The 52,404-nt window shown below is 41.2% G+C and overlaps 1 protein-coding gene across 1 annotated transcript; it reads left to right on the plus strand.

The window, feature by feature from the left end:
* Nucleotides 1–12,473: 12,473 nt before the first annotated feature.
* On the plus strand, nt 12,474–51,587 carry ppp1r14ab (protein phosphatase 1, regulatory (inhibitor) subunit 14Ab). The gene is made up of 4 exons (XM_060898066.1): nt 12,474–12,685; nt 44,027–44,107; nt 44,211–44,243; nt 50,741–51,587. Exons 1-4 carry the CDS (start codon nt 12,488–12,490, stop codon nt 50,873–50,875), a joined length of 447 nt encoding a protein of 148 aa, XP_060754049.1. The 5' UTR covers nt 12,474–12,487; the 3' UTR covers nt 50,876–51,587.
* The last annotated feature ends 817 nt before the right edge of the window (nt 51,588–52,404 follow it).

A 52,404-nucleotide genomic window follows, 5' to 3' on the forward strand; every position in this document is an offset into this window, starting at 1 on the left:
TCCAGGAATAATAATAGCAGGGTTTAGAAAATCTTCAACATGTTCCAAATTAATTATGAACAGATAAAAGTAAAAATCACAGTAACAGCTACCACTAAAAGGTAAGTAACATTTTTAGTATTTATTTGTTGCAGTAGCAGCATAACACCGGATTTGAAAAATTAAACATTGACATTATATGAACTTAATATGTGAAACAAAAATGTCTGCAGTACTAATTAGTAGGGTTATGTAATGTTCTAAATTTGCCAATCCATTTTATTCCCCTATTTCTTAAGATCTTTTTATAAAGACAACATTTAATGCACAAAAAATTAACCAGTGCATCATTTAACCACAATTAGGCATCCATTCATTTATCCACATATTGGGTGTTTCTCAATATCAAGGAAGGATCCATAACAGCTGCATTTCAAAGATGCCTCGGAATCAAATCCCACCGAAAGACTGTTCTGATATCTAGTATCCTTTGAATTCTACCAAGGAGTCCTTCTACCAAATCCGTTATTCAGAGAATTTTCAAGGATGCATGTGTGTATCTTTGGCGTTCAGAATATTATGTGGACCTACAAGGCAGGACCTTTTCAACACTTGCCTAGCCTTGGAAGGACCTACCCTACCAAGGAAGCATTCCTGACGCTGAGAAACACCAATGCAAACAATGTCTTGATGGACTTCACTTTGTGCACAGGAGTATTGTCATTGTGATGAACAGTTTTGGGCCCCATCGTGGCAGTGAGGGGAAACTGCAAAGCTACAGCATACAAAGACATTCTATACAATTGTGCTCTTCCAACATTCTGGCAAGAGTTTGGGGGAAAACCGCATATGGGTCTGCCTGATGGTCAGGTGTCCAAATACATAAGGTCATATTGTGTGTGTGTGTGATAGATATGTGGGTGCAATCAGTTAATTATTGAAATTAAGTGATCAATCTCATTAAATCAGTAATTGGTTAAATTTGAAGGTTAATAATTAAAATGAATCAATCCCATTGAATCGTTTACTTTGACTCATTAAAATGAATCATACCATTGAATCAGTCTCATTTGAAGTGAATCATTCAGTGAATCATTTAGTGAATCGTTCAATGAATCATTTAGTGAATCATACCATTAATCCTGGTGCTTAATAATAAATTACCAAACAGCTAAATTATGGTATATTTCAAAATTATTACGATCACTTACCATATTACATAACTTATATGCACCTTTTTGAATTCTTTGAGAGATTGGGGACTTCAGATATTGTTCACCAACAGGATGAATACACACAGCTTTGATAATAAATGGATTTATTATAACAAAGATAAAAATGGATAACCAATATATACAAATATGATATGGTGTGTGTGTGTGTGTGTGTGTGTGTGTGTGTGTGTGTGTGTGTGTGTGTGTGGCCTAGCTTGTTGCTAGCTAAAACAAAGGAATGTTATCTAAATAGAACAAAGGATTAGCTCTGTTGCTAATGTGTGCTTGTGTGTGCATGTGTGTGTGTGTGGGAAGGACTTGACCATGTGTTTAGCCTCGTGTAGCTAACTACACATGGTGGAGGCCTAGATTAGCCTTGTGTTGCTAGTGTGTGTTTGTGAAAGGCCCTATGGCCTAGCTAAAGTGTGTTTTTTAGGCCTGGTGAGGCCTACTGAGCACGTGGTAGGCCTTGATTAGTTTTGTGTTGCTAAGCAGACAAAGGGAAGCTGTAGCTAACCCACTAGCTCATAACCATACTGAATCCACTGAAATCTTGATGAGATCAAGATGTATAACAATGAAATTAAAATGTTAGTAAGAATAAGAGAGAGAGAAGCATGCACAGCCTGTCTATTAAAACAATTGAGATTAAAACAAAAACAGAACAATTCAATACGCTGCGTGTTTAACAGTGTAACAGATGAACCTGGGTTTAAATTCACACTATTTCAATAAAGCTAAATTCCTAAGACTAGCTTAATTATTATGCCCAAATATATTTTACTCAATATCTTGCCTCTAGCAAAGTTCTGAGAAGATGTTCGCCGTTGCAGAGCTTCGCTGTTCATGAAGCACGTGAGTCGATTCCGTGAGTCGATTCCGTGGACAGAAAACTTCTCTTGATCCAACGCGTTGTTCGTGATGAAAGGAAAGTCTCTGATTAATGTGCACAGAACTTCAATCAGGAGGAATTCTGGTCGCTCCTAATTACAAATTAAAACTGCGTTTGAGCTGCAGTCGTGACGTCACTTCTAATACGAATAAACCGGTTGTAACTCAGGTTGAGTTTAAAGATCGCGCTATTCTGGACTTTTACCTTGGCCAGTGGTTAAGCACAGAACGCGCTGGATGGTGAATCTTGCAAGAAGGAAGTGTTTTTGGGTTTGAGAGCATCTCTTTTGTGCGTCTAGATTTCTTGGAATTCGGACACGAGAGACAAAGAGCGGAGCTTCCGCCTGGACTTATGCGCGCATGGCAGACTGACGTAGATGATCCCGCCCACGCGTGACGTAGGTCACACGGAAGAGGACTGGGAGTTGTAGTTCTTAGACACAGAATGGCGGCATGATACCTACAGATAGATAGATAGATAGATAGATAGATAGATAGATAGATAGATAGATAGATAGATAGATAGATAGATAGATAGATAGATAGTACACTTATTAGTCATGACAAATTTTCTAACCTTATGACAAAAGCATATATAATTTTTTCTTTCCTCGAGATTTTGGGGATTAACTTTCTGGTTGATACTGACCACACCTGCTTATATGAGATTAAATCAATGAAGTAATGTTATTTTTATCAAGAGTTCCACTGCAAGGATTGAGTAACCTCAGCTTTGACTTTTACTTATCAGGCCATTAAATAAACGATGCCAAGTTTAATTGTCCTAGTAAACCTGATGTCCCACCTGAATTTACCATGGCTTTGTGCAAGTGGTATAAATGTCTATTTCCAGGCCTGGATTCGCACCATGTGGTACCCCAGGGTAACTCAAGATTGTGGCATTTGTGCAGTAAATGCAGTCTGCATTATTTTTTTCCTAACTGCAACAGAACTCATTTAAACTTTTGGTTAGTAGTGTTCTAGAAGTGGTTCAGGTAATAAAACAGCATTATTATATATTACATTGTTGTCAGATGATGACTTTATTTATTGCTCATGTGGACCCCATGGTGTAAAACACAGCATCACAGACCTCCACTTGCTGTAGCAACCTTTTCAACCATGTTAACAGTAAAAACTGACAGTGTCAGTACCACCATAAAATGCTCCTAAAAGTCACCAGATGCCACCAAATGGGCTCCCTTTTTTTCAAAAGTTTCCGGGGGAAGCCCTTCACCACCACCACGAGAGGGGGGAAACCCCTGAAAACACCCTGTGTTTTCTCTCTCTCTCTCTCCTCCTCCCTTTCACTCTGTCTGTCCCTCTGAGTTACATGTCGACCCCGAGACCAAGATGCTGACCTCTTCTGCTCCTCGGACCTGCCTGATCCATCCTGATGCCCTACATCTAGCTGGAGTCTCATCATGCTGCTCCTGTAGAGGACGGCCCCATATGGACAGTCGAAAATCACACTTGGAAGGCGCTCTGGACACTTACAGTAATGCTTTTATGCCTGAAGACTACAGTTGACTTGCTAACTTTAGGACTGCAGTTGTCATGAACAGTTTTGCACTCAAGTTTCCATCAACGAACAGTTTATAACAGGGCTTTTCAAAGTGTGGGGCACGCCCCCCCTGGGGGGCGCCAGAGTTCTTCAGGGGGGGGCGCAATGTGAGGAGCCTTTACCAGAGACAAAATGGATCGGTTTTTAGTACCTAAAGCTACAGTGATTGAGGAGACAAAGTTTGGGCCAAGCAAAAAAAAAAACCCAGAGCCTCCAGGATGTTGCGATTTGCAACTTCAGCGCAAATTCAACCAATCCCCGCCAATTCAGGGCGGTGTTACAATTATATCCAATCACCGCAACTTTCCCGCAAATTTGACCAATCGTTGGCGTTGTCTTGAGGTGACGTCGACAAACTACCTTCCGCCTTACTTCCGTGTATAAGTTCAAGAGAAGCAGCATGCGCGCAGTGTTGCCAGATTGGTTTTAAGTGCATTTTGGCGGGTTTTGAATATATTTTGGACTGGAAAACGTCAGCAGTATCTGGCAACATTGCATGATGTGCGAGTCAGTGTTTATGTAGGCTTAAATTCTGTTACTGAAAGTGTGTGATGTTTACAGTGAAGCACTGTGTGCACTTTATTTATTTTTTTTTACTTAATACAAGAAAGTAATGGATGCCAACATTTTTGCCAAAATGGTATTTTATTTTCCATTGTTTAGGCAGCTTCAGCATCATACTGTGAGATTCTGTTCAAATTGTTTTTTTTTTCCTTCTATGAAGCCTGAGCCATTTATTTTATTAGTTTATGATTATTGTTTAATTTAGTCTTCAGGAGAGACTGCCTGCACACAGTACTAGTATTAATAGTTTTTATCTTACATGAAAGCTGAGGCATTTATATTATATTTTAAGGTAACTTCATGTTGTGCTGTGAGGTTCTATGCACTTTAACTTTTGAACCAACAGGTGCATTTGGATAAGTAAAGCCTATTTTTCTGCATTTTTGTAGTCCTGGTAATCTTTTATATTGGTAAAGTTGTTTATAGGACCATTTCTCAGTGTCTTTGTTTTTTTAATCAATAGTTTTTCAGTAATAACTTAATATTTAACATATCACTCAATTTTAATCACAAAAAGAGAAAATCGCAACAATTTCTCGCAACTTTCACTTCCTCCCGCAATGTAATCGCAACAAAAACCTAAAAAACACTGCAACTTTCATCACAATTTTTTTGGAAAACCCCTGCAACATCAGATATTTTAGCCCGCAACAATCACAAAAAAGGCCCGCAGAATCCTGGGGGACTGGAAAAAGAAGGAAGTATGACCACGATTATTTAAAGTTTGGATTTTCATGGACTGGATCTGAAGATGCTCCACTGCCACAGTGTGTTGTCTGCCAAGAGGTGCTAGCTAACGATGCTATGGGATGTTTAAAATGTGTAAAACAAGATGTTTTAAAAAGCACAGATGTTTAAAATGTGAAAAAGAAAAAAAATGTGTACAACAACCATTTTTTAAAAATATGAATGGAACATTAAGTATAGCAACAACAAAAATTGGGGGGGGGGGGCGCTGTTGTTTATTTGCTCTCCGAGGGGGGGCTCACTCTCCCACACTTTGAAAACCCCTGGTTTATAACATCAACAAAACAGACTTCATGTTAAAATTATAATGATTTTCCTGTTTTCACAGTTATACTTTGACTCTATAGGACACTGTTATAGAAACGAGTTATTTATAATCATGCTACCTGTTCTCAGCCAAATGAGGATGGGTTCCCTTTTGAGTCTGGTTCCTCTTGAAGTTTCTTCCTCATGTTGTCTGAGGGAGTTTTTCCTTACCACCATCGCCACAGGCTTGCTCATCGCAGATAAATTAGGGATAAAACTAGCTCATGTTTAAAGGCTTTAATTTTCTGTAAAGCTGCTTTGTGACAATGCCTGTTGTTAAAGGAGAACTGAAGGCAAATTTTTTTAATCAAAATTCTATTTATCTTATTTTATTAAATATAGGAATGCATTTTGATATCTATTTTGTCACTGCTATAGCAAGTTATGAGTGTTTGAAATATGCTCTGTAATATATCAGTCCGTATATCAAAGCAATGGCTGTAAACGAGATTCGCTGAGACCGGTGCGAGACATCGTAGGACGGAAGTAAAACATACAGCGGAAATCAAAGTGACTGACATCTGCCAACGTCAAAAGACGCGCGCGCCCTCTTTCGAATGCTGATGTAATCAAGCCGGAAGTTTTGTTTGTTTTGATAGCAATCAGGAAAGTTTGAAAAAAGTAGGCAGTAATCGTCATTTAAACTCGTTTTTGTGCAATATTTCGTTTGGAAACAGTTTTCAAAATCGCATCTCCCATAACCTGGTATGGAACAGAACAGTACCGTCACGTATTTTAATGTGGTGTCACGTATTTTCTTATATTTGCCTTCTGGGTTTTTATATGCTGTTCCGTCCTGCAATACCATTTTTATGACATTTTATTTACATAATGTATAATCTTACCTCACTCACATTCACACCTACGGTCAATTTAGAGTCACCAGTTAACCTAACCTGCATGTCTTTGGACTGTGGGGGAAACCGGAGCACCCGGAGGAAACCCACGCGGACACGGGGAGAACATGCAAACTCCACACAGAAAGGCCCTTGCCGGCCCTGGGGCTCGAACCCGGACCTTCTTGCTGTGAGGCAACAGCACTAACCACTACACTATCATGCCGCCCCTTAAAGTTGTGCTTTCTTTCTTAATATTAAACTGCAAGACAAAATAATAAAAAAATCACGTGTCTTACCAGATACACTGCAAAAAATATATTGTTAAGAGAAAATATCTTTAAAATAAGTGAATTTATCTAACATTTCTTATTAGAAGATTATTTGGACTCAAATATAAGATTATGTAGCTTACTTTTAGATGCTTTTCTTCATTTCCAGCTTGAAATTTTCTTATTCTATTGGCAGATAATTTTGCTAATTTTAAGCATTTAATTCTAGAAAGAAGCAAAATTATTTGCCAATAGAATAAGACAATTTAAAGCTTGAAATGAGCAAAAGCATCTAAAAGTAAGCTAAATAAACTTGTATTTGCGTTCTAATAATCTTCTAATCAGAAATATTGGATAAATTCACCTATATTAAAGATATTTTCTCTTAACAATATATCATTTTTTGCAGTTTATAAAGTGTCGAAAGCAAACACGGTCGTTGTCGGTTGGCTGGTTCCCACTTGTCACGCTTAAAGGAAAACTCCGGAGTGAAATGCTTTTTAGGTCTATTTTTGCATTATTGGGAGTGCATACGTTGGGTTGCTATCACAATCACGTCAATCGGATGTGTTTTGAGAAAATTAGTTTTTTGTGATTTCAACTGGAAAGCGCTAACACGGCAGTTGCCGGGGCATGTCTTTTTGCCGATACAAAACGCTAGTTTTAAAACCATTGCAAAGTTCAAAACAACATGACAGTTCTGTGGAAGTGAGTGTAGGGTTCCTACAAGCAAAACGAGTTGTCCCTGGCTCTGCATGTGCACGGATAGAGTGTGTTAGTAGAGTAAATAAAAATCCATCGACCTTACCTGAAGTCGGTCTTCCTCAGACGCCATCTCGAGTGGACAGTCCGTAAAAGTTGAGTGCTGAGTGCAGAGCCCATGGTGCATTTCCAACTATCATGTTGTTTTGAGCTTTGCAATGGTTTTAAAACTAGCGTTTTGTATTGGCAAAAAGACATGCCCCGGCCACTGCCGTGTTAGCGCTTTCCGGTTGAAATCACAAAAAACTAATTTTCTCAAAACACATCCGATTGACGTGATTGTGATAGCAACTCAACGTATGCACTCCCAATAATAATAATAATAAGTTAAATGTATATAGCGCCTTTCAAGAAACCCAAGGACGCTTTACAATTATAGACAAGGGGAAAAATAAATAAATAAAAAATAAAAAGTAAAAAGTCCACCAAGTAGGGGTCAGGATGTAATTCCCATGGTGTAGCAGCCACAGTCCCACCAAAAGGTGCACGAAAACGAGCCCCACATCTCCAGCACCGCCGCCGTGACGCCGTCAGCAACATCGCTCGAACACCACGCCATGGATCCACAAAGCGAGCAGAGAAGCTCCGCCACGCAGAGCGCTGGTGTGTCCCAAACCGCCTGCACAGCCGCCGCGATGCCACCGAGCAACATCGCTCGGAACATCACGCCAAGCACTAAAGCACAGAGCGCTGGACAACCACGATTTAAAATGAGCAACAGGCTCACTGCAGTCCACAGCTGGGCACACAGGCATCACCCATGGGGAACCAACGCCCAAAACTGGGTCTGGAGCTACACCACAACCGGCGGACAAAACACTCAAACAAACCTCAAACTACACAAACACACAGGAAAAATAAATAAATAAATAAAATGAAAATAGAAAAAGAAAGAAAATAAAAATAAAATAAAAAAAGCTCTGGTGAGAAGCGGCAGCCAGAATGCGCACGACGTACTCTCAATAATGCGAAAAGAGACCTAAAAAGCATTTCACTCCAGAGTTTTCCTTTAATTGCTGCGATCCAAAGCTTTCGGCAAGCTTCAGGGGTGTTTTTTTTTTTTTCTTGTTTCCGTTTCCGGTTGAGAATACGTCGTGCGTGTTCTGGCTGCTGCTTCTCACCAGAGCTTTTTTTAAATTTTATTTTATTTCTTTTTCTATTTTTTTTTCCTGTGTGTTTGTGTAGTTTGATGTTTGTTTGAGTGTTTTGTCCGCCGGTTGTGGTGTAGCTCCGGACCTAGTTTTGGGCGTTGGTTCCCTCCAGGCCTTGGTTCGCCGTGGGCGATGTCTGCGCTCCCATCTATGGACTGCAGTGAGCCTGTTGCTCATTTTACATCGTGGTTGTCCAGCGCTCTGCGCTTTAACACTTGGCATGATGTTCTGAGCGATGTTGCTCGGTGGTGTCGAGGCCGCTGTGCAGGCGGTTTGGGACACACCAGTGCTCTGCATGGCGAAGCTTCTCTGCTCGCTTTGTGGATTCATGCGTGGTGTTCGAGCGATGTTGCTGACGGTGTCACGGCGGCGGTGCTGGAGATGTGGGACTTGTTTTCGTGCACCTTTTGGTGGGACTGTGGCTGCTACACCATGGGAATTACATCCTGACCCCTACTTGGTGGACTTTTTACTTTTTATTTTATTTATTTTTTTATTATATTTTTTATTAATTTTTTTTCTTTCCTTGTCTATAATTGTAAAGCGTCCTTGGGTTTTTTGAAAGGCGTTATATAAATTTAACTTATTATTATTATTATTATTGGAATACGGTAAATGCTCTTGGGATCATTCTTGTCAAATCTGCATGTGCAGCCGATAGCACAGCACGACACTACGCCATTTATAAATAGACCCCTTTCACATGATGTCACTGCACCGCGAGATTTTGTTAGGCGCCATATTGGAAGACCAAGTACATGCACTCACAATATAAAACAAAGTACGAGCGAGAGTAAAGTGACACGCTGGATGATAATTCTGGTTATGTGAGTACATTACCAGCTGCAGAAAGGGCACGGTATGTGGAGAAACTGGCTGTGATTGATGGGTTTGACCCATATGATAAGACTCGCGGCAAGGGAGAATGGAAACATAAGGCGGACCTGACACCAATTCTGCTATCTGTTTGCTACCCAGACATTGTAAACTATTTGTTGTTTACACCCAGTGCCTACACTCAGTGTTCGAACTATGCCGATATTTTCGGGGGGTCCCTTTTTTTCCCTTGGGGCGCTTGCGCTTGTCTCGGAGCACGGATCTCCAAACACATGAGAAGCCTTGCGCTTGTCTCAGAGCGCGGATCTCCAAACACATGAGAAGCCTATCTTACGCACATATCACGCGGACTCCACACCTCCACACACGCATCGCGTCTGAAGTCATAACTCATCAGGGGAAATCGTGTCTGCATTGGCATGTTCAAAAAACAACCTCGCGTCAACAATGATACCACACGCAAGAAAAAAAAAAAACAGTCAGGCTACTCAACAACCAACCTGGCAGCAGCGAGCAAGCCCCAAACCATCCTCATCATCTCTAGCAGCTTTATCCTTCTACAGGGTCGCAGGCGAGCTGGAGCCTATCCCAGCTGACTACGGGCGAAAGGCAGGGTACACCCTGGACAAGTCGCCAGGTCATCACAGGGCTGACACATAGACACAGACAACCATTCACACTCACATTCACACCTACGGTCAATTTAGAGTCACCAGTTAACCTAACCTGCATGTCTTTGGACTGTGGGGGAAACCGGAGCACCCGGAGGAAACCCACGCGGACACGGGGAGAACATGCAAACTCCACACAGAAAGGCCCTCGCCGGCCCCAGGGCTCGAACCCAGGACCTTCTTGCTGTGAGGCGACAGTGCTAACCACTACACCACCGTGCCGCCCCAAACCATCCTAAATTATTATTATTATTATTATTATTATTAAATTGTAGAAGTCTGGGAGGCTTGCTCCTCATACAGTTATCAACTTGGGGCCACTTTAGCATGTTTTAAATCTGAATTTCTTGCGTTTGCTTACTTCAAAGTGTCCACAGATCATGCACAGGCTTATCCATTATATCCACAGTTTTTTGCCAAGTCTCACACAGGTTTCTTTCAAGTCTACTGTTGGGCCAATAAATCATAAATAAAACAGCTCAGATTTGTTTGTTTAAGTCGTTTGCCACTCCACTTTATTCTCGTGGGTTCACATACCGCTGCCGTTATTTCCCCCTAATCACGAGTTTGTTGGTCTTCCAATATGGCGCAGGGTCTGTTTACTTCCGGTTTCGGGTGACGTCAGTGAAAGGGGTCTATTGCTGCGTTCATGTGCTATGGGAAGATGATATTTTCCAGTTGGGAAGTGGTATTTACCAGTGTGTTGTGTTCACATGCTTTTGTTGTTGTTGACAAATTAAAGATGGTGGACCAGATTCAGAATCAGAATCAGGCCTGTTATTTGGCTAAAACAATTATAGATTGCCTTGTTCATCAGCTGCAGCAGGAATATGAGTTATCAAAAGTCAAAAGGTAATGCTGAATATTTCCTGATCATGACAAGTAGAGATTTTCTTAACACATTGAATGCCACGCAGTTTTTGGAAATTTGGCTGTAGCCACAATGAGAGTAGCCAGTATCTAGATCATTGTTGGTGTTCTTTGGACAGCCACAGAATATTTTGTATTAGGCTATAATATACATATTATAATAATATAATATACATAACATGACTCGTTTAAAAGGTAAGAGTCAGCTTTCCGTAGGTGAAAACCACTTCTTTCTTGGTTCATAAGCTAGTCTTGTACCGCTCGCCGCCATGTTGAAAAGGTTAAAGTTCATCTCATCTCGGCAACTCGTGTATCAAAATTTTCTACGAGTTGTCCAGTGGAAAATACCACAAGAGGGGGCGTTCATGTGTGCTTTCCATGTCGGCGTTTGGTATTTACCATAATTCCCATAGCACATGAACGCACCATATTGAGGTATTTCACTCACGTGACCAAGTCATGTGACGCTGCCATTTTGGACGGCACGGCTCGAATCAGTTTGAATGCGAGGAAGGCGACAAACGAAAAACATAAAAGAAAAAGGAGCGAGATGCAGAAAACACCTTCACTATCCAGCGACGTAGGGCATTTACAGGGCGAGCAGAGGGAGAGGTATTTGCAAAAATTGAGGTTAGCAGGCTTAGAGAACGACGTTTACCTGCTTCCACCAGGATTGTTCACTGACGTACGAAAGTACACGAAGCCCTCGTCTTTACCTGACTTCGGCCCACATGATCTGTATACCTATGTCGTTAAAAACCCATCGCCATACACAGGTATTGATCTGAAAGCGTATACGAGTTTGGATGCCTACAAATATTTTGTGTCAGGCTGGGTAACATGCCTACATCAGCGGGTCGTCCCTGGAGCCGGTGGTCGCCATCTGATTACAGCTAAGGTTTGTTCACATTTTCATTTACTTTCGGTCCTCAGGATAAACAAAATGTTATTAAATGTCATTGAAATAACTTCTTAGTCTGTTGAGACACGGCCCGTTATAAATTTGCTGTTACCAGGCAATGACCAAGAACTGTATTATTAGGGTCGGTGTAGTTGTAGCAGTGTATTAGCAACTAGCTGTTAGCACTAGCTAATGTCAACAACATAGTAGCTGGTATGTTACTGTAGCAATATTTACGTTCAGTCATTTGGATGACTGTTAAAACCTTTCAGTCTCAAGTTTTTCCTTTACTGGATTTACTAGTTTACTGAGCCATCGCGCGCTCTCCGGCCGAGCCGGGAGCCATCGCGCGCTCTCCGGCCGAGCCGGGAGCCATCGCGCGCTCGCCGGCCGAGCCGGGAGCCATCGCGCGCTCTCCGGCCGAGCCGGGAGCCATCGCGCGCTCGCCGGCCGAGCCGGGAGCCATCGCGCGCTCTCCGGCCGAGCCGGGAGCCATCGCGCGCTCTCCGGCCGAGCCGGGAGCCATCGCGCGCTAGCTCAGTAAACTAGTAAATCCAGTAAAGGAAAAACTTGAGACTGAAAGGTTTTAACAGTCATCCAAATGACTGAACGTAAATATTGCTACAGTAACATACTAGCTACTGTTGTTGACATTAGCTAGCTTGCCGTCCAAAATGGTGGACACCGGGGCGTCACGTGACCCTGTGACGTCAGGTGAAATACCTCAATAGCCTCTTGCCAACCAAAACACCACGTGACCATTTTGTGACGTCACGGCGGACGCTCCCAGAAGGAGCTGAGCCGGAAAACCGGCAGCGCTAAGACCCAGTGACCTCACCACTCACGTGTACGGATATCAGTGCGACTAGTGCACGCGCTCCCAGTGAGCTCCAGTCGCACCATCAGGGTGGAGGTGAGAGGCATGGCCGCAAACCGGGTGGGAAGGCGCTATACCAGTAAAGTGCACTCACCGAGCAGAGGCTCTGGTCGGGAATCAGGACTGAGTGTGCAGAAGAGACAAGCCCGAGTTACAGTGAAATATAACAGAAAGGAGCTGCAGAGGCGTCTGGATGTGGAGAAGTGGATAGACACAGGACTGGATGAGCTCTACATGGGAAGGGTGAGGACTGCATGGGGCAAATAAAGCCCAGGGCATTCTCATTCAACTGCATTTTAAAGAGTCAGAAAGGTGATATATATATATATATATATATATATATATATATATATATATATATATTTTTTTTTTTATCTTGTGCACAAGAGTGTAACTTGTAATATTATAAGATAAACCCAAGATAATAACTTAAATAACACAAGATGATGATAATAATAATAATAATATCCAGTACTGTAGAGAAGTCTTAGGCACATGTAAAGAAATGCTGTCGACCAAAAATGGCTTAAAAATAATGAAATAAATGTTTCAGTATTAAAAATACTATAAACAGTAATCATTAAGCCATAATAAATGAAACAAAGTCAAAATTTGGTGTGAGATGACCTTTTGCTTTAAAAACAAACAAACAAACAAACAAAAATAGTAGTCTCAGGTCCAGTGAGTGCAATTTTATAAAGAACTGAGCTGTAGGTTTTACTCCGCATCGTCCAGAACCAGCCACGGTTCTTCTGGACACTTTCAAAGTTCATTGTCATATGCACAATAAGGACATGTCCAATTGGACAATGAAATTCTTAGTTTGCTGTCCACCATGAATGCCAATTAGAAATAAATAAATAGGCGGAAAAATGAGAGTGTAGTGAAGATGCAAGGAGGAGACGTAAAGAAAGTTGGCAAATGGGGTCAACTGTACAGGAAAATGGGGGCTGCGATAGTGAGGTGAGGAAGAGAGCGCAGGCAGGGTGGAGCAGTTGGAGAAGGATTTCGGGAGTCGTTTGTGATAGGAAAGTCCCAGCAAAAGTGAAAGGTAAGATGTGTAAGAGAGTAGTGAGACCAGCTATGATGTATGGATTGGAGACCGTACCCTTAACGAAGAGACAGGAGGCAAAGTTGGAGGTGGCGGAGTTGAGGATGGGAGTGACAAGGTTGGACAGGATAAGGAACGAGCACATCAGAGGGACAGCACATGTGGAGAGCTTGGGAATGAAGCTAAGGGAGATGAGACTGAGATGGTATGGGCACATCCTGAGAAGAGATGCAGAGCATGTGGGAAGGAGAATGTTGAGGATGGAGCTGCCAGGCACACGAAAACGAGGAAGGCCAAAGAGGAGATACATGGATGTGGTGAGAGAGGACATGAAAGTGGCAGGTGTGGTAGAGAAGCATGCGGAAGACGGAGCAATGGAGACGAAAGATCTGCTGTGGCGACCCCTAATCGGGAGCAGCCAAAAGAAGAAGAAGAAATAGGCGGAAGAAATAATACAAAGTAAAGGCATATAGTGCAAAAAAAACCACCCAGTATAGTACAAAATAAAGGTAAATGTAGTGCAAAATGGGTATAATACAAAAATAAGGCAATGATCGGACGTAGCAGCAAAAAGGGCAGTAATGTGCAAACAAATGTAAACAGTCAAGGACAGTCACACTTGCTTCTTAATTTTGCCCGAAAACCCAGCAGCCTTCATTGTTTTTCTTTTTTTAATCTGAAAAGTGGTCTCTTATATAATATGCTGCTCAGATACAAACATTTTTTTTCTGTAACATTTAATTTTGTGCTGGAAAACGAACGTTTGGGACTCTAAAATGTTTGTCATGTTTTGACTCGATAATGTAGAAGTCATAAAATAGAAATCTATAACAAAGTTTGTATGAGAAAAGAAATATGTTGCTTAAGACGTTTGCACAGTACTGTATATCACCTTTTTGGACTTTGGTGCTCCATAGCATTTTTATTATTATAAAAATATTAAACATTACGATAATACTGTTTTGAACCTGTGATTGAATTCATGAACAAGTTCCAAGAAGGTGGTCAAGAACTTGATTTGTTTCTCGCCTCTGGGCAGAGCAATGAGAATCAGTCTGTGCTGTAATTTCACGTACATGCTTTATATCTCATCTCCCTATCTGTATTTACAGTATATGGCTCAGTAATAACCAGATTGTGTTTGTGTGTGTGGTGTCAAACTCCCAGTATAATGAAGATCCATGTGCAAGTGAAAATAGGTGTGTCTAATACTAAGAAGGTGTGTTACACAATATAAATTGGATCGTTTATCCATCCTGTGCTTAAAGCATGTTTAATCAAGTACAGTTAGTGAAATTACTTGCTTGTTTAGGATATAAATGATTCCTGAAGGACCTGAATCCTGGAATTTCTTGGCATTATACATTGGCTGTACCATTAGAATGTGGGATTGGGTAACTGTCTAGCATGTCTACAGGAGTACTTTTAATGTTGTGGTAAATGAACAATGCAGTGCTACGGTGTATGACTTGAAAAAATAGTGCTGAAAGCAGGTTAAATGATCATCAATTTATGTAAAGCAAAGCGAATAAATTAGCAGGTTGAGTTTGTAAGCTCAGTGACAAGAAGCTTGGGTGTTGGTTTGATGGTGTTGATCATATTAGCAATTCGGTTTGACAGGTTGTTCATAACGTCATTTCTAGACTGTTTATAAAGTCATTTAGAAAAACATAATGTCTGGACAACACTGGCCAGTTCCCAAGTATCTCTCTTTCCTCCAGTGATAAACACTTGTACCTACAAACAGCAAATGCACAGTCACCAGTGAAGTGTAGTTTAGATTTAACTACAGCTCTGGAGCCTGACATAAACCTCTAGGACAGAAGAAAGGTGGAGCACGTTTCTGTAGTTTCCATACTTAAAGCTAGACGGCCTTTCAATTTCATAAAATCGGTGAAATTTAATTCCCTCTGAAATTTGGTCATTGTAATATATGTTTATTTCTGTAATATCTAAAAAAAAAACAGGCCATTTTCAGGGGCTTCAAAGTTTGGGAGAATAGCAGGGTACAAATAATTTACAGCAGGGTGCAAAATGGTAAAATGTCTGCCAGCGGCAGACATAATGCACGCAAAGCGTGCAGAGATAGATAGATAGATAGATAGATAGATAGATAGATAGATAGATAGATAGATAGATAGATAGATAGATAGATAGATAGGCAGGCATGCATGCATGCATGCAAGTACGAATTTTTCATGGGGCGGTATGGTTTGGAACAGGCCATCTAAAATTGGGATAACATTTACCTGGGATGGGTATTTGAGGCGGGTCGTCTAGCTTAAGCTTGATTAGCGTTGTTACGCACGCCAGTGTTTCCCACAGAAATTTTGGAGACTATGGGGGCAAGCCATGGGGTAGGCACGGGGGTTGTTTAAAATTGAGTGATATGTTAAATATTAAGTTATTACTGAAAAACTATTGATTAAAAAAACAGACACTGAGAAATGGTCCTATAAACAACTTTACCAATATAAAAGATTACCAGGACTACAAAAATGCAGAAAAATAGGCTTTACTTATCCAAATGCACCTGTTGGTTCAAAAGTTAAAGTGCAGAGAACCTCACAGCACAACATGAAGTTACCTTAAAATATAATATAAATGCCTCAGTTTCATGTAAGAAAAAAAACTATTAATACTAGTACTGTGTGCAGGCAGTCTCTCCTGAAGACTAAATTAAACAATAATTATAAACTAATAAAAGAAATGGCTCAGGCTTCCTAGAAGAAAAAAACAATTTGAACAGAATCTCACAGTATGATGCTGAAGCTGCCTAAACAATGGAAAATAAAATACCATTTTGGCAAAAACGTTGGCATCCATTAATTTCTTGTATTAAGTAAAAAAAAATATGTTGCCAGATACTGCTGACGTTTTACAGCCCAAAATGTGTTCAAAACCTGCCAAAATGCACTTAAAACCGCCCAAATAGGGCGGGAAAACGCGCAATCTGGCAACACAGGGGCAGTAATGGCTGCACTCATGTCGAGGATGTAAACACAATCTGGCAACACAGGCGGCAGTAATGGCTGTACTCGTGTCGAGGATGTAAACACAGTTGACGCGGCAACGGACATACATGACATAGTGAATGTAATTTACGTTCACAACTTTTTTTGCTGTCAGAAATATTTAATATTAAATTGTGTGACTCGACTGACAACAGCCGGCGGCATAACAAGCCATTGCCGGCGATTTGCCGCCGGTGACCGGCTACTTTTGAGACCGCTGCATTTTGTGGCTGGGAAGTTTATTAACATGAGTGGATTCCCAAGCAAATAACGTGCATGAAATCGCCCGCTTCGTGCAGTCAAGCAGACAGAGGAAATCCGTGTGTGTGTGCATATGCAGGTTTACCTTCTTTTTCTTTTGGGTTTTATAGCAGCTGGCATCCAGTGTTGCATTACCGCCATCTACAGGTTTACCTTTGACGGTGCACTGACGGTTCCATCATTCTGTCACTAAACGAACAGCTGATCACACCGAGGTGCTCGCTGACCGCCGATATTTATTAGTTTGGTCCTGCGTTTCCTTTCCTTCGTATATAACATAACGTCTTTTCTTCTCGCTTTCCGTTACTGTAGTCGGTCTTTCACATTTCATTCGCACACTCACGTCCTCTATTTTTCTCTCCTGCTTCAAATTTGTATCCCATAATGCCTTGCGTGAACAGGGAAAGCCCACCACGTGATGCATGACATAGTATCTTGAATTAGGTCATGGTGAAGCAGGAAAAAATAGCGGAGAATTTAGGACCACGTCGAGATAAATTCATTAATTGTTCTATTTGTAAAAACCTAATAAAATTGGAATTCTGTGATTCAAATTCAGTAGCTTTCGGTCCACTAAACAAAAATAACTGGTTGCCAGGGAAAATTGTTTTTATGACCTGAACTTGAAAAATATGAAAGGCAGTCTAGCTTTAATCCTGGGAATGTGAACTGACTGTATAGTAATGCTAGCTAGGTTTTGCCATTATCGAATATAAAATGTCGTCTGTTACTATCAATCTGTCTACTAGCAGTACTTTTATCCTCTGTTAAAGTGCATTTCATGTCAAAGGACGTTCCTGCTATGACACAATCATTCAACTAATTTCTCACTATTGAAATACAGTGTGTAGATTCAGCTGTAAGTTTTAGTCGAGTTGAGATTATTGATCACCGAGTGGAAATTCAGGCAATATCATAGCTGAAGAACACTAGGTATTATAATATATATCTAGTTACACATGTTCATAGGTACTCACAGTGTAAAGAGGTCAGGGCCTAAGAACGACAAAGCATAGAAAATGTGCAAGTGTATAGGATGTGAGTTACAGGGTTTAATGTGACAGTCAGTATGAGTAATTGTAATAAATTGTATAAGATTCCCGTTCTTCAAGTATCACTCTATCAGGATGTCAGCATTCACATAAACAGGACTATACTCCCCTGACCTTCCACAGCGTCTGTGTATTCTGTTCCAATAAAAGCACAAAAGAGCACGTGTACCCCCTGCAAGCACAGCATTTATTACAGTGTAATGAAACGAAGCCATGGCAATTTCAATCAAATCACTGGAACAAAACAATAATGGCCATGCAGCCACACCTGCTCTGTAGTGACCTCAATACAGGTTCATATTTTTTATCCAGATGCCCTGATAGTTGCTATATACTCTACACTTAGTTGCAAAAACTGATATTGTCGGACCCAAGTGAAGAAAAAAAAAGTACCACAGCATAGTCGTGTTTAACTGACCATATCTGCTGGTCTACAATGCTAAAGAGCAAACAGAGGCTGTAATCAGACTCCCTTCTGCAACCCCCTTCATTTCCGGGAAGACCAGAACCTCAGCACGACTAGAGCTGCTGGATAGCCTGGTCTCAATGCTAATGATTCTGAGATTGATTGCTCTATATCTCCTGGGGTGTTCCTTATGAGTAAAGTGTTGGGGGCTGGGGATGTAAAGACCCCATATGTCAGTGTAGCATACAAAGAAAGCCTTGGTATGTTGACATCCCCCCCGTCCCATTACACCGCTTCCCCTCAGCTTAAATACTAAGCATCACATGCTCCATTAATTAGAGCCATGAGACTTCTGCTGCTCCATCAGAGACTCGTTGAGAGTCCAGATTAACAGTCCAGATTGTTAAAGATTGGATCGCAGTCCACGGTTCCCTTAATTTTAATCCCACAATGGACTAAATGTACCAAGAGCAATGATGAAAGCTCCAGCTGTAGGACGTTAATTATAAAAGAAGTGTTTTAAAAGATATAAGGATTTAGCACAGATCCAAATGAGCATCTTGATTGGAGATTGTTTTAATTTATTTGAAAGCAGTGGACTTTGATTCAAATAGGTTTGAATTGGCTTTGGTCGACTGGAAATATAGATGTTATTACATGGGCGTCGCCACCATTGAATGTCCCCTTCACATTTCATAATTCTTCATTTGGACCCCCCCCACACACACACACATTTAACAAAAAATATTAGTTCACCCAGCACCGTTTCTATTGCTTTGTGAAAGAATCCATTCCACTTGATCGATAAGAGAATACACATACCACTGAAAATCCACTCCGGGTTTTCCGGGCGTTACCTACAACAACTCACCGCACGCAAGTGAAGTGAATCTCAGTGCAAGCAGAGACATTTTGGTGCAGCTGCTCGAAAGTGGAGGAGGTAACGTCCGCCCCATTGCCACCTCACAATGTCTAGCTTTTGCTAAAACCTTATTCTTTTGTTATATGCCCTCAAAATTAATCCTAGGCCACGTTAAATTAATGTTCGACTAAACAATGAAATAAGCTTAGCCTAATGGGGTATTCTTGGTTGATGATGAATTGTTTGCAATATTTGCTCCTCCCCAGACACAATGGACATAAGGAAATTCTTTACAAAGAAGTGGAAAGTAAGTCAAAATTTCCCCACAGGACAGGGTTTTTTTTTATCCCAATGGAAATGTTAGTGCAGTGAGCTGGCTAGTCGATGTTGGGAGATGTATCAGCTAGCTTAATGTTAGCTATCATTTAATTCAAACCCAGTAGGCCGACCTTATTGTAATGCCAAGAATGAGGTCAAGTCAAGTGACGCAGTGTAATTTTGTGTTATGAAGACTGCATGATGCCATGGCATTTTTGTTATGAGTATCACTAAATCAGAAAAAAAGTAAAATGCACCCACTAAAGTCACTGTTGGTGGTTAACAAAATTGCACCTGTTCATTGTGTGAAGTTATTTTTTATGTGTCACCGTTGCTTGGCACAGTGTGATTGTGTGTTATGAAGTTTGCATGATGCCATGTCATGCCTGTTCATTGTGTGAAATTATGAATATTCTTATTTTTAAACAGACAGTTGAGTGTCACTATTGCTTGGCACAGTGGCATGTTGTGTTACATCTAAAACTAAATAAAAAAGGAAACACAAAATAAAAAGTAAAATGCACCCATAAAGTCATTGTTGGTGATAAATTGTGTCACATTCATCTCATTATCTTAGGCAGAGCAGTGGGTTTAAAAACAGGCTGATGAATATATGGACTAGTTGAATGAGGACTTATTGTTGAGTCTCTAAAATAGTCATTGAATTAAGTGACTTTTGTAGGTAAAATTAGGTGTTTAACAACTTGTTAAAAATACACCAGAATCCAGGAAATGGCATCTACAGTTGAACTCAAAATTATTAGCCTCCCTTGTGGAATTGAACATAATTCTTGATTTCTCCATGAAAATGACCATTGACAACAAATGTTTTTATTCTTGAAATAAATGCACTATGAAGACATTGTCCAACAAGTTTCATTCCGATATCTTATTATCACACTGAGTTTCAACCAAAAACAGCAAAAGTGAGATGTTCAAAATTATTAGCCCCCTGACCATTAGTAGTCAATTGTGTACCCTTTTTGACCCACAACTGACAACAACCTCTTGGAATAGTTTTTCACTAGGTTGGCACAGGTCTCCTGAGGAATTTTGGCCCATTCCTCCATTGCAAACTGTTCCAACTGGCCCAAATTGGATGGTTTTCGTGCATGGACGTTCTTTTTCAGCACTTGCCACAGGTTTTCTATTGGATTGAGATCTGGGCTCTGTGCAGGCCACTGTATGACGTTGGTCTTGGTATCCTTGAAGTATTGCTGGACTATTTTAGATGTATGCTTTGGGTCGTTATCTTGCTGGAAGACCCAACGACGACCTAAGCGCAAAGTGAGAGCAGACTTCTGCATGTTTTCCTTCAGTATTTTTAGGTAATCTTCCTTTTTCATGGTGCCATGCACCCGAACCAGACTGCCTGTACCTGAGGCTGCAAAACAGCCCCACAGCATGATGCTGCCACCACCATGTTTAACTGTGGGAACTGTGTTCACAGGGTTGAAGGCCTCTCCCTTTCTTCGCCATACATAGGCAATGTCCATATGCCCAAACAGCTCCAATTTCGTCTCATCTGACCAAAGCACAGACTTCCAAAACTCATCTTTCTTCTTCAAGTACTCACGGGCAAACTTTAGTCGGGCTTTGATGTGACGATGTTTTAGTAAGGGGGTTCTTCTGGGACGATAGCCCCGAAGCCCATTCCGATGAAGAGCCCTCACAACAGTGTGCCTTGACACACAAACTCCAGAAGAGGCCAGGTCAGCAACAATTTCCTTTGCAGATGTACGGGGCTCTTTACGGACATCTCTGACAATTTTTCTTTCCAGAGTTCTTGAGATCTTACACTTGCGTCCACGACCAGGTTTGTTCTTGACCGAATTTGTCTCCTTGTACTTGGCAATGATGCACCGAACTGCAGTTCTGGAGACTGTAAACCTCTTCGAAATGGCAGTGTAGCCTTGGCCCTTGTCATGAGCCTCCACAATCTTTTGTCGGAGTTCAAGACTTATTTCTTTAGTCTTCGGCATTGTGACTAATAGTAATCCTCCTCATTCATTCAAATGCCCTGTTCCTTGGAGTCCTTTTAAACTGTTGAATGGAGCCAATTGACTACAGGTGTTGCTAGGAAGCCAATTGATTGCACAGGTGTTGTTTAAAAGCTGATTGGTTAATTAACTGTGTTTTAAAAGCAAGAATCCACATGGGGGCTAATATTTTTGACCAACTCATTTTTACCATATTTCATATAAAGACAGCCTAAAACTAATTTCATATTCCAAAATGCACCACAAACATCTGAATAGTACTGGTGATTGTTTGTGTATATCAATTTTTATCAATGCTTTAAACATTTGGAGGATATTTGGGAAAATGTTCCAAAATTTAAGGGGGGCTAATAATTTTGAGTTCAACTGTAATTAATTAAAATTTTTCTGGGGGAGGACCCCCAGACCCCCCACCAGTGTGTCCCCCCCTCCACATTAAAAATGCTTCTGACACCCCTGTGTTATTAATCACTATCAGTCAGTGAAAATGTTTTCTTTTCAGAGTAATAACTGAGAAATGCAGCAGTCATGGAGCTAACAAGTCACCTAAATACTGAATTAATTCAATATACTATTGAACATTGAGCTTGAATTTAGCTTTTATGTACTGTATTGGTATAACACATGTGGACTATCTGACCGCAGTCTGGCCCGCTGTCTGACTGACCAAATGGCACAATCAGTTCCTTGGGTATATGAAGTGAAAATGGCAAAATGGCCTTTTTTTTTTTAAATGAATATTGCTCTTTGTGTAGAGCATCAGTAACAAAGTGCTCGGTGTTCATGGTGAGGTTAAGAGATCAAATACAAGCAAGTGAATATAGACAGTAAATGTAGAATACAGAGGAAGAGAGAGAGAAGAAATATCTAATTCAGCTCACTGTTGAAATATTCAAACACTGGCTCCACACTAGGTATAAAATATTGCATAAGGGAGAGACTATAGGAGGTCAAAGGTACACATATTGCATCTAGTACGGATATGAGTATAGTAATTTATCACGTACGCTATTTTTTTTTTTTCCAATGTCATGGTGTATTAGGGGCGGCACGGTGGTGTAGTGGTTAGCACTGTCGCCTCACAGCAAGAAGGTTCTGGGTTCAAGCCCAGTGGCCGATGAGGGCCTTTCTGTGTGGAGTTTGCATGTTCTGCACGTGTCGGTGTGGGTTTCCTCCGGGTGCTCTGGTTTCCCCCACAGTCCAAAGACATGCAGGTTAGGCTAATTGGTGGCTCTAAATTGACCATAGGTGTGAGTGTGAATGGTTGTTTGTCTCTATTGCTGTGTTCACACTTATACCGGTATGAAAGTGGTATAACTGTATCGATACAAAGTATACCGGTACAGTTTAGTGCATCGGTCCACACTAGCGAGAAATGTTTGCGGTTTTCTTTCACGGTAGTTGAAATGCGCGTGCGCGAAATGTTTCCGTGGTTACCGAGTAACTTCCTTCCGAGAATATATGGCATCCGTTATTTCGAGATCTCGAGAAAACAAAACAATTATTCCATGATCTCGAGAAAACAAAACAATTATTTCATGATCTCAGCTGGATCACTGTATCTCCGTCGGTAGAGGCGAAGCCGGGCCAGTCTTCTGCGGAGGTGCCGCGGACTAATTTTGAAATTATCCCTTATTAAAAGACTTAATGCAATCTCTCCCTGTGTCAACCCCTCATCAAAATATTGCCTTATTAGGTGATCGATTATTCCAGACATTCTAATGACCAAAGTTGCATCTATACAGAATGAGAAATAGCCCCAAAGTCAGCATATCACAAGTCTCTTGGCGCACCTGAATGAACCATTTCTCAGCTGTTTACTCGAGATCATGAAATAATTTTGTTTTCTCGAGATCTCGAAATAACGGTTTTGTTTTCTCGAGATCTCGAAATAACGGTTTTGTTTTCTCGAGATCCTGAATTAATTATGTCGTTATCTCGGGATAAGGTGAATAAAAAAAAAAAAAAAAAGGATTATATGAAGGGCCTCTCTCGGCTTCCGTACGGATGAAACAACGCGTGTGTGCTTTTTGTTGTCAGTGTACAGTCTGTATTTCTGGTGGTCATTTATTCAGTCGAATCGTATAAAACGCGCGAGGCAGTTGAGAAAGAAAGAAACAAACGAATCTCCGTTCTTCACTATTTTATTCAGCGAAGACATCGATTGAGGTGTGTGACTTTGCGCATGCACATTATATTTGTATCGATACAGAGCCGCTTCATCTGTCCACACTACAGCGAAGCGCTACAGTACCGATACTGTACCGGTACGAAACCCATACATTTGTGAGTTTCGTACCGATACAGTTATACCGCTACACAGGGTGCGATTTGTCAAAAAAACAGAAGGGGGGGATGGTTTTTTTTTTTTAAATCATGAAACGTCACAAAATTAAGGTAACAATAGGCTAACAGCTCAATAACATCCGATGATATCAAATGAATAACACTAAATGAAAACGAACACTAAACCAGAGATAGTAAATTCATCTTCCTATCTCTCTGACTAAATACACGAACACTAACACACAACAAAGTTCGCATTGCTTGTCGCGTTGCTGTGATGTTTCTCTCCCTCCGGATTAAATGGACAGTGACTCGAAAATCACTGAAATACATGAATACTAAATGAACAGTTTGCTCTGATGGCGCAGTTCACATTGTGCGCAGCTTTCCGATTTAAACTGTTTTTTTCTCATCCTTATACTTCCTGTTTCATGGACTATAACGGATTTGCTTATTTAGTAATTTTAATACAGAATTTACTTTGAAATTATAATCAGACACTCCAACGCCCCCCCTAAAAAAAAAAAAAATCGGCCGTGGAAAAGGCGGCATCCGCCAAAAGGCGCGCTGTTTGCATCCCTGCATAGAACGCAAAGATATTGTTATTATCTACAATGTATCTATTTGCTGGGGACGTTCGTGAACATCAAAGCTGCCACTTCGGGTCATTTTGAAAGTGAGTGCAATGTAGACCATAGAAAACTGTCACAACATGCCTGTCATGTCAACTTTTTTTTTTTGGCTTGTTTTTGTTTTATTGACGGGGTTGTCCCCGAGGATTTATTTTCAGCAGAGATAAAAACCAGAGGGGGGGATGATTCTCCCCAGCAAATCGCACCCAGCTGCTACAGTACCGGTATAGTTGCTAGTGTGGACAGGTGTTGCGGTACGAAAGTAGTTTCGTATCGGTACAAAATCCCTAGTGTGGACAGGGTATAAGTGTCAGCCTTGCGATGACCTGGTGACTTGTCCAGGGTGTACCCTGCCTCTCACCCACAGTCAGCTGGGATAGGCTCCAGCTTGCCTGTGACCCTGCACAGGATAAGCAGCTATGGATGGATGGATGGATGGATGATACATTACTTATATTGCTTGTGGTTTGTCACAGTTCTCAGACAGATGATGAGATGATGACAGCTGATGTTTAAAGGATTTGACATTTCTCTCTGATTGGACAGATTTTCAGCAAATGCCTTTGTAATGCCACACACTCTCTTTTTATTAAAGCTAGATGGCCTTTCAATTTCATAAAATTGGTAATATCTCACAAAATATTAGGCTATTCTGTGGCTGGGAAGTTATTTCATTTGAGGGGATTCCCAAGCAAATAATGTGCATGAAATTGCTCACTTCACACAGTCAAGCAGACGGAGGATGTCCATGTGCACATGCGCAGGTTTTTCTTTTCCTTCTTCTTTTGGGATTTTCGGCAGCTGGCATACAGTGTTGCATTACTGCCATCTACAGGTTTACCTTTGACCGTGCACTGACAGTTACATCATTCTGTTGCTAAACGAACAGCTGACCGCACCGAGGTGCTTGCTGACCGCCAATATTTATTAACTTGGTCCTGCATTTCCTTTCCTTCGCAACATAACATCTTTTCTTCTTGCTTTCTGTTACTGTAGTCGGTCTTTCACGTTTCATTCTCACACTCGCGTCCTCTATTTTTTCTCTCCTGCTTCAAATTTGTGTCCCATAATGCCTTGCGCAAACAGGGAAAGCCCACCACGTGATGCATAATGTAGCATCTTGAATTGGGTCATGGTGAAGCAGGAAAAAATAGCGGAAAATTTAGGGCCACGTGGTTCTAAATTCATTAATTGTCTTGTTTAAAACAAACTAATAAAATTGGAATTCTGTGATTCGAATTCAGTAGCTTTCGGTCCACTAAACAAAAATAATTGTGTTGGGGAAAATTCTTTTTATGACCTACACTTGAAAAATGTGAAAGGCAGTCTACGCAGCACCAGCTGTATATCCTCTCATCTCATCATCTCTAGCCGCTTTATCCTGTTCTACAGGGTCGCAGGCAAGCTGGAGCCTATCCCAGCTGACTACGGGCGAAAGGCGGGGTACACCCTGGACAAGTCGCCAGGTCATCACAGGGCTGACACATAGACACAGACAACCATTCACACTCACATTCACACCTACGCTCAATTTAGAGTCACCAGTTAACCTAACCTGCATGTCTTTGGACTGTGGGGGAAACCGGAGCACACCCACGTGGACACGGGGAGAACATGCAAATTCCGCACAGAAAGGCCCTCGCCGGCCACGGGGCTCGAACCCGGACCTTCTTGCTGTGAGGCGACAGCGCTAACCACTACACCACCGTGCCGCCCAGCTGTATATCAGGTTAAAAAAAAAAAAAAGATTTTCAACAGTGAAGTGTCATGTTGTGCTGTGAGTTGTCATTTTAAACCGAGATTTTAGAGCACACAGCCACACACACTACACTACACCCACTTTGCCACACACTATCTGTAGATCATGTGTAAGAAGATTTTGCAGCGCGAGGTCTCATGTCTGATCCAGTTTCTGTCGGTGACTCTCTGTTCCAGCTGAAGAAGCACACTTTGCATTTTCTCTGTGGAAATGCAGTCTAGTTCCAGCTTGTGCTTTCTTTTTAGCATCATTGTGGCATTTATATTAAAAACTGATAAATACGGTAAAATACTTGTAAAACTAGCAAAACTACGATGGAAACAGAGAATATAAACAGCTGAGTTGCTCCAAGCGACCGCTACCTGACATCATCGCATACGTCACTACCACAGAAAGCCCGTCTAGTATTCTAAAAAAAAATGCATTTTTCTCAACAACTATTTGGTCTCCAAAAAAGAGAGCTTGATTTTTGAAATCTACGGCTAATTTTAAATAAAATAAGTTTGAAGAATCAATCCGCTGGAGGATCCCTTTAAGCATTCTGTATCACAAGTTAGTCCCAGTGTGATGTATGTGAGTAATGTTACTATACCAAATGCATGAGTTTATACAGGAAAAGCAAAACTAGTTTCATCAGCAGAATATTTTTGCATCGACACAGCAAAGTTTAATCGATGGAAAGTAGAAAAAAGCTGGAATTCCTAAAGTTGAAGAAAAGAGAAAAAGCTTGAACACATAATCACATGCCACTGGCCTGGAATCTGGATGGTTTATTATAGAGTACTAAAGTTTGCAGAAAGCGCTGTTATTTATTCCCTTCACAAGATGTGCAGTAACGACACACAGGCAGAGCTCTATAGTGTGCACGTTTCACTCGCATTTGCGAGCTAATTTTTCGGCATGCGAACGACGAAAAAAAACCGCGCATTCGTGCAAGGGCTTCTTGCGGCCGACAATTTAGGAAAGCACTGAACACAGACGCGACGAGTTTAACATTTCTAAAATGTATCAAACGTTAAACTGCAAAGTATGTAAATCCAGCGCTGGATAGCCTACCTAATATAGTGTAACGAGTAACGGCCTGTATTGTTGTGTGTGTTCAGTGTTGTGTACGTGTGTGTGTGTTATGCCTGCGCCTTGCTCCCTGTCTGTAGTTGCGTGCATTGCCTCTGTCTTGCACTGAGGTGGTTCCCACGGTAGCCGGGGGGGAGTGAAAGTTACATGTTTTTTTTGCCGTTCTGCCATGCTAGTGCGTTTTACCGGGACATGAGATTTCAGCATTTTTATTCTTCTCGGTCTGTAGCTTGAATAAGTTTAGGCTACTGAATAACACTTTCAGTTAAAGTCGAGTCTGGTGCTTTTGTGCTGACGCTACAATAGCCTACTATCACAATAAATATCCCCCGTAACATTTCCCGTTTTCTACTCCTCTTTCTGTGATTGCCCCTCTTTCCCACGGTTGTATGTTGTGGGTGTGGCATTAGGTGGGAAAAGTGCTTTTTAGGGATTCATCAGATCATTTAACTGAGAGATAACTGAGAGCTGGTTTGGACCGAGCTGAGAAATATATTCGCTATGCAGAGAATAACAGCGTTTTTTAAAAGCAATGATGGTGGAAACAAGAATAAAAGAATGGACGAGGAAGAAAGTGTAGTGAAGAAAGCTAGAACGACAGGAGAAGGTGCGGGAAAATTGTATAATGAGATGGAAAGCACACACCCCAGTGCAAACATTTAGATGGGAACATACAACACAGCAGAAAAACATACAGTATAATATACAGTATATACAAATGGTGCATGTCACAACACAGCAGAAAAACAAAGAATATATATACAACTGGGCATGTTGAGTTGCAGATGTTAATTGCACATTAGTTATAGAAACTCAGGATATTGCACTGTATTTGGTATTGCATTGTATTGGGTATGGATGTAAAAGTGTAGAAATATAAATATAAAATATACAAAAGCTATAAAAAGTAAAAAGTTGCTCTGTGAGGTTGCACTGTAATAAGTATTGCACTGTATCAGGTAAGTGTGAGAATATTGTCCTTTTAGGTCCTTGTTGGTGCATTGTTGCACCTGCCAGAAGTGGCATCAGTCAGTGTATGTAATTAGCCTTTTTCACATTACGTCACTTGCAGAAGAACCTCACATCCGTTTTCAGCCTTTTGAATGGAAGAAGAGACGGCATGCTAATCTGCTGGCTAACAAGTAGCAACCATAGAAAGTCAGTAAACTTCCTTTCCAAAACAAGGCAGATAGGTGACTGGAATGGTCGCTAACAATACGTAATGATAAACAACAATGCGCAATATTATTATCAATCTTATCTGTGAATGACACAGTTTTGTTAACATATGTTGCCGCCGTATACCTCTTCTTCCATTCAAAAGGCTGAAAATGGATACGAGTTCCCCTGCAAGTGACATAATGTGAAAAAGGCTAATTGTTCAAGGTGGTTATGGCCTGTGGGGAAAAAACTGTTTTTGAGTCTGTTGGTCCTTGCTTTGATGCACCTGTAATGCCTGCCTGAGGGCAGCAAGTCAAAGAACTCAGAGCCAGGGTGGGAGCTGTCCTTGATGATGTTGTTAGCTCTGCTGAGCTCTGCTCTCTGTTTAGCTACTGTTTGTTCATTCATTCAGTTGTTCGTTATTCATTTGTTTGTTCATTCATTCATTCATTCTCAATTGAATTTTGCGTTTTGTGTGTTGGTGTGTCTAAGGTTTACGTTGCAATAAACCTGTAAAATGAAAACCTACTTGTGCTTGTGCCCCCATTTTTTTCCCCTGTGCTCTTAAAATTTTTAACTTAGGAGCACGTGTGCTCATGAAAAAAAAAAAGTTAGTGTAGAGCCCTGCACACAGGTCTGAACTGGTACATAATACAAATTACACAAATTAAGACGAACATTTTGAAGCAGTGGTTTTCTAAATTTTCCGTAAATACGTTCCTTAATCTATAATGTCTCCGTCACCAAAATATTATACTGTAAACCAGCTGATAAGGCCAGCCTTAATAAATTCTTTGTTGGTGGTAACATATGAAAAATTCCAGTAGGTAGGCAGCTAAAAAAATAATTTTTTGCCCCTTCAAGATCACCAGATATTTGCGGAGGAATTTTTTTTCAAGCAGGCCGTATAAACCCCACACATTACATAGATTACAAGTCTTGCAACAGTGTAATTCATTTTACAGCAAATAATTTTATTTGCTGTAAAATATCTGATAATGCCTTAGAAAAATTTAATATCTGACACAGAACAAGTTTATAACTTTATGTTAAGTATCAAAATGTCACTAACGTGACACACAACACAAAGTTCAATATCTAAATCAAACCCTACATTTAATATAATGTCAAGAACTGTAGATCTGCACTGAACAACTTTTAATAATCTTTCTAACACTATATAGGGCCAGAAATAATCAATGTCTGACACAGAAATATATAACTTTAAAGTATCAAGTGCCACAAACATAACGTACAATGTGACATTGTAATATTTGCAAAAAGTAATACTGAAGCATCTGAACTACAGAGTTAAATGTGAAACTTAAGAAGTCAAGTCAATCTCGAGTTCATCAGCACCGGCAGTAGGTTTCGCATTCCCCCTTGTACCGTGTGTACAAACGAAAACATGTACGTGACTTAGATCAGCATCCTCGTCTATACAAATATCCGATATTTCATATTTGTCAAGTTTATTTGTATAGCGCTTTTAACAACAAACATTGTCGCAAAGCAGCTTTACAGAATTTGAACGACTTAAAACATGAGCTCATTTTATCCCTAATCTATCCCCAATGAGAAGCCTGTGGTGACGGTGGCAAGTAAAATCTCCCTCAGACGACATGAGGAAGAAACCTCGAGAGGGACCAGACTCAAAAGGGAACCCATCCTCGTTTGGTTAACAACAGACAACATGACTATAATATTAATGGTTTTAACATGAAGTCAGTTTCGTTGATGCTATAAACTCTTCATTGATGGAAACTTGAGTGCAAAACTGTTCATGACAACTGCGGTCCTAAAGTTAGCAAGTCATCTGCAGTCCTCAGCCATAAAAGCGTTACTGTAAGAGTCCAGAGTGTCTTCCAAGCGTGACTTTCAACTGTCCACATGGGGCTGTCCTCCACAGGAGCGATGCGATGAGACTCCAACTAGACTTAGGGCACCAGGATGGATCAGACAGGTCCGAGGAGCAGAAGAGGTCAGCATCTCGATCTCAGGATTGACATGTAACTCAGAGGGACTTTTTTTTTGCGGGGGGGAGAGAGAGAGAGAGAAAACACAGGTTGTTAGGTATGCCCAATGTCACCTGAATAAGAAAGTGCAATATGTATACTGTTCCGAGTACAAGCAGGGACTCCGGCAACTAACTATGACAGCATAACTAAAAGGGGAGAGCCAGAAGGTAACACAGGCATGAGGGAGTCCCGGGACATAAAGCAGCCAGCCATTACACCGTCAACAAACTCGAGTGAGCAAGTGAGTGGGGGACTGACAGCATCCATACATCCCAGTTTACCAAAACACTGTGCGAGGACCCTCCAGATCTACACCTTTACCTCATAAACACCATTAACACAAGGCTTGACTAAACAGATATGTTTTCAGCCTAGACTTAAACGCTGAGACTGTCTCTGATTCCCAAACATTACTTGGAAGGCTGTTCCATAACTGTGGGGCTTTGTAAGAAAAGGCTCCACCCCCTGATGTAGCCTTCACTATACGAGGTACCAGCAGATAGCCTGCACCTTTTGATCTAAGTAGGCGTGGCGAGTCATAAAGGAGCAGAAGTTCACTCAGGTACTGTGGTGTGAGACCATTCAGAGCTTTAAAGGTCAATAGTAGTATTTTATAATCAATACGAAATTTGATTGGGAGCCAGTGCAGTGTGGATAAGACAGGGGTGATGTGGTCATATTTTCTAGTTCTAGTAAGGACTCTTGCTGCTGCATTTTGAACTAACTGGAGCTTGTTTATGCATTTATTGGAACATCCAGACAGTAAGGCATTACAGTAATCCAACCTGGAAGTAACGAAAGCATGAACTCGTTTTTCTGCGTTATGTAGTGACATTAAATTTCTTATCTTAGCAATATTTCTGAGATAAAAGAAGGCTATCCGGGTGATGTTATCAATGTGAGTTTCGAATGAAAGACTGGGGTCAATAATCACCCCGAGGTTTTTTACTGCTGTGCGTGAAGAAACAGAAAGGCCATCCAGAGTTACTGTGGAATCAGAAAACTTGCTTCTAGCTGTATGTGGTGCTAGTACAAGTACTTCAGTCTTGTCAGAGTTAAGCAGAAGGAAGCATCCAGTGTCTAATGTCCTTCACACATTCCTCAATTCTATTAAGCTGGTGTCTCTCATCAGGTTTTGCAGAAACATACTACTGTGTGTCATCAGCATAACAGTGGAAACTAATATAATGTTTACAAATAATATCACCCAGAGGCAGGGCTTTGAACCGGAATTTTTTTCCTATTGGTTCGTTCCGAACAGAAACGGAATTTTAACGTTTCCGGTTTTGGGTTCCACCATTAAATAGACGTTCCCGAACCGGTTAGAACAAAAAAATTTCGTTCCCGGAACGGTTAATTACGTTCCCTCTCAGCTGTTTAACAAATGGCTATAAAATTATGTCTCTGTCTCATCCAGCTTAAGCCAAATGTAGGCTAATTCTATTACAACCTTCATTAAATAAGACAAGAAATAATTTAAAACAATTATTATTTCAAATGTTGGCGATTTGGATTCTCAGTATGTCTTCCCATCTACACAAACAGAAAAAGTGCTAAAAATGAAAGATAATTCATTTAGTGTGTTACCAAAGGCTAGTCAGGCCCTATAGAGGGCTACCGCATGACGTCACCGCGCCGCGAGATTTTGTTAGGCGCCATATTGGAAGTACACATCTATGCAAGTACATACGTACATTCATAAACTACAGCTGAAATGTAGCCAGGGCCGGTTCTGCCCTAATCTGGACCCGGGTGCAACATCGCGCAACCCCCCCCCCCCCCCCCCCCCCCCCCCAAAAAAAAACAGTCTAAATCAGGACAACCATCACATAACTATAACTATAAACATTTTATATCAACTATTTTAACTAAATGGGCTATAATAAATAAGCCTGCAGGCAGCCACGGCGGGCTGCCTCAGAAAAGTAACCATTTGTCCTACCTTAAAACTCGTTTTGCATTTTCTGCCTCCTTTTTTGTATTTTCGACCCTCCGTTTATTTTCTTTCCTTTTCTGAAAACCCGATTTGTGTCCAGACATTTTGTTCTGCTACCAACGAACTAACTCGTCAGGTCTCGTCTCTCGAGCCCGCGATGATTCCCGTGGGCAGGGCAACAACTGATACATTTTTACAAACAGCCAATAGGGAGGTTGCATCGTTCAGGCTCTTCTTTGCTCAGACACTCAGTAATGCATTTACTCACTAGTAGTCCACCTTCCCGCTCTCTCCATTCAATCAGCAACCGTCACACAGGAAGTGAACCCCAGCGGGTCATAGAAACTTGCGCAGGAGAAGAATGACTATTTGTAGGCTACAGAAACTTTGAGGAACGAAATAAAAACCGGTATTAACCGGTTACCATTATTTTTAATAAGCGTTTCTGTTCCGGAACATAAAAAATAATAAAGTTTCTGGTTTCGTTTCTGTTCCATGTGAAATAGAAAAAGTTCCCGGTTTTCGTTTTCGTTCCTTGAACCGGTTCAAAGCCCTGCCCAGAGGTAACATATATAAAGAAAAAAAGCAGTGTCTACATTTTCTATGAACACACTTTTGAAAGTTTTAGAACAATCAACGCACACCATTTTATTGCGTATTTTAGTGTCGTTATTCACTGCTATAGATGTTAAAAACACCTTGCAGTTGGCATGGTCATTGGATGCCATTTTAGCAAACACGCTGAACAATCAATGAGACGGCGGCTTTTTTTTTTCATCATGTCAAATGGACCAATCGCTAGGCACTACACGTATTGATTTTGGCAACAGTCAGTACGGATATGGTGTACGATAGGGGCAGGCCTAAAAGTTTTTTTTTTTTTACTACAAATGTTTCACCCGCAGATTTTTTTGACTTTTTTTTTTTTTTTCATTCCTGGCTGCATTATCACCAAGAAAGAATTTTTTTTTTTTTTAAGGCTAGCCTAAATATGACTTTATAGGCTAAGTATGTGTGTTATGCATTCATTTCAGTTTACTGTACACATTACAAAGTTTACAGCTGATTTTCTCCAAACTTTTTCTTCAAAATTTTCACTAATTTCTCTGGATTGGCTGCACCAAATTTAACAAATGAATAGAGTAGCCAATAAAACAACTTTTAATTTTTTTTGACTAATTGGACTTATTTTGTGGTGACACACCCTGTATATTTATATTTATATACTTCATATTAGTATATATTTTAGTTTAAGTTTCGGTTGTAGTTTTAGTCATTTTAATTCCCTTGATAGGCGCTGTCCAGGTGCAATTTTTAGGTTGCCGAGTTTTACCGTTTGATTTCTGAGAACTGTGTGTTGTTATTAGAAACCACAGCTTTTTCTGCAAGAGTGTTAAAGTCAAAATATTCCCTCAGAGCATTCAGCATCTTCCTGCCAGCTGACATTTTTCACACTGAACTAGAGCCAGAAAATGCAAATTCATTGAATTCAATTAGGCTTTTCGACATTTTATTTATACTTCGTTTGTACAACCCCAATTCCAAAAAAGTTGGGACAAAGTACAAATTGTAAATAAAAACGGAATGCAATAATTTACAAGTCTCAAAAACTGACATTGTATTCACAATAGAACATAGACAACATATCAAATGTTGAAAGTGAGACATTTTGAAATTTCATGCCAAATATTGGCTCATTTGAAATTTCATGACAGCAACACATCTCAAAAAAGTTGGGACAGGGGCAATAAGAGGCTGGAAAAGTTAAAGGTACAAAAAAGGAACAGCTGGAGAACCAAATTGCAACTCATTAGGTCAATTGGCAATAGGTCATTAACATGACTGGGTATAAAAAGAGCATCTTGGAGTGGCAGCGGCTCTCAGAAGTAAAGATGGGAAGAGGATCACCAATCCCCCTAATTCTGCGCCGACAAATAGTGGAGCAATATCAGAAAGGAGTTCGACAGTGTAAAATTGCAAAGAGTTTGAACATATCATCTACAGTGCATAATATCATCAAAAGATTCAGAGAATCTGGAAGAATCTCTGTGCGTAAGGGTCAAGGCCGGAAAACCATACTGGGTGCCCGTGATCTTCGGGTCCTTAGATGGCACTGCATCACATACAGGCATGCTTCTGTATTGGAAATCACAAAATGGGCTCAGGAATATTTCCAGAGAACATTATCTGTGAACACAATTCACCGTGCCATCCGCCGTTGCCAGCTAAAACTCTATAGTTCAAAGAAGAAGCCGTATCTAAACATGATCCAGAAGCGCAGACGTCTTCTCTGGGCCAAGGCTCATTTAAAATGGACTGTGGCAAAGTGGAACACTGTTCTGTGGTCAGACGAATCAAAATTTGAAGTTCTTTATGGAAATCAGGGACGCCGTGTCATTCGGACTAAAGAGGAGAAGGACGACCCAAGTTGTTATCAGCGCTCAGTTCAGAAGCCTGCATCTCTGATGGTATGGGGTTGCATTAGTGCATGTGGCATGGGCAGCTTACACATCTGGAAAGACACCATCAGTGCTGAAAGGTATATCCAGGTTCTAGAGCAACATATGCTCCCATCCAGACGACGTCTCTTTCAGGGAAGACCTTGCATTTTCCAACATGACAATGCCAAACCACATACTGCATCAATTACAGCATCATGGCTGCGTAGAAGAAGGGTCCGGGTACTGAACTGGCCAGCCTGCAGTCCAGATCTTTCACCCATAGAAAACATTTGGCGCATCATAAAACGGAAGATACGACAAAAAAGACCTAAGACAGTTGAGCAACTAGAATCCTACATTAGACAAGAATGGGTTAACATTCCTATCCCTAAACTTGAGCAACTTGTCTCCTCAGTCCCCAGACGTTTACAGACTGTTGTAAAGAGAAAAGGGGATGTCTCACAGTGGTAAACATGGCCTTGTCCCAACTTTTTTGAGATGTGTTGTTGTCATGAAATTTAAAATCACCTAATTTTTCTCTTTAAATGATACATTTTCTCAGTTTAAACATTTGATATGTCATCTACAGTATGTTCTATTCTGAATAAAATATGGAATTTTGAAACTTCCACATCATTGCATTCTGTTTTTATTTACAATTTGTACTTTGTCCCAACTTTTTTGGAATCGGGTTGTAATTGGTTTTATATTTACAGGTAGTCGTCGACTTACGACCTATGCAACTTACAACCGATCGACTTTACGACTGTCTGGTTATGACTGGCAAGTGTTTCCCAGCTGAGCTAGCTGAGCGTACGACAGTTTCCGCCCCAGCTCCCGGCAGCACCTCTCGCCGCATACAACAGTTTCCGCCCCAGCTCCAGGCACATGCGCAGTCTCTCTCGCGCTCCCTCGCGTACTCCGTCATACAGTTTCCGATCCAGCTCCTGGTTTATGAAACGAGCAAATCCTCCTGCCAGCCCGAGCGCTGCAACAGCTGATGATGACATAGACGACCCACAGCCAAGCACCAGTGATGCCAGCAGTCACTATATTTTGTATTTTGCGATGTTTTACATTTGTATTTTGGTATGTTTCAAACTAAAATGTTTTCTATTTTTCACACCTGTATTTCGTATTTTTTGTTTTGCACATATTAAATGAATTGTACTGTACACAGTGTAGTATGCAGTGTTTGACTTAAACCAAATAATGAGCCAAGGTAATGAAATAAGAAAATGTTGATAAAATAAGACTTTAAGATGATTACAATATCATTACACATCACAATATACTTGCGTTCATTTAACATAGGCCGACTTACGACCAGATCAGTTTACGACCGGTCAGTCGTAACCAAACGCAGTCGTAAGTCGACGACTACCTGTATTTAAATTTAGAGTTTTCAGTTTGTTTCAATTTTGTTAACTGTAATATCCCTTCTTTACACTGATGACAAAAATATATCAATGCTCAAAGCTTGGTTCTCTTTCTCTAGGTCAGTTTTATGTGGCCTTAAAATGACATACACTGTACACAATATATTATGTAGTGAGAAAAAGTTGAAGCCCTTTGACACTGTGACAGCATGTGTGTAGACATGGCCTTAAATTCTTTACAGAGCATTTCACTAGCATTTAGAGTTAAAAGAAAGGTCACAGACGCCCCAGTAGGGGATTCTGCTTGGATCTTTCGCCAACTGACCTTTCACTGGTGACATTAGTTTCAAACTACTGTACTTTAAGTAGTCTCTCAGCACCCCATGGCTCTCAGTAACCTTATTATAAACCTGAGAGGCAGCCCATAATGCATGAGAACTCATCTCTCATCTCAGTATCTCTAGCCGCTTTATCCTTCTACAGGGTCGCAGGCAAGCTGGAGCCTATCCCAGCTGACTACGGGCGAAAGGCGGGGTACACCCTGGACAAGTCGCCAGGTCATCACAGGGCTGACACATAGACACAGACAACCATTCACACTCTCATTCACACCTACGGTCAATTTAGAGTCACCAGTTAACCTAACCTGCATGTCTTTGGACTGTGGGGGAAACCGGAGTACCCGGAGGAAACCCACGCGGACACGGGGAGAACATGCAAACTCCACACAGAAAGGCCCTCGCCGGCCCCGGGGCTCGAACCCAGGACCTTCTTGCTGTGAGGCGACAGCGCTAACCACTACACCACTGTGCCGCCCTGCATGAGAACTTATTTAGCTATATGTTGCTTGTTAACAAATCAAGAAACTACCGCACAATATCATTAATATACTACAAAATCAGCAAACAAAGAGCAAATCCTTGATCTGATAGCTATAATGGCTCTAAAACACTTAATGTAGTAGAGTAATAGCATGATGATTTCGTGCCATGATCAGACCAAATCATAGAGATTAATCATATGAGGCATACATACAGTGTATGTGTAATAAGTGTACACAAGTATCCTCATGACTGTTCATTTTAGTGATTAACTGATGTTAGTATAAATATTTGGGTGATTATAGGAAAGCACACACACTGATTGGTCGAGAAATTCTGCCTATTTTTTCGATAATCAAAAAATTTTCGAGGGCGGCACGGTGGTGTAGTGGTTAGCGCTGTCGCCTCACAGCAAGAAGGTCCTGGGTTCGAGCCCTGGGGCCGGCAAGGGCCTTTCTGTGTGGAGTTTGCATGTTCTCCCCGTGTCCGCGTGGGTTTCCTCCGGGTGCTCCGGTTTCCCCCACAGTCCAAAGACATGCAGGTTAGGTTAACTGGTGACTCTAAATTGACCGTAGGTGTGAGTGTGAATGGTTGTCTGTGTCTATGTGTCAGCCCTGTGATGACCTGGCGACTTGTCCAGGGTGTACCCCGCCTTTCGCCCGTAGTCAGCTGGGATAGGCTCCAGCTTGCCTGCGACCCTGTAGAAGGATAAAGCGGCTAGAGATAATGAGATGAGATGAGAAAAAATTTTCGAGCAACTCAGCAAAATTGTGGTCAAGCGCTTCATCACCGTAAGTGAGGAAGAAAGAAATTATGAAAGAAAATGCTGTTCCTAAAAGCACTAAAGATGCTATGAAGTTTGGTCTAAAACTATTCAAAGGTACAGTGGTGCTTGAAGGTTTGTGAACCCTTTAGGATTTTCTATATTTCTGCATAAATATGACCTAAAACATCAGATTTTCACACAAGTCCTAAAAGTAGATAAAGAGAACCCAGTTAAACAAATGAGACAAAAATATTATACTTGGTCATTTATTTATTGAGGAAAATGATCCAATATTACATATCTGTGAGTGGTAAAATTATGTGAACCTCTAGGATTAGCAGTTCATTTGAAGGTGAAATTAGAGTCAGGTGTTTTCAATCAATGGGATGACAATCAGGTGTGAGTGGGCACCCTGTTTTATTTAAAGAACAGGGATCTATCAAAGTCACAACACGTTTGTGGAAGTGTATCATGGCCCGAACAAAGGAGATTTCTGAGGACCTCAGAAAAAGCGTTGTTGATGCTCATCAGGCTGGAAAAGGTTACAAAACCATCTCTAAAGAGTTTGGACTCCACCAATCCACAGTCAGACAGATTGTGTACAAATGGAGGAAATTCAAGACCATTGTTACCCTCCCCAGGAGTGGTCGACCAACAAAGATCACTCCAAGAGCAATGCATGTAATAGTCGGCGAGGTCACAAAGGACCCCAGGGTAACTTCTAAGCAACTGAAGGCCTCTCTCACATTGGCTAATGTTCATGAGTCTGCCATCAGGAGAACACTAAACAACAATGGTGTGCACGGCAGGGTTGCAAGGAGAAAGCCACTGCTCTCCAAAAAGAACACTGCTGCTCATCTGCAGTTTGCTAAAGATCACGTGGACAAGCCAGAAGGCTATTGGAAAAATGTTTTGTGGACAGATGAGACCAAAATAGAACTTTTTGGTTTAAATGGGAAGCGTTATGTTTGGAGAAAAGAAAACACTGCATTCCATCATAAGAACCTTATCCCATCTGTGTGTATAATTCAGAATTCATTGTTCCATCAATGATGGCAAGCCATCCTAGCCCAGATGCAGCAAAACAGGCCCAAACCATGATACTACCGCCACCATGTTTCACAGATGGGATAAGGTTCTTATGCTGGAATGCAGTGTTTTCCTGCCAGTTCTAAATACTAGTCCATTTTGGCCCAAAACCTTCAGGTATCTGCTAGAAAGATGAAGAGGAATTTCATCTTTCAGCATGACAATGACCCCAAAAAAGTTTTAGAACGGCCCAGCCAGAGCCTAGACCTAAGTCCAATTGTAAATCTGTGGGGTGACCTGAAGAGGGCTGTGCACAAGAGATGCCCTCACAATCTGACAGATCTGGAGCGCTTTTGCAAGGAAGAGTGGGCAAATATTGCCAAGTCTAGATGTGGCAGGCTGATAGACTCCGACCCAAAAAGACTGAATGCTGTAATTAAATCAAAAGGTGCTTCAACAAAGTATTAGTTTAAGGGTGTGCACACTTATGCAGCCAACTTATTGTATGTTTTTTTTTTTTTTAATATTTTCCCCCTAACAGGTTTGTTTGTTTTTCAATTGTATTTTACAGGTTATAGGTCACATTAAAGGTGGGAAAAGTTTTTAAATTATTTATCGTGGTCTCATTTTTTTTACATCAGAAAAACCTATTATTTTAACAGAGGGTGTACACTAGACCCCTGCACTCCCGCGGGAGTCCCGCGGGAACCGCCGCAAAGCAGTGCGGCGCGGGACAAATTTTGAAAGCTCATTGCAGGCGGGATCAGAAGTCCACATATGCGGGAGCGGGAGTGCACATATGCGGCGCGGGCGGGAGCGGTGATAAGCTGCAGTCCCGCTAACTAAAAACGTGTTTGAAATAAAATTTATAAATTATTAATTTATGTCTATCATATATAATTTGTGCTGGATATTTTATTTGGCATTAATAAAAACATTTTAAGATGCCTAAATTTGCAGAGAGAGTCAGATTGCCAGATTGAGTGAGAAATGGCATCTTAAATTTGCCATTAATCACCCTAATGGGAAATCCTTTGATCACTCTAATGACTTGTCGTTCACACCCAGCTAGCAAGAGAACCATGAGTGAAGTGATTTACTGCTTGAGTTAGTCTACAACTCTAATCAGAGAGACAGGTTACACAGTGACGATAGGCTTGACTCAATGCTATCCCAGAAATCCTTCCTGTAATATGCAAATTAGGCTGTCCAATCAGAGGCGGCCAAATTTGCATATTACAGGAAGGATTTCTGGGATAGCATTGAGTCAAGCCTACCGGCACTGTGTAACCTGTCTCTCTGATTAGAGTTGTTCACTCATGGTTCTCTTGCTAGCTCTGCTTTGCAATAAAAAAAAAACATTGGTACAAAGCAAGCCCATTCACTTTTTTTATGCTGATCAGAGAATTACAATGGTTTCTCATGTGACAAAAATGTGCGATTTGCTATTAAATATTTTAATCGCTTTACAGCACTAATTATTACTATTAGAGACACTACATGCTGAATTCAGAAACAAAGTAAATAATAACAAACGTGAACGTGAGCTGTAGATATTTATGCTCAAATCCACTCAAAGTAAGGGGCGGGGCACCATCACACTGTGTCAAGACAAGAACTTTCCTGAGAAATAACGCGAACGTCTGCATCATGCGGGATTTGCAGGCGGGAGCGGGACAAAATATGGCAGGCGCGGGCGGGAGCGGGACTGAAAATCATAATTCTTTGCGGGCGTGGGCGGGAGTGGGACTGCACAATGCGGGCGGGAGCGGGACTGAAAAATCTGACCCGCGCAGACCTCTAGTATACACTTTTTATATCCACTGTAAATATACATGTTGCATATTTTAGAAATGTCTTCACATATTGTATGATATTTTTGTGACATTTCCCATCCCTGGTATCAGTGAATGATCTTAAAATTTCCAGTTTCACAACATTTTGTTTTGGCATCAAGCAGACAATCCAATGTTAATATTCTCTGCAGTACCAAGAGTGTTTTTAAGAAAAGTGCTTACTTGTGTGATGTAAACACAGTAGTCTGGCCCACTGGGCTACAGTTGGCTGCTGGAGATTGTTTTTTCTTGCTATATTGCTGAGAACCAGAGAAAAGAGATGCAGGTTTGACATACATGAATGATTTGCTGAAAGGGTTCCAGTGGAAATCACACTTGGCCTACTTCTGAGTTGAGCAAAACCAAACAGAGGTGTGTGCAAAGTCACTCACAAAAGCCCAAGTGCATTCAAATCAAATGCAGGCCAAACAGCCTTATCTGTTATTATCGTTTATAAACTAACCAAGCTTGAATTCGGTTGTCCTTTCAGCAAGTCATGCAATATTTAACTTAGAAAACTGCGTCATGTGTTTATGAATGCCTTCAAGAAGGGTGGAGTTAGCATATCCCCATTAGCCTGACAGACTGTGGTAATGTGGAACAGCTGTGGGATTGAGCAGGAGGGGAATGGTGTTCTGCAGGATCTTTTAAGGCTCAGTCACTGGATTTTGAGATTGTGCCCTGCTTATATAACTGTCCTCATGCACTTGGGCCTACTAACCATCCTCGACAGCTTTAGAAGTCACGCATGGCTCCGAAGTGATGGGCAGTAAAAGGAGATTTCCTTTTTAATAATCTTCATTGAGAGGGAGTTACAAATTAGCTAACACACCACACACTGTTAGTCACATTAAAATGCACAGTAATGAGGGCATTTTAATTAATGGCATACATATAGGATACTGTGGCAGTGGGGGCGTGGTCAAGCGCCGGTCTGTGACAGGAGGGCGGAGTCAGGGAAGGTAAGTGGCAGAATCACTACACCTGAGAGCAATTAACCTGTGTTTGTGTGTCTTCCCAGTGACCGCGCCCTATTTAAGGAGGGAGAGTGAGAGCAGAGGGGATGATCCCCGAACAAGACGCCTGTTGTGTGTGTCTGTCTGTTTAGAATAAATATTGTTCACTGAAAAGTGTGGCAATAAAAGCCCTATTTCCAAAACCTGATCTCTGTCCTGCCGTCCTCTGTGCTCCACCCACCCATACAAACTGCCACAGATACTTAAGTTATTCCACGAAATCGAGTTGTACATGAGCTGATAGCTGATGAGGCACGTAGCACCAAGTTGGCTATAAGCCATGTACGAAGAGATCGATTGGAATAACTGTTTTATTCTATCCATATTCACTGGATTTTGAGAAACAGAGCATCCATCCATCCATTATCTATAGCCGCTTATCCTGTTCTACAGGGTCGCAGGCAAGCTGGAGCTGCTTGACTGTGTGAAGCGAGCAATTTCATGCACATTATGTGCTCGGGAATCCCCTCAAATTAAATAAATAACTTCCCAGCCACAGAATGGCCTAATATTTTGTGAGATATTACCGATTTTATGAAATTGAAAGGCCATCTAGCTTTAATAAAGAGTGTGTGGCATTACAAAGGCATTTGCTGAAAATCTGTCCAATCAGAGAGAAATGTCAAATCCTTTAAACATCATCAGCTGTCATCATCTCATCATCTGTCTGAGAACTGTGACAAACCACAAGCAATATTAGTAATGCATCATCCATTCATACATAGCCGCTTATCCTGTGCAGGGTCACAGGCAAACTGGAGCCTATCCCAGCCGACTATGGATGAGAGGCGGGGTACACCCTGGACAAGTCGCCAGGTCATCACAGGGCTGACACATAGAGACAAACAACCATTCACACTCACATTCACACCTACGGTCAATTTAGAACCACCAATTAGCCTAACCGGCATGTCTTTGGACTGTGAAGGAAACCAGAGCACCCGGAGGAAACCCACACAGATACGAGGAGAACATGCAAACTCCACACAGAAAGGCCCTCTGCTTCTTTTTCTTCTTTAGGGTTTTTTTTTTTTGGTGGTTGGTAAACCAACTTAAAGGTGTATTACCGCCACCGACTGGGCTGGAGTGTGGAACAGGAGATATGGGGGAGGGGGGAATGACACAAAAAAACTATATTCTTTTACCTATTTCTTTATTTTAAGTACTTGATAATTTTGTTTTCAAGTAGTTTTCTTTTTTGTGTTTGTATAGTTTGATGTTTGTTTTTGTTTGAGTTATTTTGTCCGCTGGTTGTGGTGTAGCTCTGGACCCAGTTTTGGCCATTGGTTCCTTCCAGGCCTTGGTTCGCCGTGCATGATGTCTGTGCTCCTCGCTGTGGACTGCAGTGAGCTCGTTGCTCTTTTAACATCAGGGTTGTCCAGCACTCTGTGCAGCGGTGCTTTTGTGCTTGGTGCGATGTTGCTCAGTGGGGTCGTGGTGGCTGTGCAGGTGGTTTGGGACATACCAGCGCTCTGTGTGGCGGTGCTTCTGTGCTTGCTTTGTGGATCCATGGTGTGGTGTTGCGGCAGCTGTGCAGGCAGTGTGGGATTTATTTTTGTGGGCCTTTTGGTGGGACTGTGGCTGCTACATCATTGGAATGACATCCTGACCTTCTTTCAGTGGCCTTTTTTTTTTCTTTTCCCCCCCTCCTATAATTGTAAAGCGACCTTGGGTATGAGAAAGGCGGGGGGCGCCATACCATAAATCCAGGGATCCGGGTTTGATTCCGACCCGAGGTCATTTCCCGATCCCTCCCCGTCTCTCTCTCCCGCTCATTTCCTGTCTCTACACTGTCCTATCCAATAAAAAAGATTTTAAAAAAACAAACAAAAAAAATCTTAAATGAGAAAGGCGCTGTATAAGTTTAACTGATTATTTATTTCATCCTCGGTTGGTTTAGCAACACGCTCCGCCATTTTGTTTTTCTCTACCCAAAGTATATGAGCTGATATCCTAGCAGTATAGTAGCTAATCAGAGCGCGTGATTGCTCATATCCAGTGAATGTGGATAGAATAAATACATATATATATTTATTCTGTTTTTAGACCTGTGTTATCCCGAGCATACTGTATGCACCATTTACAATGAGAGTATAAAGACAGCATTCCGTCTTTCAAAACAACCTACTCCATATTTGTTCTTGCATTAAATTTGAATTATTAGAAATAACCTAATACTAAGTGCTAAAATGTAATCCAGTTGAATATTTGGTTAAGCTTTTACATTATTTTCACTGCTGATGTACACTTTGCATTGCCCATACCGCTGCATACGAACATAAATAGCAGAAATTGTGTTTAGCTGAGGTTTTAAAACACAAAACGTTAAAACAGGAAACTGTTTCCTGTTTCAGTGGATGAGGGAGAGTGACAATAAAGAAATGTGGCACTCACACTCACCCTCTGGCAACAGAAAACTACCAATGGATGTTGGAGTGTCACTATGAATCATTGTCTCTCGCTGCAGGAGGAGCACATGCCAGAGGAGGTGAATATCGATGAGCTTTTGGACCTGCCGAATGATGAGGAGAGGACCAAAAGGCTCCAGGTACAACCTTGTTCATCTGACATTACTGATTGAAAAACTCGATTGAAAAATTTGCAAAATTCACTCAATGCTTCTCTGTTTAATTATGTTTCTTTTTTAACAGGCTATTCTCCATTCCTGTAATACTAACACAGAAGTAAGTAACTGTTTTCTCTTTCTGTTCGAATGGCAGTAACACGCGTCCTGTTACGATGGTGTGTTGTGGATAACAAAGCTGTACAGAGCCACTGCGCACACACGTGGATACAACATCAAGCAGTTAAGATATCGAAAATGTTGGGGACTTTTATCTCTCAAATTCTCCGACAAGTCCCATCACATGATAAAGCTTGTTGCAATTTGTCTCAAAGACAGCAGGGGGCAGTAAAGATTATAAACTGCTTGTATGTTCTGTTGTCTGTATTTCTCATCTCATCTCATTATCTGTAGCCGCTTTATCCTGTTCTACAGGGTCGCAGGCAAGCTGGAGCCTATCCCAGCTGACTACGGGCGAAAGGCGGGGTACACCTAGTCTGGTTAACACCAGACCATATCACAAGTGAAATATGGTCTGGAATCCGCCTATTGAATTTCTCGTAGGGGAGGTGTGGTTTACGATTGTCAACGGCCGTTTATTGGACGTTGCGAATGTCTATCATTTGGCGTATACGTAGCCCATGGCCAATCATGGCAGTTGTACCCGGTGACGTAGTTAGAGCGACGAAGAGGTGAAGAAGAGAAGGAAAGAGGAAGAGAAGGCAAAACAAAAATAGGAAAACAATGGCACCGAACGATTACTGCCGTTTGTGCAAGACAAATATGAGAGAAGCTGGTTTGGTTAGTTTGGTTCGTATCGCTCGCCGCCATGTTAAATGTGATCCGTAAACAGTCCCAAATAAACTACAAGCTTCCGTTTGTCGAGTAGTACGCGTCACCGTCTTTCCACCCCTCCCCACTCTCTGATTGGCTCCCTAACTCAGGCGAGCCTTTAGACCAGAGGTCACCAACCCGTCGATTGCGATCGACTGGTCGATCTCGGAGGCTTTCCCAGTCGATCTTGGGGGATGAGGAAAGAAACTGGAAGATTATACAGAAATACACTGCAGTATATCTGATTGGCGTTCATATTACATGTCTTCCGATTGGCTCACTACAGCTTTCCCCCTCTGTGTCGCAGGGTTCTTTTTTTTAAACTCCTGCTGCTTACGTCTCTGAGCGTCGTCACCATGGTGATAGCCTCGCAATACAGTTCAGGGTTCTCCACGAGGGGTTTTAGAGGTGCGGGCCGCCCCCCTTTCTGTGATTCCCGCCCCCGTTTGATTTCTGCCACCCCTTTACAAAAGGAAGCATGATATTGCCTATAAAACCGTGAGGATATAACCTGGCTGTCAGTGTTACTGTAGCTCTTGAAGTGTTTCCGCGGAGTGGTGGATCGGACTCGAGCCTCGCATGAACCGCCCTGACGCGCTATAATGACACCAATCTATCACCAGCCAATCAGGAGACTTAATCAAATGCATCCCCCGCCCACTCGTGTCCGCGTCTGAGACGTTGAATTTTCACAGAAGGAGGAAAGAAGTTGACTGAGGTAAGACTGTGTGATAAATTAATGAACGAATAAGAGAGGAATTTCAACATATAGGGCTCAAGTTTGTTACTGTTAAATAAGCATTGCTTGTACAGTAACGTTATGTCGTTACAACGCTGACCCACTTTTAACGTGCTGAGTACCGACTGTAGCCGCTAACATGCTAATTAGCTTGCTGTCAAGTTTTTCCTTTGTCGAGCTTTAAGCGTAAGGGCATGGATGTTACTACTGCTTGTTCCTGCCGTAATATGATACGTGATATGAACCTAACTATAAGGCACTCACTGACCGTGTTCAGTCACAGCCATCACATTGACTTGAGTTGCGTGATGAACTGTAACCTCATAGCATGACAGCAGTCATTGGTAGTAGCATCACTGCAAGTTCATATTTGTCTTTATTGTGTATGTATGGTTAAAGAAAATCAGTTCATGTTGAATTGAAGTTGTCATTTTGTCACTTAAGTTACAATTTGTAATATATCATCACTGGTGTGTTGTAATTTCAGTTGACAATTTCCATTTTATGTTGCTGTCAAATTAATTAATTTAGTGTTACAATACAAACAAGACAGTGCAACTAATGTTAACAGTTCAGCGTTCTCATTACAATATTATTAGTTGATATTAATAACAATCTGAGTCATTGGTGGTTCATTCATTCTGCTCACTACAGATATAGGCCTATATATTTTTTGTGTATAGTTAATTTCCATTGTATGTTGTACTGAAATTAAGTCATTTAGTCAGCTCTCACAAGAAGTTAAAAAGTTGGACCAGGGTCTTAAATCTTATTCAGTTAAAATTAGGCTAAATAAAAAGCCTCAACTTGAAACAGTCTAGTCTGGATTTCTTTTTCTGTCAACGCTTCAAGGGGTAGATCTTGCTTGCCATCTAGGCAGAGGTTAGGGATCTCGGGCATAAAAAGGTTGGTGACCACTGCTTTAGACCATAGTTTCCATGCTGTCTTTTCAGATCGGAACGATTGTGCAAAGCAGCATGGGATTTCCCAGGCTAGGGTACACCCTGGACAAGTCGCCAGGTCATCACAGGGCTGACACATAGACACAGACAACCATTCACACTCACATTCACACCTACGGTCAATTTAGAGTCACCAGTTAACCTAACCTGCATGTCTTTGGACTGTGGGGGAAACCGGAGCACCCGGAGGAAACCCACGCGGACACGGGGAGAACATGCAAACTCCACACAGAAAGGCCCTCGCCAGCCACAGGGCTCGAACCCGGACCCTCTTGCTGTGAGGCGACAGCGCTAACCACTACACCACCGTGCTGCCCCGTCTGTATTTCTCTTTATTTCAAAATTCAAAAAGTATAACTTTGTCGGCCTGTGTATTGTGGATCGTTTGATATTTATACCCTTTATAGATGGAGGCTCGCTGGTATATGGTTTATGTTAGAAAAGCATGCTTAGCTAGCATGTTAGCCTTCTTTAGACAGAGTTTTGATAGCCGTGTTTGTTAAAATGACCCCTTGTTTACCTACAAGTTATCTGCAGTCAGAACCGAATGCAAGGTTATATAAAGTAAATAAAAATGTTATCATTAAATTTATTTATTTTTACGTTGAGGTGTCAAAGCATATTAGATGGAAGAATCACAATTTTGTGTCAAAACCCATTTTTTGGCAGAATTCAGCCACAGAAATATCCAATGGGTTTTCCGAGACGATGACATATATTTTCTTAGGCCAGTTACATTTCTGGTTCAGGCTTTGGCCCTGTTACTGCTTCATGGAGTGCTGAAGGGTCTCATGAAATAATGACCATCCTGCACTTTAAGCATAAACTTATGAAGGGATGGAAATTAATTCAGCCGGGATTGGGGGGGGGGGGGGGGGGGGGGGGTTGTGCAGCATTTGCTCGTAACCATAGATTTTAGTAAGGTAAGACAACATTATTAATGACACAGCTTCAACCTAAATTAATTAAGGACAGAGGTTATCACACTTGACTAATGCCTTAGGCTACTGACGAGTGTGTTTTCGAGTAACCCTGTAATAGGCAGTTGAGAATCAACACCATACAGTCATCAAACTCACAGTCGAGCAGCTCATTTTGCGTGATCTTAGATGTACTTTTTTCAGCTGGGTTTGATACAGCGGATGCGTTTTGCATCAGAAAATTTTTGGAGGGTGGCCGGAGGGAAATCTCATTAATATTCATGAGGAAGCCACTCCATGATTCTTTGTTTGCAATAGACGTCACTTCCGGTAGTGATCCACCTCATTATGTATTCAGACTTCCAGCTGATGGGCAGGCATCGTATTTGTTTACAGTCGCTTTGCAGTAGTTTCCTGTGTTTCGCCTCCAGATATGCCAGATTGTTGCTCTGTATTTGGATGTTCAAACTGATCAAATCGAGAAAAAGACAAAAGGTATTCTAGGATACCAAAAGAAGTCGTGCACAAGGGTGAAAGAACGAAAAATATCTCAAAGATCGTGAAAAATGGTTCGCAGACCTTTCACTGTGTTCGAAAGTAATCGAGAGTCAACATGCTCATGTTTGCAGCGATTGTTTTGTTAAAGGTTAAGTACATCAACTTTACATATATAAAGTCAAAACTTCTAATGTTAAATGAGTTTTCTGACGTTTTGGATGTCATAAAACAAACCGTTGATGAAACGATGAAACTAGTTTGTAGGTCGGCCTTGGCTGAAACTCGATTGTTGACGTATTTTTTCAGGTTATCCGATGATGTCAGTTCATAAGTCTGAGTTACGTTTAAAATGTCATGAAATAAAATGTAAGTTATTGTTGCAAAAATGCCTACAGCAGCTCCGACTTGAATCTACACTGTGGCGTACATTATTCACCCTCGCAAAAATAAGATGATTACTGTCCTTTAGAAGTCTTATTCCAATGTCATGAACCCAGCCGCAAGCGAAAAACTTATAGGCTTCAGGATTTTGAAAGCTTTCATTTGATTATTCGTGTAAAACGATGTTTGGGCGACCAGATAATTGGAAATGTCCGGAAACTGTATGTTTGGAAAGTTGTTGAAATTGCTTGAAAAGTCCATCTTTTTTAAGCTGTAGGGGTCCAATCCATCGCATAAATATATTTTTCTTGATATCTCGATTTTGTTTTTGGTTCTAGTTCGTTATCATAGTCAGATGTAGAATGTTTTCCTCAAGATGACGATGGACGCGTACTTGGCTTGGACGCCATCTTTGATTATTGCCCGTCACTTGGAAACTGGAAATGAACCAGGAGGCAAAAAGTCACGTGATTGCAAACAAAGAATTGGCTGGTGAATAAGGAAAGTGTTAACTGATTGGTTTGGGTTAGGGAATGAAGGCATTTAGTGGCCAATCAGGTAACCTTCCTCATGAATATTAATGAGATTTCCCTAACCACTCTGCAAAAAGAAAATTCGCTTCCTATCACAGTGTATGAGGCGCGGTCATGTCTGCACCTGCTTGCACTTAAGACCCTGCTTCCCAGCATTTAAAGCGACCTTCAAACATGACCGTCATGGACAACAGCACCCATCCTGCACTTCACCGCTTACAGTCCCCTGATTACTGATTGCACACGCCTGGATTCAATCACCACAGCACACTACTTGCGCACACTCACTACTCTTGTGAAATAAACTGTGAAATAAACACTCAGTTCTGTGTGTCTGACTTTACCAAGCCTTTTGATGATTGTGCTGCTTTTCTGGTTTGACTATTGTTTTGGGCTTTGCCTCTGATTTCCTGTTTGTGCATCGCCTGACCATTGCCTGTTTCTGACTCTGCCTTTTGTCTAATAATTATTTGGATTTGTCTGCTAGTGCGCCATATTAAACTCCCTTCTGCTTTTACATCTGTCTGTTGCCTGCTTTTCTGACAGGCGCACACAGAAGACTTAATATCCTGAACCAGGGTTGCCAGGTTTTACCATAATTTCAGCCGTACTATCTCAAAAACCACACTAAAAATTCAGGCCTTGGAAAAGAGACAGATTTTTGTTCTTTTTTCTTTTCCCCTCGTCTTTTGCATGGGAAACAAGGTCACCATAGAGCACGTTGTCATGCTTCTGGGCTCACCCAACACTCAGGACTTCACTTCCCACAATCTCCCTCACACACCAGTCACTACCACATGCACTCCTTCAGCCAACCCAGAGCCACTTCCTAGGAGTGGTTCCCCCGAGTTCTAATCACCTGTACCTTTTTGTTTATGTCTGTATTTATACCCCTTTGTTTGTTTTGTTCTTTGCACAGTATTGCCTATACATTTCGTGAGCCTACTGAGCGTTATTATTCTGATTGTTTTACTTGTGTATGACCCTTTTTGCCTTACGTTTTTTTCCCGTTTCGCCTAACTCGTGTTTGTTTGCCCGTTTCTCTTGCTTCTCGGTTTTCCGATCCTCGCCTGTTTCCTGATTATGATTTGCCAAGCCCTTGTGTATAGATTGCCCGTGTTTACTGATTCCCGGTTCATGGACTATTGCCTGTTTCCTGACCACGATTTGTCTAGCCCTCGTTACTGTTTTGGATCTCTCAGTATTGACCTGGCCTGGCTTTTGTACATTGTCCTTTTTCATTGTTCTCATTAAAACCTTTGAGTTTGTTCACAATCCGCGAGCATCTGGTTTGTCACAGCCGCGTAACACACAGACAATTCTAATGTATTATTCAGTGCAAAGCTTCCCTTTCTCAATTTTTGTAACATAATCTACAATAGAAATGGTTCTGTACATCATAGACACACTGTATGTATTTGTATGCACTTTTGTTTGCCTTTGGAAATGTATTCAATTCAACTATGATTATTTGCTATAAAAACAATTTTGGTGGCTGTGGAGTGTTTTAAAACTGGCCTAGTTTGGAGTAAAAAAAAAAAAAAAAAAAAAAAAACAACCCACAACTAGATTTTAACTAGTTATTGAGTGAGCATGGGGGCAGCATGGTTCCTGCCCCAATGGGCTTCTGTGAGCGCCTGTGGCAGTTCCCATTTTTGACCACTATGGAGCCACTTTCTTAAACCGTTTCCTAGCAGTGAAATTATTATTATTATTATTTTTTTTTTTTTTTTTTTTTTTTACCATTTCAGGCATTTATTAAGGAGCTGGTCCTGAAGCTTCAGGGGCTGCAGAAACAGGAAGACCTCCACAATGACGGCATTGAGCATCCTCAGCTCCACATCTTCCCCAACCGCCAAAACTCTGCCAATTCTGAAATACTTTAAGATACACTGACAGCACCCACTGCTTATATGGACAGAACTTTTCCTGTGTAATACTACCAGTGACCCATCACTGTTTAGTTTTAGTGTTGTAATTTTAACACATGCAGTGCATCCAGATGGAACTAATTCAGCACTCAGCCTGTAAAACAACATACAGAACACACACACACACGTATTTATTGACTTTTGACATGACCATTAATGCCTGGTTGTATAAACCACGTTTAACAAGCACATAAGAAAGAGATTTTTTTATTTCGATGAGCAGTTTTCAGCTGTTTTGTAGTAAACGTTAAAAGGTTTAATTGACTTGTACACACTTTCTTCATGTGTTCCCTGTATGAGTTGTGAGACTTTAACGCTTCTTGTGGTAACTGCTGTAGGTTCTATGTCATGTATGATCTATGGTTTTGTAGAATATATACAGTTTATAAATGTTAATTAAATACACATGGATATACAGCTTGTGAGAAGGTTTCACAAAAATATTAACTAATTAATATGTTTGACTTAATCAAAACTTTATGGCTCATCTTCTTAAAATCTTAGAAATGTTACACAGACCCTTATAATCCCAAGATCTTGAACGGTTCTTGTCATAAATAGTTCACTATTGCTTTAAGCTCTACAACCCAGAAGCATCCTGTGTTAAAGTAACTTTGTGCTCACCTGAGATCTTGACTCAAACGTGGTGATTATGGTGATTTTACTGTGCAGGACCAAATATTTTTATTGAATGTTTCATTTTAATGTGTATTTAAAGTATTTATGACTACTTTCTTTGTCCTGATTGGTTCATTATAATTATATCATTCCTCTTCAGTAGCCTATCCCAGGAACACTATGCACGAGGCAGAGTATGAGGCATTTAGAGTAGCCAAACCACCTTCCAACATGTTTTTTCAGAGTTGAGAGGAACTCTGAGAACCCAAGAGAAAGCCATGTGAAGGAGAGAACATGTGGTCCTCCACACAGACAATAAACTGGAACTGTGAGCCGGTGGTGCTACCCACTGGTGTAACGTTACCATATTATTATTACTTTTTTGGCAAAAAGAGGCAGTGAAAATCATACATTTTGTTAAGTACAATATGATTTACAGTGTCTTGCAAAAGTATTCATCCCCCTTGGTGTTTGTCCTGTTTTGTCGCATTACAAGCTGGAATTAAAATGGATTTTTGGAGGATTCGCACCATTTGATTTACACAACATGCCGACCACTTTAAAGGTGAAAATTGTTTTTTTATTGTGACACAAACAACAATTAAGATGAAAAAAACCCAGAAATCTGGAGTGTGCATAGGTATTCACCCCCCAAACTCAATACTTTGTAGAGCCACCTTTTGCTACAATTATAGCTGCAAGTCTCTTGGACTATGTCTATTAGCTTAGCACATCTAGTCACTGGGATTTTTGCCCATTCCTCAAGGCAAAACTGCTCCAACTCCTTCAAGTTAGATGGGTTGCGTTGGTGTACAGCAATCTTCAAGTTATGCCACGGATTCTCAATTGGATTGAGGTCTGAGCTT

The sequence above is a fragment of the Neoarius graeffei genome, chromosome 17 (genome assembly GCF_027579695.1).
Source record: "Neoarius graeffei isolate fNeoGra1 chromosome 17, fNeoGra1.pri, whole genome shotgun sequence".
In the NCBI taxonomy this organism is placed as follows: Eukaryota; Metazoa; Chordata; class Actinopteri; order Siluriformes; family Ariidae; genus Neoarius; species Neoarius graeffei.

Coding starts and splice junctions, on each gene's coding strand:
- ppp1r14ab (XM_060898066.1), top strand. CDS start 12,488: ATGGCCGCAAACCGGGTGGGAAGGCGCTATACCAGTAAAGTGCACTCA. Junction 12,686..44,026: donor ATGAGCTCTACATGGGAAGG/GTGAGGACTGCA, acceptor CTCTCGCTGCAG/GAGGAGCACATGCCAGAGGA. Junction 44,244..50,740: donor CCTGTAATACTAACACAGAA/GTAAGTAACTGT, acceptor TTACCATTTCAG/GCATTTATTAAGGAGCTGGT.